We start from the raw sequence: 71,932 nt of genomic DNA, 5'->3' as shown, positions 1-71,932 counted from the left end.
AGTACAATATGTACATGGGATGGTGGTGGAGAGGCCCACTGGAGGCAGCCTCTTCCCCTCATCAGGCCTAGAGTTAGCCCCAACTGTCCTAGGGCCTGACAGAATGCTGCCTACTGCCCTGCCCCAAAGTGCCTCCAAAGAAAAGGCAGTCCCCCAAATGCCTGCCTAGCCTGCCTTGGCCCTGCCTGGCTGGTGTGCCTCTTAGTAAGGGGACAGGCGCCCCTGCATCGCCTGCCACAGCCGACCCTTTGAGGGCTGTTGACCGTGCCTCCCAGCTGGCCTGCCTGGGGACACAGGCACGGAGTGAAGAGCTGGACCAAGCTTGGCCTCCCATTAGCCTCAGCTTGCCTAGGCCAACCTGCATTTGGGACCGGGAGCCTCCCTTAATAAGGGACTGCCCTCGCCCAGAGGACCCTCATCCTATTGTGCCCTCCTCGCCCATATACCCTTACCCATGATGCCCCTGGCCTGGAAGTAACCCTTGCCCATGATGATGCCCCTGCCCCAGAAGTGACCCCTGCCCAGTGATGCCCTTTCCCGGGTGCCCCCGACCAGCAATGACCCTCACTCAGATGCCCTCCTCTCCTGATGCCCTCATGTCTCTGCCTGCTGATGCCCCCATGTGATGTTCCTGGCCAGATTATGCTGGCCAGGCTGACAGCCCCAAGAGGGGCGATGAAAACTGCCTGGCTGACTTGCCCAAGTGGATGAGCACCCCCTGGTCTCGGCTGTTCTGGGGGCCACACAAATGCTGCCTGTGTTGGTCACGGCCTCTGAGGATGGAGCTGGAAATGAGGAGGCCCCAGGAGCCCCTGGGGTCCTCCAGAGAGGCAGCCTAAAGAGGCCTTTCTCTCCCCATCAGGGGTTCTGGCTAAGGAGGGAAGGGAACTGGGAAGGAACGGCAGGGGATAGGGTGGTTAGCAGGGGTGGAGTGGCAAGGATGGGTTTGGGGCTCTCTGGGCTGACGGCATCTGGTGTTAGACGATAATGTCGTCATGCTCGTTAGCCCGGTAGAAGGGGATGCAGTGGTTGGTGCCCAGGCCTGGGTGCTCCCGGGGGTTCTGCATCTCCTGTGGCTGCTTCCTGAGCTGCTGCGCAGTAGGGTTCTGCTTGTGTAGCACCTTCTTCTCAGAGTGCAGCTGTGTGTAGGCGGCCACGTGCTGCTGCAGGTGGAACAGGCACTGGTCGCGCTGTTGGTGCAGACCCTGAGCCTCCTGACTCTTCAGCTCCATCTGCGGAAGACCAAGGGGGGTGGGGGGAGCATGAGGGCAGGTGGGGGTTGCTAACCAATTCCACTGGTTGCAGGGGAGTGGCACAGAGCCCCACGTCTCCTGCACCCAGCCTCACACCTCATCCCCTTCTTTCCCATCACTTTAACTTGAGGCCACACGTGAGCGGGAAGGCATCAGCTGTTAGGGGAACACTTGTGCCTAATACTTTACATGCACAATATCAGCTCATCCTCAACACCTGTGTAAGGAAAAAATGCTAAGTTCCTTCATCAGGAATCCGAGGCTTAGCAAAGGGTAGCCTTTGTGTAGTGACCAGAAGAGCTGGGTGACACGCCTCTTGTGGGACAATGATGTCCAGGCCTGGGAGGAGCCCGGGGCTACCAGCCCTAAGAGAGGCAGGACAGTCGACATGGAGGTCACCTGTCACTCCAGACTGGAGCGGCCTCCCTCCTGGGCCTAGCACTGCCCTCCCCAGAGACTTGTCCCCATGGCCCAGTCCTTCACAGTCGGGCTGAGCATTACCGTTTCCTTCAGCTCCCCCAGCTTCTCCTGCAGCTGGCCGAGTTCCCTGGCCAGCTCGTTCTTGATGTGCTGCTCTGCCTGCAGCGAGAGGGTGAGCCGCATGTTGTCATTGCTCTGCACAGAGAGAAGCAATCCGTTGCCACCCAAAGTGGCTGCATCCGGATCCCAGCACCAGGTGCCCACCTCCCACAGTGCTGGGAGGGCTGGAAGCTCAGCCCCTCTCCTCCGACAGACATTTGAGCAGGATCCTGGCTCACAGGGCACCTGCCTAGGTCAATCACCATCCCCTTTGGTTGGGGGGAAGTGAAGGCCCAGAGGGAAGTGTTTTGTACCAGAGGCCTTGCCCAGGGAGGCCAAACACACCAGTCTCACGAAGCCATCCTGCAGCTTGGCCAGCTGCTCCTTGAGCTCCCGGTTCTGCAGGAGCGTGGCTGATGGTCACGCGGTCGCTCTGTGTGCGTTCCTCGGCCTGGTTGCCCCACAGCTCCGCCTCCCGCTCCAGCTGCAGCAGCCGCTGTTCCTGCTGCTGGTTCAGGCGACTCAGGCCTGCGTTGTCCTGCACCTGGGCCTGCAGCTGTCCCTCCAGGCTCTCCAGCTCCTTCTGCAGCTGCTCAGCCTGCGCCTGCAGCTGCTGTTCCACCTCCGACAGCCCTGCGGGGGAAGCTGGGGACTCTGGGGTGGGAGGCTCAGCTGAGAAAGGAAGCAGCCATCAGGGGCCCTGGCCTCTGGGTTTTCAAAAAGCTCCTGCTTGGTCCTTAGCTCCTCAGGCCAACTGCTTGCCCCACCCCAGTGCTGGCTTCTTGGCTAATGACTTTCCATATTCAAATGGTCATTACCCTTCCAAGCCAGGACACAGAGTGCTTGACCGTGCATGGTGGACAGTGGGTACGCCACCCCTATTTACAGATGAGGTCACCGAGGCTCAGAGAGATGACAAGACTTGCCATCCACCAGCACAGACCTGCTTCCCTCTGCCACAACACCCCTCACCAGGGCACCCGACACCTATCCTGCTCCCAGGCTACCTCTGCCCCTGCTCACCCATCTGGCTCTTGAGCTCGGCCACGGTGGTCTCCAGCTCCCGCACCTGACTCAGGCTGCGCTCCTTTTCCTCCCTCAGTGTGCAGAGCTGCCCAGAGCACAGGGAAAAGAGCCATGAGCAGGGGCCACTGCCTCCCTCTAAACCGATGCTGCCCCCAAAACCCAAACACACAGCCACCTCTGGCTGCAGTCCACAGCAGGTGCACTTGCTGTACTGTGCAACTTAGGAAGCAGCAGGGGATGGCCTCCTGGGATCCCGACACCCACACAGGAGGTCTGGATTGAGTTTCAATCTCCTGGCTTCAGCCCTGGCTGTTGAAGGCATTTTGAAAATGAACTAGTGGATGGAAGATCTCCCTCCATCTCTGTCTGTCTGCCTCTGCCTTCCTAACGGAAACCGAGATGCTTAAATACACATTTTTGAAAAGCTGTATCACTGAGATTCTGATTGTGTAGGTCCAGGTAGGGGCTCTGTGCAGAATTCTAGCAATTTCTGGAGGATTCTAGGGCAGGACCAGAATAAGGATTCAGAATTTCCATCTCTTGGCTGGGGGCCTCCCTGACAGTCCCTGGGGATGGTGGCCCCCGCGGGCTAGGGCTGGTGCTCCATGGGCTGCAGCCTCTTGCTTGTTGCAGCAGCAGCTCAGACATTCCCACCTTCTTCTGCAGCTCCTCCGTGCCCAGCCGCAGGGTCTTCTTTTCGGACACGAGGACTCGAAGCCTCTCTCGGAGCTCAGAGTTCTGCTGCTTCAGGTCCTCATTGTTTTTGTTGTGGTGAGAGGAATGAGCAAACAGAGAGCACCGCTCTGGTGACCAACCCATCTTCTTGCTGCACCTGCCAAGAACCTTGGTGTTGGAGGGGTCCCCAACAATCAGGTCACTCCCATGGCAGGCCAGAGAGAGGACCTGAGCTGCCTGAGGCCATCGCATGAGCTGGTGGCACAGCTGGGACCAGAGCTTGGCTCTGCACACGTCCCAGCCTGTACAGCCACTTCCTCCTCATGCTCCCCGGCACCCCTCTCCTCATCACCTGTACTAAGGTCCCCCAGACTCCTCCCCACCGCCTTCCCCTTCTTACTTGTTCTTGTATAACAGCAGTTTCAGAGCATTTCGCTCTTTGGTCAGTTCCTTGGTGTGCTGCAAACACAGAAAAGCTACATCAGATCTCAGGGACCCTGGAGGGGGAGGGCGTGGGGTGTAGACCCAGCAGCCGTGCCATGAGCAGACACAGAAATCACATTACTTTTTCCACTTGCTCCATAGTTTCTTGGTTCTGTTGTTTCTGTGGGGAAGAGTCAAAGAAGGGAAGGTGACTAAGGATGTCCCCTCTACTCCACTCCCAGAGCAAGAGGGGGTGGGCAGGGGGCCAGAGCGGGATTGGCACGTTCTCAGACCCTATGGGCACAGGGCCTGTCCTGAGGCTCCCAAGGAAAGAGCATGTGGGTCTTTGCTGGTTTTTGCTCACAGCTATGGAACCGAGTCTGAATCGGGATTCTCCTTAGGGGACAGTAAGGTGAGCCTCCAGAAACGGAATGTGAGAAAAGACAGGCCTTCCACTAGGTTTGGATTTACAGGGGTGTGCGCATCGTTTGACAGCTCAGCACGTGCTACATAGGGGTTGGGGCTGCTCTTAACAGCGGGGATACAGGAATGAAAAGCACAGGTAAGATCCCTTCTCTCCCTGAGGTTGACATCCCAGGGAGCCTGGAAATCTTGGATTCTTAGAGCTAAAAGAGACCTTTGACAACTGCCATTTCAACCTCCTTGGGAACTCAAGCCCAGGGCGGAGAGGCGCTTTTCCAAACTCAAAACTCAGGTCAGGGCCTGAGTCAGGGTGGGGACATGAGGCTCATGGCCAGTGCTGAACGAGAGGCCACAATCCCAGGGCTGTGTGGCCAGGGTGCAAGCAGGGGTATCTGAAGAAGGGAGGAGGCAGAGAGCGCAGCAACAGGATGAGAGCCATGCTGCACGCTCCCTGCTCTGGGGTCCCTCCAGCTGAGACCTGGTCCACCCAGCACCCCACTCTCCCTCACACCAGGGGGCCCCCAGCCCCTTTTTCAGAGCCCGTGGGGAAACAGAAGCCCAAGGTGGGCAGCATGGAATCAGGGGACCCCACTGGGCTCTTACCAATTCCTCTATGGTGTTACTGAGCTGTTTGTTAGATAGCTGGAGTCCAGGGCTACTGCCAGCTCTTGGTACCTGCTCTGAGGCACATGCAGAGAGGAGGAGTTGCAGGAGGGTTTGAGGAGAGGCAAAGAGAGCAGTCATTAGGGCTGGGGTGGCACGGGCTGTCTCAGCTGGCAGCAGGGCACTCAGCCCCTGCTGTGGGAGAAGAGGGGGGCTGGCCCTGCAGAGCCACTCACCTCCAGATCCTTCATGTAGGAAGATGTGAGGCTCTCTCCATTGATGTAGGACGTTGACTAGAAGAGACAAGAGCTCCCATGGAGATGCTACATCCTCCACCGCCAAGTCCCTACCCTCAGACTACCTCTCCCCCCCGACCTCCACCTGGCAACTCTTCTCCCAGCCTGGCCTCTTCCTCTCATCTATGCCTACCCTCAGACTACCTCCTCCCCCACCTGGCAACTCCTCTGCCCAGCCTGGCCTCTTCCTCTCATCACCCTCTATGCCTACCCTCAGACTACCTCTCCTCCCACCTCCACCTCCACCTGGCAACTCTTCTCCCAGCCTGGCCTCTTCCTCTCATCACCCTCTATGCCTACCCTCAGACTACCTCTCCTCCCACCTCCACCTCCACCTGGCAACTCCTCTGCCCAGCCTGGCCTCTTCCTCTCATCACCGTCTATGCCTACCCTCAGACTACCTCTCTCCCCCCCCCACCTCCACCTGGCAACTCCTCTGCCCAGATTGGCCTCTTCCTCTCCTCACCCTCTATGCCAGCTTCTCCTGGGTCTCACTGTTATATCTTAATGTTAGCTGTCGCAAAGCACACCGGACACCGGAGTAAGGGAAAGGGTTTATTGGGGAACAACCTACAGACTGGAGTGAAGGAGCGGCGAAGGAAAAAAGGGAGGGAGACTGTAAGAGAGAGAGAGACAGAAAGGAGAAGAGCTAGCAAGGAGAGAAGTTAAAGCAGAGAAGAGGAGAGAGGAGAGCTGAGCCAAGAGCCCAGAGGAGGAGGCTGGAGAGAGGAACCGAGCAAGAGAGAGCAGGGGAGAGGGTGCAAGAGAGCACGTGTTCAGGAACAGGCCCTTTTAAAACTTTGCCTGAGGGCGGGCAGGGAAGCAGGAGCAGCCAATCCCATTAGGATGGGGGTGGAGCCTGGCTCAGGTAGCTGGGCCATGCAGCCAACTGCGCCAGTTTCCTAACACTCATCACCATCCCCCTCCCTTCCCAAGTGATGCTCTCCCTGTGCTTCCTGCACTGAGATACATGGTCACCGTTCTCATGGCCATGTCCTTCATCTGTATGGCTTCCAAGAAGAAGCCATCACCCAGCCTGCCCAACACGGCCCAGCAGGTCAGTCTATCCCAGGATCTGCCCATCTCTCAGGAATCCCAGCCTCCATTCTGTCCTTTCCTCTCTCTCCTCCCTTCCTGAGTCTCAGTGTCTGGGTACCTCGGAGACAAGACCATGGAGCTGCTGAGCAGGTTGACGCAGGCTCTCCATGGAGGACAATGTCCTAGGGACAGGCACACAGAGGTCAGGGGTGCAGGGGCTTGATGCAAAAGAGGTCCTTGGGCCGTGGCCTGCCCTCACTCCCATGGCTTAGGGACTGCTGCCCGCACAGGAAGACACTCACTTGGTCTCATCTATGAGGACAGGGCCATGGTCAGCATCATGGATCTGAGGGAGAAGAGAGAGTGATCACCCGATTTCCAGTAAGAACCACCCAGGGGTGGCAGGAGCCCAGCTCCTTCCAGCAACCTGCCACTGCCACAAGCTCAAGAGAAAGCCCCATCTTGGCCTCCCCCACCCCAGTGCTGGGAAGGGTGCCTGGCACTGGGAACCAAGCTGCGGGAAGAAAGGAGAAGAGAAGGCACAGCAGGCGCAGTCCTCTGGGATTGGTGCCTGGCACTGGGAACCAAGCTGCCGGAAGAAAGGAGAAGAGAAGGCACAGCAGGCGCAGTCATCTGGGAAGGGAGATGGTGCAAGCATACGGGAGTAGCAGACACAAGGACAGAGGCAGAAACCCGAGTTGGTGCCATGCTAGTTAGACTAGCGCCAGGGGGCGCTACACCACCAGGTAACATGGTGGCATCAGCAGAGGGTGGTGCAGGAGCAGCGCGGTCTTTGGGCGCCTGTCAGGGAGGAGCAGGAGGTTAGGGGGCCGTGCAGGAGAGGAGGTGCCTCGCTGCCATGGACACAAGGGCACAGAGCAGGTAGGAAGATGTCGTAGCAGTCAGAGTGACAGTCACACATGCTGGGAACCACAGGGGTTGTGGGAATGGCTTGCCCAGGCTTGGGGACACGTGGCATCTTTTCAGGTGGCCAAAGCTCAAAGGAAGGGGACTACGACCTCTGTGTACACGAGGCCCTGGTTCTCCCTGGACCTCAGCAAGGGCTCTGACCTCCGGCAGCCGCAGCAGGCAGAAGGAACGGGCACCAACATCAGGGAGCACGGCAGTGTTCTTCCAGGAAGCCAGTCTCTGCCGCACAGTGACCCTAACTCTAGGCCCCTGCTGGGCCGAGGCCGCTGGTGGTGACGGGGCTCCCTCCAGGTAGCTCTCTGCCGCTGCCCTCTCCTGCTCTCCACCCTTTCTCCCTGCTCTCCTCTCTGCCTCAACCATCAGCTGTAGTTCTCTGATTCAGGCCTTTCCAAGGAGAAATGTTGCCCAAGAAGCCCCTCCCTGCTTTCTGGAGATAAAATCAACCACAGCCGCCTCATGGGCATACCTCTCAGCCCAATCTCGCAGCTCCAGAAACACCTACTCTACCAAAAGAAGCCAGGAAATCACAGGTAAGATGTCTGCTCTTTGACTTGGCACATGGAGGTTATGGCGCCTCATTGCCAGAAAAACTGCTAGGGAACAATGCGGGGATCTAGTGCTTGGAGCCGTGGAGAAGCCTCTCCTCCTTCTCCCGCAGTGGGACCCCCTCCCTCGGCCAGCCCCATCCAACTTCTCCCCAGGCTCAGGCCTAACTCTCGGTCCACGCATCTGGCTCTAGAGACCACCTCATCTCAGCAGGCCAGACGGCCGCACACAGCCAAGATGACTGAACAAGTGACAGCAGCCAGAGGAGCAGAGTGAAGGCAGGGAGTTGCTGCCTGCTCTCTGGACACTTCAGCCCTGGCCTCTGAAAACCCCAATTGGCTGCCTCCTTAGATTCCAGGCTGCAAAGTCTACAGATGAGGATGAGGCGTGCTGAGTCTGCAGTTGTACCTTTGGAGAGTGGACCAGCAGATGGAAGACTTCTCTCTCCCTCTCTCTCTCTCTCTCTCTCTCATCTTGGCTTCTCTATAACTGTGCTTTTCAAATACAAACATAAGTAAAAGAAAATAGAATCTATGTACTGTGATTACTTTGTGAACAACCAAGTCACAATTCTACTTCTCAAGGTGGAGCTTCGCCTGTTGTCAGGACACCAGATGAGAAGCCTGCCCCTCCCATCACGTCTGAAGGTGGAGCTTTGCCTGGGCATCAGGACACCAGATGAGAAGCCTGCACCTGGCTTTCAGTCTGAAGGTGGAGTTCGGCTGGGTGTCAGGACACCAGGTGAGAAGCATGCACCTCGCGTTCAGTTTAAAGGTGGAGCTTCGCCTGAGTGTAGGACACCAGATGAGAAGCCTGCACCTCACATCGCGACTGAAGGTGGAGCTTCACCTGGGTGTCAGGACACCATATGAGAAGTCATCTGCCTTTCAGTCTGTAGGTGGAGCTTCTCTTGTGCATCAGGACACCAGATGAGAAGCCTGCACCTGGCTTTCAGTCTGAAGGTGGAGCTTCACTTGGGCTTCAGGACACCAGATTAGAAGCCTGAACCTCCTTCACGTCTGGAGGTGGAGCTTCGCCTGGGTATCAGGACACCAGATGAGAAGCCTGCTCCTGGCTTTCAGTCAAGGGTGAGCTTCACCTGGGTGTAAGGACACCAGATGAGAAGCCTGAATCTGGCTTTCAGTCTGAATGTGGAGCTTCACCTGGGCGTCAGGACACCAGATTAGAAGCCTGAAGCTCCTTCAAATCTGGAGGTGGAACTTCACCTTGGTGTCAGAACACCAGATGAGCCTTCACCTGGCTTTCAGTCTCAAGGTGGAACTTCGCCTGGGTGTCAGGACACCAGATGAGAAGCCTGCATCTCGCTTTCAGTCTGAAGGTGGAGCTTCGCCTGGGTGTCAGGACACCAGATGAGAAGCCTGCACCAGGCTTTGAGTCTGAAGATGGAGCTTCACCTGGGTGTCAGGACACCAAATGAGAAGCCTGCATCTCTCTTTCAGACTGAAGGGGGAGCTTCACCTGGGCGTCAAGACACCAGATTAGAAACCAGAACCTCCTTCACAACTGGAGGTGGAGCTGCGCCTGGGTGTCAGGACACCTGATGAGAAGCCTGCACCTGGATTTCCGTCTGAATGTGGAGATGGGCTGGGTGTCAGCACACCAGATGTGAAGCCTGCACCTGGCTTTCAGTCTGAAGGGGAAAATCGTCTGGGTGTCAGGACACCGGATGAGAAGTCTGAATCTGGCTTTCAGTCTGAATGTGGAGCTTCACCTAGACATCAGGACACCAGATGAGAAGCCTGCACCTCGCTTCACGTCTGCAGGTGGAGTTTCGCCTGGGTGTCAGGACACCGGATGAGAAGCCTGCACCTGGCTTTCAGTCTGAAGGTGGAGCTTTGTCTGGGTGTCAGGACACCAAATGAGAAGGCTACTCATGGCTTTCAGTCTGAAGGTGGAGCTTCGCTTGGGTGTCAGGACACCAGATGAGAAGACTGCACCTGACTTCAGAGTTCCTGAGCCCGATTCCTAGCTCCAGCTCTGACTCCAGCTTCCTGCTCATGCCAACCATGCAGACACTGTGATGGCTCAAGTACACTGAGCTACTCGAAGTCAAGTACTCAGCTGTCAGGACTTCGTGCCTGGTCCCTGCCCAGACTATGCCATTTGTTGTCTCCTCTGAGGCCGCAGAGTGATCATGGCCCCTACTCAGACCTACCTGTGTGGGAGCCGCCGTGATGGTTGACCAGCCACCTGTCCCTTTCCCCAGGCCCATCTCCAGATCAGCCCTGCTACTCTGGCTTGGCTGAAGGCCCTGGGGTAGTTAGGAAGTGCCAACATTATCTGCAGGTAATGGCCTACCTAGCCCTGCGTGCCTGTGCCCTGTCCCTCCCCCAACTCAGGCTCCTTGCAGCCCTGAAAGGTGTTCTATGACCTCACGATGCTGCCTATGACCTCATCACTCCTTCTGCCTCCACCACTCACCACGTGGATGAATATTACCCACCTTTAATCTTCACACTGGCCTCAAACGCCACCTCCTGCAGCTGCAAGTCCATTCGGAACCCACCTCCGTCACCTAGCCATGCAGCTGGCCTATTGCCGCCTTTCCTCTGCCCCCTCAGAGCACTCTGCCACCCCCATGGCACCTCCTGTCTTGTTCTTCTACTTCCACCACTGTGCATCCAATGCCTTTGCCATCCATGGGCCTAGTGAACACGGTTGGTTGAGTGTCCCATCTGATATGTCAAAGAGACGAGGGGCAGGCAGAGTGTCCTAGCACTGGTCTGTCTGGGTAGCCTCACATCCTTGCCGGTTAGTTCCTCTGAAAAGCTAACCTCCATCCTTGTGATTATAAAGCCAATTCATTTTCTCTTAATTCTACCTTCTCACTCTCAAACCAAAATGGAATTCATCAAGTTGAAAAATCACTCACTTCTATCTGGTCTACTTGCCCAGAGGGCAAAATGTAACAGCATTTGTATGTTTTCAAATCTCTCCTGGTCTGACCGCACTGGGCATTCAAAGCCCAAAACGCCACAGACCTGCTCTGGAAGTTATTCCCAAATTACCGAATCTTTGAGGTGTGCCTTACCCTCTCCAAGATGATAAAAGACACAAGGGAAGGGAAAAAATGCAATTAGCCAAGCAGGGGAGGAAGCAGACATAAGCAGGCCGAGGGTTAATGGCAGCAACTTAAAACAAGCCAGAGTATGCAGCAAATGAGACAAGCCTCAGGGACATGCACATCTGGGAGGCAGCAAGCCAGAGAGGGGGGGTCTCGGCACTGCCTCCCCTTCCACTTGTCCTATGGGGCAGTGCTACCCCATCAGAACGGTTAAGGTCAGACACCAGCACCTTCAGTATGTCCTGCATCTAGAGGCAGTGAAAAGGGGAAAACAAGGGCAGGGGAAGACACAGAGACGTGGCTTAGAGAGAGGCGAGGATGTCGGGGAAGGAAGAGGTGGAGTCAGGAAACGGAGGCTGAGGAAGAGCAGAGATCCACACCGTGGCCTCCAGGCCATCCTCTCAGACTGGCCATTGCTGCCTCGCCAGACAGAGGGAAAAGTCCCCAGGCGCCAGAGTCACAGGAAGCACAGTCACTGACCAGCACGGCTCTCAGACCCTCCCCCAGACACGACCCCCACTCTCCATGTTAAAACCAGACTTCTGCAGAAGGGTTCTCTTGAACAGGGAGGCTACAGCTCAACAATTAGAAGACACTGTTCCAATCCAATAATATCTGACGGCCTGAAACGGAAGCCCAGGGGAGGCTGTGACTTTTCTGAGGTCACCCAGAGCCAAGGCCGCATCCCAGTGCCTGGGGCTTCCTAAGGGGACAGCCCGATGGCCGGGCTGCTCTCACTGACCTGGCTTTTCTTGAGGCCGGGGATGAGGAAGTCGCAAATACCAGCGACTATGAATGTTACAAGACCCTGTATTCTGGATTAATACGAGAACAGCAAAAACTCTCAAACTTTGTAAGTAAAACATCAGCCCTATCTATTTCACAGATGTGGAAAGAGAGGCCCAGAAAGCTTGAACAGTTTGCCTTACATCATATCCCTAGCAGAGGGAAAGGGAGCATTCAGACCCAGAATCCTTGACCAGTATCTAACACTCCCTTCCACCATCTTCCACTGTCCTCTGGATCCCCAACCCCCACCCCCCATTGCCCCTTAGCCCCCAAGCCCTCAGCAGCCTGGCCAGCCAAGACTCACATCCTCAGTTGAGTGACAACCCCGAGAAGTGGTTGTCTCAGGGCTACTGCTGTTTTTGAGGTTTTTCTTCTTTTTTCCTCCTGCAGGACCACCACGCCTGTTCTTCCGCTGATACTCTCTTAACTGTGGAAAGGAAAAGCAGTTGATTCTCTGGAATGCCCTAAGCCCCTGCAGTCACATCCTACTTCACAGTGTTCACAAGAACTCTCATGCCCACCACTGACTTCATGCCACCGACAACCCTTCAAGGGGCTGGAACGATCAGTTAATGTCTGAAGAACTGACAGCATGCCTTCAATAAAAGGGAATGATGGAATTTAAAATCAGCTTCCAACTCTCACTTCTGGGGTTCTGCCAAGAATCAGCAGCTGCTGGGAACAAAACCAGAGGTAGAGGTAGAAGGTTAAACATTATGGGGTCAGGAATTGCATTTTGTGTGGTTTGGAAACAAGACATTGGGTCCTTCCTTCCATATTAGAACCTCACAGAACTTCGAGGGGCACCCCGAGGAACCCTGGACACCGAGGAGAAAGAGTAGAACCCAGGCATTATTCCAGCCAAGGGCCCATTATGACATCATGACAGGTTCTGACCCAAGCCCCAGGGCGGCCTCACCAAGCTGCTGCCTGCTCCTCTATGGCAGTGCCCTCACCCAGCTTCAAAAACTCCCCTGGGGAGGGTTCAGGCTACAAAGTTTAGTCTCCCAAAGTCTGTTCCACAGACGGTCACACAGCTGTCACTCCAGAGAGCCTGAGAACTCGCACAACCCCCAAAGTAAGTCTCTGGAGAGTCGAAACCTGGGGGAAAACCAAACCTGTTTTCCCGCGGTCACCCAGAAACACTGCCCACACTTCCAGCTCCCCGAGAATGGGACACATCTCACTGTCAGTGTCCGAGCTGAGGAAGGGGGTCCCCAAGTCCCCAGTCCCCTTGCAGGCAGAAGCAGAAAGGGGGTGAGGACTTAGGGGACTGGGCCAGGAGATCAAAGCCCCAGCTAAAGGTAATGACAGTCCCCAGGGGGATTTGGCCTCAGTGCATCCCACTCTGCCCTACCCACACTCTGTGCAGGGGGAGGTGGGGCGCAGGGTAGGGACCCGAGTCCTTGGAGACTCAGCCCACAGACCCCAGAAGGTCCGGCTTCGGGAGGCCGGAGGCTAGGTCTGAGGCTGGGCCGAGGAGCCCCAGGAGCCAATGGCCCAAAGTCACCCAGGGGCGACAAGCCAGGGCGGGGTCTGGGTGCTGAGGGGGCGGTGCTGGCTGAGAGGACTTGGGTGGGGGAAGCCAAGGGGCGTTCGGGCTCGACCAGAGTGTCTGAGGAGCCGCACAGAACCCACGGACCGGCCGTCAGAGCGGCAGTGGGCTGGGCCGGGGGGTGCGACCCCGACGTTTTACCTTTTTCTTGGCCGCAGCCAGCTTGCTCTGTCGGGTTTCCTCCGACATCGTGGGGCGTGGAGGGGGCGGGGCTGGGTGGGGCACATCACCATGATCCTGGCAACCAACGCGAGTTGCTCCTGGCAGCTACCGTGCAGATGTGTGACTGAGCCGGGAGACGCAGGTTCAGGGCAGAACTCGGCGGGGCTGGCTGGGCGTGGTCGCCACACTTCAAGCCCATTGGTCAGTGAGAAAGACGAAACAAAGAGGGGCGTGGTCCGAGGCGTCAAAATGGGAGCTGCACATGCAGCTCTGTCACCGCCCACTCTGGGGGCGGGGCGATTTCCCTTGGGTGCGGGCGCAGCTTTCTGGGAGCCTCTCATGGCGTCCGACACAGAATTCTAGTCAGTCTGCGGACCCCAGAGGCCGCTCTCCGGCCCGCGCCCTGGACCCCCTTTCTCCACAGGCGCCCCCGCACCGGGGCCCTCAGAGGGGCTCAGGAGGTGGTGCGGAGCGCAGAGCAGGGGACACTGCATCAGTTCACGACCCCTTTCTGACTCCTCCCAGATGTGCCCCAGACGTTCTCGTTTCAGAAATCCCCTCAGGGACCCTTTCACGTCCTCCAGACACTGCCCTCTCACACCCAGCCCTTCCTCGAGGGGCCCCACACTGACCCCGCCCAGCTGGATCCAGTCAGACGCGCCCAGGTCCCGGCGGCTCCTCCGCCCGCGCCCCCACGGGCCCCCTTTCCCCTCAGAGCAGCTCCGGGGCCTCAGCCTCTCCCACGCTTCCCTCCAGGGCTGAGCAGGACCCGGCCGCAGCTGCCTCGGGGCCTTCTGGTCACGGTGAGTAGTGCGTGTGCCCCCGACCCCCTGAGTGTGCCCGCACCCCCCGACCCGTGCGGATAGTTGCGGACCCCATCCCGTGAGGGTGTCTGTGCCCCCGGCCCGTGAGAATGTCTGCGCCCCCAACCCGTGAGGGTGTCTGCGCCCCCCAACCCATGAGTGTGCCTGCGCCCCCCGACCCTTGCGGATGGTTGCGGACCCCATCCCGTGAGGTTGTCTGTGCCCCCCGACCCGTGTGTGTGCCTGCACCGCCCAACTCCATGAGTGAGCCTGCGCACCCCCCTATCCGTGCACTCCCAAGCCGTGAGCATGGCTACGGACCCAGACCCCGTGAGGATGCCAGCACCTCCCGACCCCATCATGGTGGATGCACCCCCCCGACCCGTGAGGAAGTCTGTGCCCCCAGACCCCGTGCGTGTGCCTGCGTTCCCAGATCCACGTGGATGTCTGGGCCCCCAACCAGTGGGGGTGCCTATGCCCCCTGACTCCGTGCATGTGCCAGAGCCCCCAGACCCTGTGAGGATTTCTGTGCCTCCTGAACCGTGAGGGGGCCTGTGCCCCCCGACCTGTGAGGAAGTCTACGCCCCCCAACCCCATGAGTGTGCCTGAGCCCCCCGACCAGTGAGGATGTCCAGGCCACCGAGCCGTGAGCATGGCTGCGGACCCCAACCCCGTGCGGGGGGCTGCAGTAGACATCAACCCTGTGAGGGTGCCAGCACCTCCCAACCCCATGAGGGTGCCAGCGCCTCCCAACCCCATGGGGGGGCTGCACCCCCGACCTCTTGAGGTTGCCTGGGCCCCTCGACTCATGAGGGTGCCAGCATCCACCGACCAGAGAAGATGCCAGCATCCCAACCCTGTGAGTGTGCATGGGCCCCCAACACTGTGAGAATGCCCATGCCCCCTGACCCATGAGGGAGCCGGTGCCCCCCGACACGTGAAGTTGCCAGTGGCCTCCAATTCGTGAGTGTGCCAGCACCCCCAATTCTGTGTGGGTGCCAACGCCCTCCATCCCGTGAGGATTTCTGAGCCCACCCAATGTGGGGAGGATGTCTGCATGCCCCCCACACAGTGGCATCACGGCTACCCCCAGCCCTCTCCCACCCCAACCACAGCCCACAGGTGGGCCTTCCTCAGTCTTCCTGAGCAGACAAAACTCTGGGAGGCTCCCGAACTGTCTTTCAGAATCCCTCTCAGTGCCCCCTGAGGAGCGTCAGCCAAGGTAGGCACCTGCCACTCTGCCTGCCTCAGGACCGCATCTGCCCCACTGCACCAGCCCCACACTGGGGGCGCCCCTGGGACCTCAGAGCCAGGCCCCTCCTTCTCCCTACTGCAGCGCCAGACTCCCTCTTTCCTGTTTCTGTCCTTGGGCCAGCTGGCTCTCTCCTCTCCCTTCCCAGCCAGCCTCAGGACTCAGTGTCGCTGCCCAGGGCCTCCGTGGCTGAGCCTGGGGGTTCTTGGGACAGGATCCGCACCACTGGCAGATGTGGGTGCCCTCTGGAGCTTCCAGAGAGGCCAGGGAACTTGTGGTTGATGGTGTAGGGGCTGGGAACTTGGGGGGTGTTGTGGGACAGCCAGAGGCCTTTGAACTTCCTCCTGGGCGTGCCACACCTGCCCCAATCGGAGCTGTGCTGCTGGGGGCAGGGAACAGAGGGTATCAAGCCCCCCAGCCTGGGAGCCCCAACACAGGCCAGGGTGACAGGCCGAGGGTCACCTCGTCCCTTGGGTGTGCAGTTGAGCAGTGGCCAGGGTGAAGCCTTCGGTTGCTTGATGACCTCAAAGCCTGAGAATCCTCTGTACCCATCAGCCCAGGCGAGGCAGGGACACGCAGCCTCCTGCCTCCCACCTGGGCATTGTCACACCTGCTACTGGCTGAAGGCGGGATCCTCAGCCCCGGATGAAGCCCCGTAGCCAGGGCAGGTCAGCTACTCTGAGTTCCGCCTGGCTGGGACACAGAGTTGGCCCAGGGCCCCACCTGCCACTCTTCACTGGCCTCTGACTCTCCCTCTTCTGCTTTTCCCCAGCAGGGAGGGCCCAGACTCACCTCCATGACCTGCAGCCCCCCGACCAGCTGAGGCTCCCCTCTTAGATTTGTGAGTTTGTGGCCCCCTGCCCACCCTGCCTCTCCAGTGTCCCCTTTGAGGATGCTGGGCTTTTTGAGTACCCGAGGGGCCTCCGGCACCCCCTCCAGCCATCCATTTTAGCTGCGCGCTCCTGGTTCAAGCAGGGTTCTTCCTCTTGTCTTTCTCCATCAGGCCTGCTGGCTGCCACATGCGCTCCCAGGCTAGTGCTGGCCCTGGCCAGTGGGTCCAAAGGCAGGGCTGTCAGGGAGGAGGGAAGTCTGAGAGGGCCAGGCTTGTGTCAGGACTGTGGCTGTGCTGCCTGGGTGGTGAGTGAGAGGTGGCGTGAGTGGCAGGGGAGGCCCTCTCCAGCCTCCACACCGACTCCCCGGAAACTCTGGTCACCCACTCCAGCTCCTGCTCCCATCTTCCTTCTCCTTCCTGTCCATGGCCTTTTCCAGAAAGCTCACCCACATGCCCACCTCCTGCTGCTTCCCACCTCCGCCCTGCCCACCAGTGCCGTGGCCTGGCTGCTCTTGCCTTACCACCTGTCTCCCTCCTCTCTCTCCGCTGTTCTCTCTGCTCTCTCTCCCACTGCCAGCTGATTGGGTCAGGCAAGGCCATCCTGTCCTGAGAGCCCCAGGCCCCCCTTTGACATCTAACCAGATCCTTTCTCTTCCTCGGAGACCTCCCTTTGCCAGTCTGTCCAGAGAGCTGTTCTGTGACTTGACAGTGGCCCCTCAGCCTCAAAGCCTCCCCTTCATCTGTGACTTTCTGTTGTGTGGTGAGCTCACACCTCCAGGCATGACCTTGGTGAAAATTTGTGCCCCTCTGCAGTCCTGCTCCTGCCCTGTTCTATAAATATCTATTGTGGGGAGCAACTCGGACTAGACTATGTTACTGGAATTAAGACTTATTCTATGCATCTGCTCTCCCACAATATGGCGCTGGGAGAGGAGGAAATAGCTTCTACACAGCTGCCTCCAGTTCAACCAATAAACAGCAGGACCTGCTCCTGATTGGAGGAGAGCAGCGTACTAGGCGTTGTGGGTAGCAGAGTTGGGCTTGGTGGAAGAGGACTATAAAGGAGGAGAGAGACAACATGCACCAGGAACATCTATCTGAAGGAACACCTGTGCAGCCCCTGAGAGAGCTGGCCGGTGGTGTGCTGCTCCCCCGCGGAAGTGGGGAAAGTGGCAGGGGGAACCGCCCTTCCACGGAGGTGGAAGGGACGGTAACCAACCCGGGAAGAACCAGCAGCAAACTATGGGAGGGCCGAGCAGACAAAAGAACAGCGCAGGGTCCTGTGTCGTTCCTCCATGAAGACGTGGAGCAACATAATGGTGCCGTGACTCGGATAGGAAACCTAGGAGGGAAGAAACGGGAAGAAGTGGGAAAATACTGGAGAGAGAGACTAGCAAAGAGCCTAGGGAAAAGTCGGACTGAAAAGGTGCCGGAAGAAGCTATTGAAAGCCTAGGCATAGACTCGGATACGGACTGTGGGAAAGAAGTTAGGATTTAAAGTGAAAGCAAGAAGAAACTTAGACTCAGATACGGACTGCAGGTTGAAAGTGAAAGTGAAACCTAGAAGAAACTTAGACTCGGATACGGACTGTGGGGAGAAGCCAGGAGAAGTGAGAGGGGAATATTGTTGGAAGAAAAGTTAGGAAACATACCGGGTAGAGAAAAATATGTTAGGGAGGCTGAAGCCACCGCGGGGCGAGGCGCAGAGAAGCAGCCTCGGGGCGGGTGCCGGGAAGCCGCGGGGATAAGAGAAACAGAAGTTTTAGAAGTAAAATGAGAGAAATAGGAATGCTGGCAGATAGAAGTAAAATAGGAGAAATAGGAATGCCCGGAGGTAGAGAAATAGAGAAAAATAAGGCCTCCCCACAACACGGCAATGAGAGAGCTTGGATTCGGTCTGCCTGATTAGTAAGGTGATGAGCACCTGTGGGCGGCTGCAGGTCACCAAAGACAGGCACGTTATCAACATCAATAAGTCTCCCCACAATACAGCAATGAGAAGGCTCGGATTCGGTTTGCCTGATTGGTAGGGCTTGTAAGCACCTGCAGGCAGTTCTAGCAGAGCAGAGCATGCACTGCAGGGCACCGAACACAGGCATGCATCAGCGCCTAAAAACCTCCTCACAACATGGCAAAGAGAGGACCCGGATTCGGTTTGCCTGATTGGTAGGGCTTGTAAGTACCTATGGGCAACTCTAGCAAGCAGAGCAGAGTGTGTGCCGCGGGGCACCAAAGACAGGCGCGTATCAACGCCAAAAATAAAAAGAAAGGGGGATCTGTGGGGAGCAACTCGGACTAGACTATGTTACTGGAATTAAGACTTATTCTATGCATCTGCTCTCCCACAATATGGCGCTGGGAGAGGAGGAAATAGCTTCTACACAGCTGCCTCCAGTTCAACCAATAAACAGCAGGACCTGCTCCTGATTGGAGGAGAGCAGCGTACTAGGCGTTGTGGGTAGCAGAGTTGGGATTGGTGGAAGAGGACTATAAAGGAGGAGAGAGACAACATGCACCAGGAACATCTATCTGAAGGAACACCTGTGCAGCCCCCGAGAGAGCCGGCTGGTGGTGTGCCGCTCCCCCGCGGAAGTGGGGAAAGTGGCAGGGGGAACCGCCCTTCCACGGAGGTGGAAGGGACGGTAGCCAACCCAGGAAGAACCAGCAGCAAACCCGGGGAGGGGCGAGCAGACAAAAGAACAGCACAGGGTCCTCTGTCATTCCTCCATGAAGACGGGGAGCGACATAATGGTGCCATGACTCGGATAGGAAGCCTAGGCAGGGCTTAGTGTCATTCCTCCATGAAGAGGGGGAGCGACAATCTATAAATACTCATAAACACACACACACACACACACACACACACACGGCAGTGCCCCTGGAGTCACAGTGTAATAAGACCAGCCTGGAAGAGGCCTCTTCACCCCACTGAATGCTCAGTACAGCACAGCACAGCAGGCTGCCCACTGCTGGCAGGCCCTGCTGCCCTGTGCAGTGCCCACCCGCAGCACAGCAGACCCTGGGCCCTGGGACGATGCTGTCCCTGGTCCAGAGTGACCCTTGCCCAAGATGCCCTTGCCCAGGTGCCCCTGCCTAGCAATGACCCTCACACAGATGCTCTCCTCGCCCAGATGCCTTCTCCCATGATGCCCCCTGGCCCTAAGTGAACCTCACCCAGACTGCCCTTACCCATGATACCCCTGCCCCAGGATTGACCCTTGCCCTTGCCTTGGTGCCTCCACCCAGCAATGCCCCTCACCCAGATGCCCTCCTCACCCAGATGCCATCCCTGAAATTGACCTCACCTGAAGATGACCCTGGCCCAGAAGTGACCCTTGCCCGAAGATGCCCTTGCCTGGAAGCCCCTGCCAGCAATGACCCTCACCCAGATGCCCTTTCCTGAAAATGACTTCGCCTGAAGATGCCCCTGGCCCAGAAATGACCCTAACAGAGGCAGAGAGAAGTCTTCTATCTGCTGGTTCACTCCCCAGTTGGCCATAATGGCTGAAGCAGTGCTGATCCAAAGCAGGAGCCTCTTCCAGGTCTCCCACGTGGGTAAAGGGGCCCAAGGATTTGGGCCATCTTCCACTGCCTTCCCAGGCCACAGCAGAGAGCCGGGTCAGAAGTGGAGTGGCTAGGACTTGAACCTGCACCCTTACGGGATGCCTGCAATGCAGACTGGGGCTTTAACCTGCTGTGCCACAGCACCAGCCCCCACAACAGTATTTTTTCCTTCATACTACCTGAACTCTTAGTGTAGAGTTACCCTTAGGAGTATAAAGTAAACTAAAAATAGATTTTTGTAAAAATTAATGGAAATAGGAGAGGGAGGAGGAAGAAGGGTTGGAGCGTGGGTGGGAGGGAGGGAAGGATGGGGAATATCACTATGTTCCTAGATCTGTATATAGGAAATACATGAAACTTGTATACCTTAAATAAAATTTAGCCTCCGAAGTGGCCAGCTGCTTCAAAATGAAGCTGAATACCTCCTTCCCAGCCACTGGCTGCCAGAAACTCATCCAAGTGGACGATGAACGTAAACTTCGTACTTTCTATGAGAAGTGTATGGCCACAGAAGTTGCTGCCGACACCCTGGGTGAAGAATGGAAGGGTTATGTGGTCCAGATCAGTGGTGGGAATGACAAACAAGGTTTTCCCATGAAGCAAGGTGTCTTGACCCATGGGCGGGTCCACCTTCTGCTGAATAAGGGGCATTCCTGTTACTGACCAAGGAGAACTGGAGAAAGAAAGCTCAAATCAGTTCGGGGCTGCATTGTTGATGCCAGTTTGAGTGTTCTCAACTTGGTCATTGTAAAAAAAAAAGAGAGAGAGAGAGAGAGAGAGAGATATTCCTGGATTGACAGATACCACGGTGCCTCGTCGCCTGGGTCCTAAAAGAGCCAGCAGAATTCATAAGCGTTTCAGTTTCTCTAAAGAAGATGATGTATGCCAGTATGTTGTAAGAAAAGCCCTTAAACAGGGTAAGAAACCTAGGACCAAAGCACCCAAGATTCAGCGTCTAGTTACTCCACGTGTCCTGCGACACAGACGCCGGTGAATTGCTCTGAAGAAACAGTGTACTAAGGAGAACAAAGAGGAGGCTGCAGAATATGCTAAACTCTCAGCCAAGAGAATGGAGGAGGCCAAAGAAAAATGCCAGGAACGGATTGCCGGGAGATGTGGGCTGTCTTCTCTGAGAGCGTCTACTGCTAAATCTGAGTCCAGTCAAAACTAAGGTTTAATAACAACAAATGAATAAGATTGTGTTTCAGACCTCAAAAAATAAAAATAAATACAAATTTTGTTCACCTTTTCAAAAAACCTGATCCACTCATTGTTGGGGAATGGGACAGCCTGGCCAGCTGTGCCCCTCCCGACATGTACAAGCAAAAGAAGTTTAGTGCTGGGCTTTTTCCACCCTGCCCGTTGCTAACCACAAGATCCTGTTTTGACTTTAAGCATCCTGTTACTGCATGTTTCCCACATTTACTAAGTTTTGCTTCTTACTGATTTGGTAACATGTTTTCCGTGAATCATATATAAATAGATGGACGGTGGGAGGGGGATATATAAGAGGGTTGGAGGAGGCGAAGACAGTGGGCGTTCGCGACATGTAACCCGAGTCTGCTAAAAAATAAAGTGGAAGCTGAAAAGCCGATAAACGCGTCTGGTGTCTCCGAGGTCTCGCTGGTGTTAACCTATCCGGAAGGTGCATGCCTGCAACTGGTGCCGTGACTCAGATCGCTGCGACGCGGAAAGAAGGTAAGAAAAAAAAAGTCTATAGACGGGAGTCTAGGGGAAAAAGTCTAGGAATACCGCGGTACAATGGGGAACACACAGTCCACCACGAAAATGCACCTATTGATTAGCCGCCTTTTAAAGGCAACGGGTATGCCTGTAAAGAGTGTAGCTGTGTGCAATTTTACTAGGATACTATATAAAACTTGTCCTTGGTTTGTTGAAGAAGGAGATTTATCACAGGTTTGGTGGAGACGGGTGGGACATGAATTGCGAAATGCTGGAGTCGAGGAGGGAGTGATCCACTTGTGGTATCTGATAGATACTGCCTTACGGTCAGAGGGTGACCAGGTCAGGGAACTCTTAGATGAAGGCTCCAAACTACTGGAGGAGCTCAGCGAAGACTCCCTTGATAGTAGCAAAAAAGGAGACAATATAGAGTAACAAAGGATGGAAGCAAGCGGAGGAGCCCGACCAAAAGCGAAACATCTGCAGACGCTGGAATTGCCTCCACTTTACCCCGAGTTGCCCTTAATGCCCTCCGCTCCTCCTTACGAACTGCCCCCTCATCCTATGTGCTGTTGCTGTTTTGCCGGCAATGCTTCAAGCGAGATGAGGCCCATAGTTTTAGAGTCTGGGCCGGAGAAGCAGACTAGAAGGCAAATACTTGAAAACGAAAGTGCTCGTAATGACGATGAAGCTGCTTTTCTTATAAATACTGGGGAATCAACTCCCCACCCACCGCGGCGCCTGAAACCAAATTGGGAAGAGTTCTTTAACCCCCATCAGATCTTTCCAGTGACCGAAGACCGCCAAGGAAATCGCGGGTGGACTCCGGTCAACTTTACAGCATTAAAAGAGCTGCAAAGCAGTGACTCTCTACGGGCCACATGCTAACTTCACCAAAGCGATCCTAGGAACCTTAGGCACTCAGGGCCTAGTCCCTGAAGATTAGAGAAATGTCTGCAAGGCGGTCCTTTCAGGGGGAGATTATCTCTTATGGTCAGCTGCTTATAGGGAACTAGCTCGTACTCAGGCGGCACAAAACTCAGCTGATGGACAACCTGCCTGGAATGAGGACATGTTAAATGGAGAGGGAGCATTCCATGCAGAAGTGGTGCAAGCTCGGTGTCCCTGGGAGGTATTACAACAAATAAGAGATATAGCCTTGAGGGCCTGGAAGGTAGTGCCAAAAAAAGGGGAAGTTAAACACAGTCTTACTAAGATAATACAAGGACCGACTGAGCCTTATGCAGATTTTATTAACCACCTTTATGAAGCTGCGGGCAATCTGTTTGAGTCTCCTGAAGAGGCCGCACCCTTGCTGAGACGACTGGCATATGAAAATGCTAATAAGACATGTTGCTCCGCGCTAAGGCCTTGGCAACATAAGGACATCCCTACCTTTATGAAAATTTGCAGAGATGTCATGGATGATGTTGCCTCTGGGGCTCATGCTGCTATGGCAATGGCTAAGGCCAATAGAGCGAGTGACCACAAATGTTTCGCTTGCGGCCAGCCTGGACATGTAAAAAAGGAATGTAGACAACATAAGCCCAACAAATGACAGCCAGGATTATGCCCTAAATGTGGGAAAGGTAATCATTGGGCCAGTGATTGTTATTCTAAGACTGATAGAGCAGGAAACCCCATTCTCCAGGAGTCAAAAAATGGGAGAGGGGCCCCACCACACAGGGCCCGAAGCAAAATTGGGTGCACCAGCAATCAAAAAAAGGGGATCAGGAACAGTAAGCTGTTTCGAATTGCGGCCAACAGAGTCTCAAATATTAACTCCAGCTATGGGTCCTCAAATCATTGATGTAGTCCCTACTAAAAATTCTCTTCCCAATACTGGCTTCAGACTAGTGATTGGACGAGCCACCAATTTTCAGCACAGACTCCAAATTCAGCCAGCAATAGTAACTTTCCCCACATGCAAACCTAAAGTTATCGTTCAAGCCACCTTAGGTGCAGCTATCGTAGATAATGACAGACCCTTAGCACAACTACTATGCTGGCAAAATATTAGAGAGCTAAACAAGGAAGTAATTTTGCAGCACTCTCCTTATCATTGGGAAACAGACCACTTTGGCCTCTTGTCATTCAGGGAAAAACAATACAAGGCTTGTTAGATACTGGGGTGATGTAAGTATTATAGACGCAGATGACTGGCCTCCCTCCTGGCCAACACAAGAGTCAGAGAATACACTGGTAGGGTTGGGTACTACCCATGCTCCACCTAGGAGTGCCAGCATCCTCACTTGGACCGACAATGAAGGCCATTCTGGACAGTTCCAACCATATATCTGTAAGCTGCCAGTTACCCTTTGGGGACGAGATGTCCTACAGGAACTAAGACTTACCTTGACTAATGAAAAGAGAAAACAAAAGGATCGCAGGCTGCGTGGAACATCATGACATGAATGGGATATAAAGGTGGAGGCCTGGGAGCTAGGGAACAAGGTATTACAACGCCCATTAGTCCAAAAGGAGAAAAGGACAGGCATGGACTGGGTTCCCAGGAGGGGCCACCACACTGCAGCCAATCCCTATAACTTGGCTCTCCTCTAAGCCAGTGTGGATTTTGCAGTGGCCCCTTACAGAAGAAAAATTGGCTGCTGTAAAAACCTTAGTAGAGGAACAATTAGGGGCAGGACATCTTCAGCCATCTACTTCTCCTTGGAATACTCCTATCTTTGTGATTAAAAAGAAATCAGGTAAATATCACCTACTTCATGATTTAAGAGCTATAAATAAACAAATGCAACCTATGGGGGCCACTCAACCCGGCCTCCCCATTTTAACCATGCTACCTAGAGAATGGAAACTAATAGTAGTTGATATAAAGGATTGTTTTTTCTCTATCCCCCTAGCCAAGGAAGATAGACAACGTTTTGCCTTTACAATTCCCTCTATAAATCATATAGGACCCAATGCTCATTTTGAATGGACAGTATTGCCACAAGGAATGACTAATAGTCCCACATTATGTCAAATATATGTTGCTACCAATTGGGGCAAGTCAGCCCGAGCATGACTTGCCCCAATTGGTAGAGTTGGAAACATACCAGGGGATTCCAGTTCAATCCCATCAAGGTGGCATGTACCAATGCCATCTCACTATTCCAAGTGATCAATTTCAGTTCACAATTGATCATAATGAAAGGACTAAGAGTCAAAGGGAGCACATAAACAAGTCTAGTACCTGCTAACACTAACCGATAGAATAAATAAAGGGGAGAGTGGTCCAACATGGGAAGTGAGATACTCAGCAGACTCATAGAATGGCGGATGTCCTAAATAGCACTCTGGCCTCAGAATCAGCCCTAAAGGCACTCGGATCTGGCTGAAAAGCCCATGAGAGTATTTCAGGCATGGAAAGCCAAGACACTCTGGCAAAAAGATCTCTGTGAGTGAGATCCCAGTGGAAAGAACAGGTCTTCAAAGAGGGAGGTGCCTTTCTCTGAAGGGAGGAGAGAACCTCCACTTTGACTATGACCGTGTCTAAACAAGATAAGAGTCGGAGAACTCAAGGGGCTTCCATAGCCTTGGAAACTCATAACTGGTGCATAGGGAGATTACTGATGCCATAAACAGGAGTGTCAATTGGTAAAGTCAACAACAGGAGTCACTGTGCACTTACTCCTCATGTAGGATCTCTGTCCTTAACGTGCTGTACACTGAGGCTTAATGCTATAACGAGTACTCAAACAGTATATTTCACTTTGTGTTTCTATGGGGGTGCAAACGACTGAAATCTTTACTTAATGTACACTAAACTGATCTTCTGTAAAAAAAAAAAAAAAAAAAAAAAAAAAAAAAAAAGAAAGAAATTATCAATTCCCAACTTGACTCTCACTGGGATTAAACATGACAATAGGTCTGATCTGATTTCATCATCATTTAAAAAAAAAATCATCTATTATTTTTCACTTTATGTTTCTGTGTGGGAGCAAACTGTTGAAATACTTACTTAAGGTATACTAAGCTGATCTTCTGTATATTAAGATAATCGAAAATGAATCTTGATGTGAATGGAAGGGAAGAGGGAGTGGGAAAGGGGAGGGTTGTGGGTGGGAGGGACGGTATGGGGGGGGAAGCCATTGTAACACATGAGTCGTACTTTGGAAATTTATATTCATTAAATAAAAGATAAAAAAAAATATATGTTGCTAAGGCTATTGCACCTGTAAGAAAATTATTTCCACAAATGATAATAGTACACTACATGGGTGATATTCTATTGGCTGCTCTCAACCAGGAAGAATTAGATAAAGCCTTCTTTGCATTAGAGAAATCCCTAAACAATTATAATCTTTTTTTTTGACAGGCAGAGTGGACAGTGAGAGAGAGAGACAGAGAGAAAGGTCTTCCTTTGCCGTTGGTTCACCCTCCAATGGCCGCCGCGGCCAGCGCGCTGCGGCCAGCGCACGGTGCTGATCCGATGGCAGGAGCCAGGAGCCAGGTGCTTTTTTTCCTGGTCTCCCATGGGGTGCAGGGCCCAAGCACCTGGGCCATCCTCCACTGCACTCCCTGGCCACAGCAGAGGGCTGGCCTGGAAGAGGGGCAACCGGGACAGAATCCGGCGCCCCAACCGGGACTAGAACCCGGTGTGCCGGTGCCGCTAGGCAGAGGATTAGCCTAGTGAGCCGCGGCGCCGGCCTTAACAATTATAATCTTATCTTATCCCCTGAAAAGATTCAACGAGTTCTTGCAGTACAATATTTAGGACTACCTAGTATCTGCTAACACTAACCGATAGAATAAATAAAGGGGAGAGTGATCCAACATGGGAAGTGCGATACTCAGCAGACTCATAGAATGGCGGATGTCCTAAATAGCACTCTGGCCTCAGAATCAGCCCTAAAGGCACTCGGATCTGGCTGAAAAGCCCATGAGAGTATTTCAGGCATGGAAAGCCAAGACACTCTGGCAAAAAGATCTCTGTGAGTGAGATCCCAGTGGAAAGAACAGGTCTTCAAAGAGGGAGGTGCCTTTCTCTGAAGGGAGGAGAGAACCTCCACTTTGACTATGACCGTGTCTAAACAAGATAAGAGTCGGAGAACTCAAGGGGCTTCCATAGCCTTGGAAACTCATGACTGGTGCATAGGGAGATTACTGATGCCATAAACAGGAGTGTCAATTGGTAAAGTCAACAACAGGAGTCACTGTGCACTTACTCCTCATGTAGGATCTCTGTCCTTAATGTGCTGTACACTGAGGCTTAATGCTATAACGAGTACTCAAACAGTATATTTCACTTTGTGTTTCTATGGGGGTGCAAACGATTGAAATCTTTACTTAATGTACACTAAACTGATCGTCTGTAAAAAAAAAAAAAAGAAATTATCAATTCCCAACTTGACTCTCACTGGGATTAAACATGACAATAGGTCTGATCTGATTTCATCATCATTTAAAAAAAATCATCTATTATTTTTCACTTTACGTTTCTGTGTGGGAGCAAACTGTTGAAATCCTTACTTAAGGTATACTAAGCTGATCCTCTGTATATTAAGATAATTGAAAATGAATCTTGATGTGAATGGAAGGGGAGAGGGAGTGGGAAAGGGGAGGGTTGTTGGTGGGAGGGACGGTATGGGGGGGAAGCCATTGTAACCCATGAGTCGTACTTTGGAAATTTATATTCATTAAATAAAAGATAAAAAAAAAAGAAAAAAAATATTTAGGACTACGGATTACCCCTACCACAGTAAAGCCTCTTGATTTTAATATCTCCACTCATCATGTTAAAACCTTAAATGACTTACAGAAATTGTGTGGAAATTTAAACTGGATTCGGCCTTATTGTAAAATGACTACTGAAGAAATGCACCCTTTGTTCTGACTTCTGGAAGGTGATGCATGCCTAAATTCACCCAGACAACTTACAAAGGAGGCAAAACCAGTATTAAAAATTTTTGAACAGCACCTTAAGAGCACCGCTATGCAGTGGTGTGACCCCCACTATGCCCTTAAGTATTTTGTTGTTCATACAAAGTCATTATCCCTATGTTTTACTCTGGCAAGAAGGACCGTTGTTGTCTATATACCCACATAACCATATGCCCAGATCTATTACCTCCTATGTGGAGGCTATGGGAAATTTAGTTTTACAAGCCATCCACTGAGTCGTAGAAATTGCAGGGAGAAGACCACAGTCCTGCATTCTTCCATTAGAGTCTGTAGTCATTCAGGAGTGGGCTAAGGAAACTTGGCAATGGTCCCACATCACCATCACCCTTGACATAAGTGTAGATAACCATTATCCCAATCATCCCTTTATTAGATTTTGCAACACGGTACCCTTACACTATTTTAAAAGAGTTTATTCTAATCCCATTCCCAAAGCACCCATAGCTTTTACTGATGGAGCAAAAGGAGGTACTGGGGTGGCTATTTTACAAGGTCAGGTGCATCATGCAGTTACTGCGTCTCCCTCACCTCAACATGCAGAGCTAGCTGTAGTGGCTAAGTTATTAAATATGGTTGAGGGTCCTCTTAATATCGTTTCTGATAGCTTATATGTTGTTAATGCTGTTAAGAGGCTAGGCTCCCCTTCGTTAATATCCAAAAGTTCTACAGTGTTTCCTTATTTTGAGCTTGTTCAGCACGCTTTATTTAGGAGATCAGATCCCATTTTTATCACCCATATTAGAGCACATACCTCTCTGCCAGGTCCTCTCACCGCGGGAAACGCCCTTGCCGATCAACATTGCCGCTTCCTTTTAGCTTGCACTGCCATGGAACAGGCAATGGAATATCACAAACTTTGGCATGTTAATAGTAAGACCTTAAGTATGAGGTTTAATATCCCTATTCATAAAGCTAAATCTATTGTCCAAAATTGTGAAAAATGTGTTATTCATCAGCCTGTTACTATGCCCACTGGAGCTAATCCCCGGGGCCTTTATCCATGTCACATTTGGCAAATGGATGTAACGCATATCCCTGCCTTTGGCAAGCTATCCTGTGTCCATGTTATGGTGCATACTTACTCAGGAGTAGTTATGGCTACCGCCGCCGCCAAAGAGTCTGCCTCCCATGTAATGCAACATATGTTACAATGTTTTGCTTCTTGGGGAATTCCTAATATAATAAAAACTGATAATGGACCTGCTTATACTTCTAAGGCTTTTGCTGAGTTTTTAGCAACTTTTCATATCTCTCATTTAACCGGCATCCCATATAACCCTACTGGACAAGCCATTGTGGAACGCACTAATCTGTATCTGAAAAATTTTATATTAAAACAAAAAGGGGGAATAGGGGCACTATCCCATTCCCCTAAAGACATTCTCAACCTCGCCTTACTTACCATAAATTTTTTAAATAAAAAAGATGATGGTCTCCCCCCGGCAGAACGTTATGTAATCTCGGAACAGACCCCCAGTAGTTATAAACCCCATGAACTGACAGAAGCTCAGCCACCCGTTAGAAAAATGATTATGTGGAAAGACCCACAAGATAACAAATGGAAAGGCCCATACCCATTAATAAGAAGGGTACGAGGCGCTGTTTGTTTTCTCCCACAGGAAGAAAAAAATCCAACATGGACTCCAGAAAGACGGACAAGAACAATAGAGTGGCAAGATGATCGTGATCCCAATCCTACTAATAATGACGCCACTGTCACCGACGATGGCCAAGCTGGATGAGTATTGGGGTCTCTTGAGAGCCCTACCTCTCCTTCTACCTGTTTCTAATTCTTCTAACCTTCTGCCAGTTGTGTATTTGCATAACTCTACCATAGGTGAAAGATTCGGAGTGCCTTACAACAGTCTTGTCAATTCTTCCCATCAGGGCCAGGTTAACTTACCCATCCACCTTTCGGGAGCGCTATGCTTCCATAAGCCTAAGTTTGGTGCAGATCTTTGTGGTTATAATTATACCGGCTTTCCTACACCATGTATTAATTTGGCCACTTATTCCATGGGAGATGTTATCAACTGGAATGAGTCAGGTAGTTCTTATACAGCCAATATTACAGGGGAACTTATAGCCTTTCGATCTGAGTCGCTACCTCTCAGGTGCCAGGAGTGTCACAGACCATTTGCTCCTTACCCTCCTACCAATCCACTTCCTTCTTGCACTTCTCAGGCACCCCCAATTCTCCAGATGCCTGTCCACCTCTGATCGATTCCCTGTTGCTCCTTAATGTTAATTTCTTTGCACTTTCTTGATTTGCCTTTTTTTTTGACAGGCAGAGAGTGGACAGTGAGAGAGAGAGACAGAGAGAAAGGTCTTCCTTTTGCCGTTGGTTCACCCTCCAATGGCTGCCGCGGCCAGCACGCTGTGGCCGGCGCACCGCGCTGATCCAAAGGCAGGAGCCAGGTGCTTCTCCTGGTCTCCCATGGGGTGCAGGGCCCAAGCACGTGGGCCATCCTCCACTGCACTCCCTGGCCACAGCAGAGAGCTGGCCTGGAAGAGGGGCCACCGGGACAAAATCCGGCGCCCTGTCCGGGACTAGAACCCGGTGTGCCGGCGCTGCAAGGTGGAGGATTAGCCTAGTGAGCTGTGGCACTGGCTATGATTTGCCTTTTCATCACCCAATGAAACCCATGTATCATCCCCTGTTTGCCTTCAGCATCCCTTCTTTTGGTGTCGCTGTAATGCTACTAATAATACTTGCACTACAGGAGTTATTTCCTCATGTGTTAAAGTAAATTTAAATGAAGCGGAAATATTGGTGGTTGTGCGGATTCCCATTTGGATTCCTGTACCAGTTGCGGTGTCTGAGAAGGACTTCTCAATGGCTATTTGACACAGGAGAGACTTTGGGGTCACCGCAGTTGTCATTACCGTAATTGCGGCGTTATCAGCTGGTGTGGCCACTATTGGCATGGCCGTGAGCCAAACCTCCACACTGTCCACACTTGATAGCATCACAAGATCTACCGCCCAGGCACTTGATGATATACTGCTATTCAGCTGTTAACTCAATGAACGGATTTATTGCAAGATCAGGCCTGGCTGGCATACCCTGTGTTATTCGATCTACTGCAGTTTGTGTTACCGCCTACCCCTACAACCACTTTTCATTTGCCGCTAATCAGTCCCATCTTTTGGGTAGCATGTTAAATGGTAGTTGGAATCCAATTAAACAATGGGCCGCTATTATAGGGTTGGCTCTTGTTGTGCTTATAACAGGATCAATTATTGTTCGGATCTCGCAAGGGCTGTTCAGGCGTCAGCGTAATATGCAAATGGTGGTTAAATAAGCCATGCTAACATTCAATAACCAGTACCCCATGCAAAATAGACAGATTCAGGTGTGGCTGAATCTGCTGGACCAGTAGTCAAAGATGGGTAAGTTCTGAGAGGTCTTCAAGGCAACCTAAGACAGGGCATGAACGCTCCCTCCACACCTCATGTTCATGTGCCAATGACGGATAAGCCCGATAGATGCTGTTGGTCACCTAAGACAGGCACAGTACCACTCCATTTTGCAAAGAAATAAGGGGGAGATGTCGGGGAATGGGACAGCCTGGCCAGCTGTGCCCCTCCCGACATGTACAAGCACAAGAAGTTTAGTGCTGGGCTTTTTCCACCCTGCCCGTTGCTAACCGCAAGATCCTGTTTTGACTTTAAGCATCCTGTTATTGCATGTTTCCCACATTTACTAAGTTTTGTTTCTTGCTGATTTGGTAACATGTTTTCCGTGAATCATATATAAACAGGTGGACGGTGGGAGGGGGATATATAAGAGGGTTGGAGGAGGCAAAGACAGCGGGCGTTCGCGACATGTAACCCGAGTCTGCTAAAAAATAAAGTGGAAGCTGAAAAGCCGATAAACGCGTCTGGTGTCTCTGAGGTCTCGCCGGCGTTAACCTATCCGGAAGGTGCACGCCTGCAACTCATCTTTTTAAAAAAATTTTATTTCATGTTTCAGTTCTGATATTATTTCTGTCTTCTAACTCTGGGATTTTCTTGCTTTTTGCGGTCCTTGAGGTGCATTGTTGTGTTTGTTGCATTTCCATTTCTTAGGCCATCCTCTGCTGCTTTCCCAGGTGCATCAGCAGGGAGCTGGATCAAAAGTGCAGCAGCTGGGATTTGAACTGGCACCCATATGGGATGCCGGTGCTGCAGGCAGAGGCTTAACTTGCTACACCATGGTACTGGCCCCTCAAATCCATTTTTCAAAGTTCATTCTGATGTGTCCTGACCTCCACTGCTGCCTGGAGGTGCTCACAGCCTGAGCCCTGAGGGGCCGTGTGGCATCCTGGCCAGCCTCGAGCACCCTTGGTGCAGCTTTGGCTCACAGCTAGTTAAATGCCCTTGAACTTGTCCCCCATGTACACAAAAATTATCTAGGGGCTGGTGTTTGTGATGTAGCAGGTAATGCTGCTGCCTGTAATGCCAGCATCCCATATCGGCACCAGTTCAAGTCCTGGCTGCTCCACTTCCAGTCCAGCTCCTTGCTAATGCACCTGGGAAATTAGTGGAGGATGGCACAAGTGTTTGGGCCCCTGCAGCCATGTGAGATCTGGAAGAAGCTCCTGGCTCCTGGCTCTTGACTTTGGTCAGGGCCAGCTTCAGCCATGAGGCCATTTGGGTAGTGACCCAGTGGATAGAAGATCTGCCTCTCTCCCCCTCTCTCCCTGTAACTCTGCCTTTCAAATAAATAAAAATAAATCTCTAAAAGATTATCAAAAATATGTTGATACTGAGATCACATACAGCATCCTAAATATATAGCCCCTTAGTCTGAGTCGATGCCACCTACAATAGCATACACAAATTCTGCTCCTGTGTGCCTTGGTCCAATACTGCTTTTCTTGTTATTGATAACATAGTCATGCCTTGTGTGCACAAACTTGCCTGTGTATAATTAATTTTATGTAATTCCCTCTAAGTGTTGTAGGAGTAAAAGGTGGATTCCTGGGGCAGCAATAAGTCACCTCTTGGTGTCTACATCCCACATAGGATTTCCTGGGTTTACATCTGGTCCAGTCCTGATTTCAGCTTCCTCCTGATGTGCACTGTGGGAGACAACAAGTCTCACAAGGGCCCAAAACACAGCCCACAGTTCTTTGTGGGCTCCAGTGTTGGAGTGTGGGTGGGCGTGGATGATACGGGACTTTGCTTGTCATGGAATGGGAGCTGGAAACACATCTGCTTAGAAGCTGACAACCAAGGCACAGAGATGAGTCTGAATCCCATTGTTTCAAGCATGTGGGGGCAAAACCCCCAAGCTACTTCTTGGAATCTGTGCCACCACTAGGAGAAGTACTAGGCTAAGACTGCCGGGGGGTGTGTTTGGGAATTTGTAATTTGCCGGAGGATACAGACATGCAGGCAGTTTACAATAGACCCTTTCCGGGTCATATTCAGGAGTGGGAGATGATTTCCCTCAGATGAGAGTGTGAGTTTTCTACATGAGTGCAGATTTGTGTTAGCCAATATAGTATATCTTCTCCTAGACAAGCCCTTGTTCACCCCTCACACATACTGCTCTGCACAAAGGTGCCTTGCCCAAGAACTCCTCTTCACTATTCCTCCCTGTGAGAAGTAAACACTTGGTGCATTTTCAAAGTAAGAATGGTAGATTCCGTGCACCTGAGTTTTTAGGGACCCAGGAAGGTTGTGGCCAAACAGCTGAAGCAAATGCCAGGAAGATTGTCACGCTGTTGTTACTCAGCCAATGAGGAACTGGGGGAGGGATCTGCTTGCTAGGAAATAAATAGCTTTCTGGAACCTGCTCCCAGTGTGCTGGCACAAAGCGTTGCAAGATCGGAAGTTGGGTCTCGCTCTTCTTGCACTCACTGAGTCGAGTCCATCGCTTGAGTGAATGAGTGAGGCTGTTTCTCACACAGACCAAGCTTTAGGAATCATCTTTCAGCCAATGGAGGGCTGCCCGTGGTGTGTGTGTGTGTTCCCCGAGAGGCAAACATGCGTGGTCTTGCCTTCATTATGTGCCTGTGGTTTCCTGGGCTGTCCTGAGCTTCAAAGACCCCCAGGGATGAGAGAAGGCAGGGACCGCAGTTTCCTTGCCATGAAAGCATACATTTTGCCCACATGAGAGGGTTGTTTGGAGAAGGCTGCACATCTAGCAGCTAGCAGAGCTGCTTCCTGAGTTCAGGAAACTTCGCCCTGGTTGCAGTGCTGGTCACAATGGGGTGAGGGTGAGGGACTGAGCTAGAGCTCAGGGCTCCGCTTCAGGGGGCTGTGCTTAGTCTGAAGTTTTACTCTTTCTGCTGATGCCTTTTTTATGTATTTGAAAGAGTTACACAGAGAAGGAGAGGCAGAGAGAGGCAGAGAGAGAGAGGCAGAGAGAGAGGCAGAGACAGACAGAGAGGCAGAGACAGAGAGGGAGATGTCAGTCTTCCATCCGCTGGTTCACTCCCCAGTTGGCCATAATGGCCAGAACTGTGCTGATCTGAAGCCAGGAGTTGGGAGCTTCTTCTGAGTCTCCCATGCAGATACAGGGGCCCAAGGACTTGGGCCAGCTTCTACTGCTTTCCCAGGCCTTAGCAGAGAGATGGATCGGAAGTGGAGCAGCTGGGTCTTGAACTGGCACCCATATGGGATGCTGGCACTGCAGGTGGCAGCTTTACCTGCTATGCCACAGTGCTGTTCATCCTTATGACATTGTTGTGCTTTTTTTTGAAGATTTATTTATTTGAAAGTCAGAGTTTTACAAACACACACACACACACACACACACACACAGGTCTTCCATCCACAATTGGCCGCAACGGCTGGAGCTGTGTCGATCCTGAAGCCAGGAGCTTCCTCCAGGACTTGGGCCATCTTCCTCTGCTTTCCCAGGCCATAGCAGAGAGCTGGATCAGAAGTGGAGCAGCCGGGTCTTGAACCAGTGCCAATAGGGATGCTGGCCCTTCAGGCCAGGGCATTAAGCCGCTGCAGCACAGCACCAGCCCTGTCTTGTCTTCTGATTCCTGGTGTTTCCAAACTCTCCATCTTCCTGTCCTCCAGTGAGCCCCTCCCCTTGCCTGTCTTTTTCACCCCTTCTCCCCTCCAGCCCTTCCTCCTCCTGTCTGCCTATGCATATCAACTGTTATGGCTGTGAATGCAAAGGCCTGCCTTACTCCTGGTGTTTCATTTCATGTTTGATCCTAGTATGAAAGGTGATTTTATGTAATGACTGAACGGGGCCACCAAGTGCCCACACATTTGGCCAGGCATAAATTTGATGTTTCTGTGTGGGTACTTCTGGCTAGGTTTAACATCTGTAGACTTTGTCAGGGAAATCGCCCTTCCTGGTGAGGTTTGAGTGGAGCAAAAGGGCTACTCAGTCCGTGAGCAGGAGCGGACCCTCCTACCTTAGTGCCTTAGATAACTGACTAATACTCTGATAGTGTCCTAGAATTGAATGAATGGCTCTCCTGGGTCTCCAGATGGGGACATGGACATGTTGGTCCCTGGGATCCTCCCCAAATGACTCAGGAGTGTCAGTAGCTGTATAATGCATCTTTCTTTGCCAATACAGGCAAATGCCAGATACATAGAGGGATGAATGGATGGTTAAATAGATTCAACAGATGCAAACATGGAGATTTCTGCATTCTGTTGTTTCTACTTACATTGGCATTTCTGGTTAATTTCCACAGAAATCTTGAGGATCTGAATTATGCTAAGGTGTCAGGCAGTGTGGTTTTGTAAAGATGAAAGAAATGGCAGTGTACCCTGAATGCACAAGCTTGGTGGGTAGATAAAGCAAACTCGCCTAAGAAGACAAAGAACAAATCAAAGTAGAGCACAGGGAGATACTTTGTCTCGCAGAACAGGAGCACAGTTGAAATGTGTGCCTGTGTAATCCGCAATGAGGCCAATTGTGGTCAGAATAAAATTAACTCACCTGTTTCGGGGATCGGTAGGAGCAGTAAGACACCCTGGTTTTTCCTTAGATGAGCTGATTCCTCCATGTTGACTGTCCATCAGCCACACCTGGGTAGACCCCTGAGCTATGATGACCCGAAGATCTCAACACGTTTCCGCCTTGCCTGAGCCTGTGAGTCTGGCCAGGCATTAGATTCCCTCCTTGCAAAATGCCCTGCACAGTGCTGAAATAGTTTGTCCAAGCTCTCTGTCTGATGGCTGAACTGCTAGTGGTGATGTACTAGTGTGTTCTCATCCCAGATTAGATCCATGGTCACAGCTTCATTGAGATACTCTTGGAATGGAGGAGCTAAATTGTTCATGCTCCCCTGGGACCTGTCTAACCAAATCTAGTTGCAAATGATACAGTAGCTTCTCTGGGGAAGGAAGATTGTTTCTTTGGTTTCTAGGAATAATCTATTGTTACACCTAGAAGAAGAGTCTTTGGGTGGAATCCAAAACTCCCCAGGCAGCTGTCTGGTGAGTGGCACACAGGGAGGTGCACAATGTACCATAGTGATTCTTTTTTATGATTTATTTTATTTATTTGAAATAGGTAGAGACAGAGAGGTCTTCATCCACTGTCTTACCCCCAGATGGCCACAATGGCCAGAGCTGTGCTGATCTGAAGCCAGGAACCAGGAGCTTCCTTTGTGTCAGGATCTCCCCCTTCGGGAACTGGCCAGGTTACCATGAAGGAAGAGTCGAGGAGACTGAGGAAGGTCAAGCTATACATACTTTATTGATACTCTAGGCGACTAGGAGGAGAGATCGCTCAAGCCTACTCCTGTGGACATTAGGCAGTACGGACCAGGAGCTTCTCCCCGCGGGCACTAGGCACTACTGACCGGGGAGAGAGGCTGAGCAACCTCTGGTTTACAGCAGCTGAGGGTCCCTTTATATAGTTTCTAGAAGCTAGCCCCGCCCACATTCCCACCCCACAGGGTCCCATCATCAAGGCAATGACAGTTTGTGGTTAGGCCCTCTAGGCCATCCGTTTTCAAATCTTACCAGCTAGGGTGGCTACTATTCTACTTTTCCTTCAAGCTGGGCGCGACTGCGACTGCGGCTGCACAGTTACTTTCTTTCAAAGGGTGCTACAGTTACTTTGTTTCAAACGGTGCTACAATTACTTTCTCCATGAATGGTTCCCTAACAGTCCTCCCTTTTCTTTTCTTTAAATGCGCTCGTAGTCCTGCAAAGCCCATTGAGCAGCTGGGCCAAGGGGATGAACATTCTTGAGCATATTCCGGATTGATTTCCAGATTCGGGATCTTCCTTTTCCTCTTCTATTTCTGGCGGGCTGGGTTCCTTTCGGAGGGCTAGGTATCCCTTCATAAAATTCTGTCCAATTGAGAAGAGGTGCTGTAAGGTAGGCAAGCATACAAGAACCATACAGAATATTGCTTCTATTTTAAATCATTTCCAGGATGGGAGCCAAGAGGAAACTGTGTCAGTCAGAGTATTTATTGTCTGTTCCACTGTTCTGACTTGACCTATCTTAAATGCCGCTATATGTTGAAGCTGTATTATCTGTAGAGCGCTCTCAGTAATGTTAGCCTCAAGATGAGCTGTTGCGTTTACCCACTCTAGCCAGGTAGAATGGTTGTGTTTGAACATATCAGCTAGTTGCGTTGCATTAGGAATGGATAGATTGTTCCATGGAATGGTGGTAATGCAAACTCTTCCAATTGCTTCACACTTGAGTTCTCTTTCCAAAGCTAGTATAGTAATTATCTGTTCTATTTGTACCATGCGTGCTTCGAGCATCTGGAGCCCCATAGCATGCGTCTTAAGCAGTGCTGACTGGTCACCTAGCTGAGCCTGCTGCTCCTGAATTACCTTCAGGAGGGATTCCAAAGCATCTCCCTGTAGTTGTGTAGTGCTTAGAGCCAGTGCTCCAGTCACAGCGCCAGCTACTGTGGCTGCTGACACCGCTATAGCGGCAATAGCTGCTGTTACTCCAAAGTCTCTTTTTTTGTGCATAGGTTTTATTGGTATAGTCAAATCAGACATATTTACTGGTACATATGTGAAGGAAGTTGCTTTTACCACCATATATGGAGCCAAGAATGTTATCATTCTCTCTTCCCATTTCAGGCCTCTCATACAGCAACTGAGCTCCTTTTTAGAATCTAATGAGTGTGTGCATCTAGCATACAATACTTCCCCTTCTGTTCTACCTGTCCAATTTCCTGGGTCTTCCCTTACTGGAATTTTTACAAAATGTTTGTGAAACATTTCATATCCTGCCTGCCAAAAACAATGTGTTGACTGATTGCTACTTGGAGGTCTACCTATAATATATCTTTGCTCTGAGCCATTTTTACAAATAAAAGAGCAAATTATTAATATCAGGGTATGTATAGGCTGGTGGGTTTTCTACTAGGCCTAACACTTGTTCTGTTTTTATCCTTGGCAATATAATTAAGATGATTCCCACAATCTCATTAAATTACCTAATATTTTAAATCATTTAATCGTTTGCTTACCTTCAATTGACTTACCTTTATCTGGGTCCCATCTCCGTTTGCTGCTGCTGTTGCCATTTCTGGAGTTCTTTAGTCCTAGCTCTGGAATATGAAATCCCTAATTCTTTCTGTAAAAAGCATCTTACAAACATATGAGTTCTTTTGACAGAATAATTGCAATTGATATTCCATTAGTGCCTAATTGGAAATTCCCAAGTCTTGAGGTCCTGGGGCTGGAACCATCCTAACATGTCTTTGGGGCAAGCTAATAATCCCCTTTTCAGGTGTGTCGATCACTACTGCTCCTTCTCCTTTCCAAAGGATGGTAGTGGGCCCTTTCCAGTCTTTACTGTTTGGTAATCTATAAAAGGAAGAGTTTTTTATCTTTAAATTTCTGGAGTTGGAGCGTTTGCTCTAGTTCTTGCCATCTCTGATGAATATATCTTTCAGTAGGGGTATAGCCCCCTATTCCTCCCCTTTTCTTTTGATTAAGGGCGATAAGAGCCAATTGTAGCCGTGCTTCAACGGTTTGAACTACATCAGCAAATTTATCCATTTCTTGTTTTAAGGATTGATTGGCTCTCTCAACCATTCCTTGTGACTGTGGATTATAGGGTGTGCCTGTGGTATGATCAAAATTTAAATATCGGCACAATCCTGTGACCCTTTCTGCTGTGAAGTTAGGGCCATTATCTGTATGGAGTGCTTGGATATGAAATAGATTCTGTAGTTCTAATATTCCTCATACTGTTTCCTGAGCAGTCTCCTTAGGAATTAGCTTAGCCCATAGAAGGCCAGTAGATGTCTCAATGGCTACCAGAATTAGCTGGGCCTCACAGTGGGTCACATCCATTTGCCACAGTCCTAGCCCTGATCTACTAATTTGAGGAGTAGTTCCTCTTTTATGTACACACTTGGGGAAGTTCTTTATTATTTGTTCTGCTACAATTTTTGGTAAGCTGAATTGTTGTCTCAAGTATGACACATCACTATGCCACTTAGCATGATCATCCGTGGCTGTCTCAATATGTTCTAGAAAAAAGATGTTTGGTGCCTTACTATGTCATGGAGGACTGGCATTAAAAATAACTGAGCTACTGTTGTCCTGCTTTTACATATACTATTTTTTGGGATAGGTTAACCAATCTTATCTTTAAAGGATTTTGATCTCCTGGGCTGATGAAACCTCCAACTACCCTTACTTTGGCCTCAGTCATCTCTGATGTTTCTGTTATCCACCCCCACTGTCCTGGGATTATGGTAATTTGTGTTTGAAGGTTAAGGGTCTCTATTACCTTTGGCATAAGTACCAGATCTTTTGGGGGCACTTATGGAGTATCCAATCTGTTCTGGTTCTTTTTCCTTAATGTGGCCACCTTGTACTACCAGGTTTATTTGAGTTGTATTTATTTGTGAAACTAATTTGTCAATATTTTCTTTGCCTGGGATTCCCTTATGTCCAGGCACCCATTGGATATAAATTTCTTCTTTACTTTCTATAGCTTCTAGTATGGTTCTAAGCAAGGGTTCTTCAATATTTACAGGTAGGAGTCTGGCCTCAGTTAATGTATATACATATTGGGAATCCGTAACTATATTCATTATCAGGGGTCCTTCTTGAAGGGCTAGCAACATGGCTCTTTTTTCTAATTCTTGATTACTTCCCTCACTCTCCTTAACTAGTTTAACTCCATCTGATCTCCAAAAGCCATATTTTCCTTGCCCCTGTTTGCTTCCTCCATCAACACAGTAAGTAGGTCCTGGCATGGGATGACCTTGAAGACTGCTTAGCACCCTTCTAAGCATTAAAGGCACATGGATACATCCAATCTGTGGTACCCAATGCAAGTAGGGGTCTTCCTGAATCATAACATCTAAATCCTCTTTTTTAATAGGTAACCTATATGTAGGTTCTTGCCCTATTTGAATAATGCATTCTTGTCTGATTTTATGTAGACATTTTAGGGCTCTAGTTAGATTAGATGCTGTCAATACCTTTGGAAATTCCTGTCTACCTACCCAAAGGATATCAGATCCTTGGTGCACTTTATAATTTATGGTGTTACCTCTCATCATAACTGTACAGTAAACTTCCTTGCTGGGGTCCAGGAGCTTAAAGTTTTGTGTTCTTGTAATAGCCTCCTTATAGTCCCTAACTCCTGTTTTGCTTTGGGGGTCCATTCCCTGATACTATTTAACTCTTGGTTTCCCTTCATCACAAGAGTAAAAGGTTTTGTCTTAATTCCGGGAACTGCTTGGGTCATCCAATTAAAGAGTCCTACTAACTTTTGTAGTTCATTTAGGGTGGGCTTCTCTGAAGTTCTGGCAACTCTAGTTTTTGCAATATCCATTTATTTGGGTGCAACAAGTACCCCATCCATGAATAGGGATATTGTTCTTGTAATTTCTCATTTGGTGTCTCGAATCCCTTTTCTAAAAGCATTTTTCTGAGTTTTTCTATGGAATGATTGGACCTAATATATATATCATCCATATATTGATAAAGATCTACTTCTGGGTGTTGTTGTCTCCAGGGCTCTAGTATGTCCCTTAGTATACTTTGGTAAATCAAGGGACTTAATACAAAACCTTGTGGGAGGCAATTCCAAACATACCTATGGCCTGGACCTTGATTATTAACCTCTGGGATGGTAAAGGCAGTGCACTGCCTGAAGTCCTTATCCAGAGGGATGGTAAAATAAGCATCCCCTATATCCAAAACAGTAACCTGGTTTCTTCTTTGTAATCCTCCAGGGTGTGGAATACCTAATTGAACTTCTCTTCCCTTATCTACTAATTTATTAAGTTCTCTAAAATCTATTAACATTCATCATTTGCCTGATTTCTTCCTTATCACAAATATTGGGGTGTTCCAGGGATTATCTGGGTCTGCTGGAGATATCTTCCCTTCCTCTAGTAGTCTTTTTGTTATTTCCTTAATTCCTTCTAATTTTTCTTTGGTTAAAGGCCATTGGGGAATCAAGGGACCTTTATTAGGATCTTTCATTTTTATCTTTATTGGGGTGATTTGGGTAGAGAGTTGCGCCATAATTAGGGCTACCCCTAACTTCGTTAATATATCCCTTCCAAATATATTGATGGGAATATCTGGGGATATTAGAATGGATGTCTTTATCTTCCTTCCTTTTTTGTCTTTCAGTGTAATCTGTGATATTTTTTGTAATTTAGAGCACCCTCCCACCCCCTCTATATTTTTCCATCCTTCTGTTATCCCTTCTTTTATTCCTTTAGCCTCTTGTTCCCTTATTATAGTTAAATCAGCCCCTGTGTCTAACAGTCCTATTATATCTTCCCCCCCTAGGTTTACCTTTAAGGTAGGTCTTTGTTTTAATTCTATTTTGGTAGTTTTAGGTAGATCCCTGTCGCAGGGGTTTCCATCTGTGCTTCCCCCAGGGGTGTCGCAGATGGCGGGATAGATGACTGGATATTCTGGGCAGATGCCATCATGGTCTGGGGGGCATTGCCCCCCGCTTTCCCGTTTTTTGGCTGTCTGCATACTTTTGCCATATGTCCTGTTCTCCCACAATCATAGCATTTTAGCGGAGTTTTTTCTCCACTCCTACAATTTCTTGCCATATGCCCCTTTTTTCCACATCTGTAACAAGTTCCCTGAAAACTTCTTGACCCTTGCTGTCTATCTCCAGCCTTTAAGACCTCTGCCAGCATGGCCATCTTATAGGAGGGGGACCCAAATTCCCTACAGGCATACATTTTTTCTTCTAACAAATCTCCTGGTCTTAAATTTCTAAGCAACTTTTTACATTCTTCATTAGCATTTTGAATGCTCATGGTGTCCTTTAAATATGTTCTCAAATCCTCTCTAGATGTTTCCATATCAATCTGAGTAAATAATCAATTAATAAACTCAGGGTAGGGTTCTTTGGGCCCTTGTCTGATGCTAACTGCTTTAGGGGCTCCACTGATAGTTCTCTAGCATTCTTGAAGCGCCTCAAGAACCCATATTCTATAGAGGGTTCTGGCATCTGCAAATCTAGGGCCAGCTGCTTCTTCTGGTGATAATCCAATTCCCCAATCTGATCTGATGTTAGTGGCACTGGTCCAGCCGCGTCGGCTGGGGGAGGGGGATGCATCTCATCCCATAGCATCGCCTTCTCTTTTATCTTATCTATGATTAGCTGTTTCTCTGCTGCAAAGCCAGGAGTTACATTCAGTAGCATATTGATGTCTATCGATGTAAAGTTCACTGAAATTACCGCAAAATAAGTGATGGTAGCTGGGTGTGTGAGACTGTGTTCCTGAACTTGTTTAAGCCAAGCGGCTATGAGTCCAGGTCCCACAGGCTCATATTCTCGTCTACCACCTCTTAACATTATCGGGTAAGATGACTGTTCTTTTGCTTTTTCTTCCTTGCTTAACTCTCTGGGAACAACCTGAGGTTTTTGCCTACATTCTGCTATGGTGTCATAGAGCTTACAGGCATCTCCTGTATTTTTTGGATTTAATCCCTTGCCACAACAAATTAACACCTTAAGGGTGTCTACTGCACATTTATAGTCTTTCCCTGTTGTGGCGCCTTCTCCTTTTTGAAGAAATTCCTCCAGGAGGTTTTCTACCTCTTCCAAGGTCTGCAGATCTTGGAGGTCCCGTCCTGTACAAGCTGCTGCCAGCTTACAAGCCCATGTTATATTTCCTGGGGAGTAGCACTTCACTTTCTTGCCTCTTGATGCCTGGCCTGGAAGGACCTTCACCGTTTCTATACTCACTAGTGCCTGTCTATATTCTTTTGACTGGGACGTCCCACCCATCGTGGTCTCTTTCAACCACCACTACTCACCCTTTTGATGATTCCTCAAGGGCTCGTCTCCTCACCACCATCTGACTTCAGGTCCCTGTTCAGGCGCCAGCTGTCAGGATCTCCCCTCTTCAGGAACTGGCCAGGTTACCATGAAGGAAGAGTCGAGGAGACTGAGGAAGGTCAAGCTAAACACACTTTATGGATACTCTAGGCGACTAGGAGGAGAGATCGCTCAAGCCTACTCCTGAGTTCACTAGGCACTAGGGACCAGGAGCTTCTCCCCACGGGCACTAGGCACTACGGACCAGGGAGAGAGGCTGAGCAACCTCTGGTTTACAGCAGCTGAGGGTCCCCTTATATACAGTTTCTAGAGGCTATCCCCGCCCACATTCCCACCCCCCAGGGTCCCATCATCATGGAAACGACAGTTTGTGGTTAGGCCATCTAGTTAGGCCATCCGTTTTCAAATCTTACCAGCTAGGGTGGCTACTACTCTACTTTTCCTTCAAGCTGCACGCCACTGTGACTGCGCAGTTACTTTCTTTCAAAGGGTGCTACAGTTACTTTGTTTCAAACCATGCTACAATTACTTTCTCTGTGAATGGTTCCCTAACAATATAGGAGTTACTGAAAAAAGTGAAATTGTAAACTTTGAGATAAAATGAAATCATAACTTATCAACATCTATGGGATACAGCCAAAGCAGTTTTAAAGGGAAGTTGATAGCATTAACTTATAGTAAAATACAGAATGGTCTCAAAGATCCAGTGATGCATCTCAAAGACACAGAAACACAGGAGGAAACCAAATGGAAAACCAGAAAGAGGTGAGAAATCATGATGTCCAAAGCAGAAACAAATGAAATTGAAACTTAAAAAAGCAAAGGATCAATAAAACAAAAAGATATTTGAGCTGATTAATGTAATAGATTTTCCTTTAGCCAGACTTGCAAAGAAAAAAAGAGAAACATTCAAACAAAATTAGAGATGAAAAAGCAGTCATTTGAACTGAAACAGAGGATGCTAAGAAACTACTATGAACAAGCATGTGCACATAAACTGACAAACGTCGAGAAAGTGGATAAATGAAGATTCTTAGAGCCTATCAAGATTAAATCAAGATGATATAAATCTAACTACAAGAATAAAAAGAAACAAGATTGCAGCAGTAATTAAACATCTGCCTTCCAGTAAAAATCCAAAACATTTTGGATTTGCTACTGAATTCTATTAAACATTTGAAGAGGAACTTATTCCAGTAATAGTCAAACCATTTCAAAATATTAAATGGGATGGAACCCTGCTAAACTGACTTTACAAGGCTAGTGTCACTCTTATCAAAAACAAAAAAGACAAAACAATAAGAAAACAGACCTATATCCTTTTTGAACAAAGATGCAGAGATTCTCAAAAAACTTAATGAAAAAACCATATAAAAAATCAGACATCATGATCAACTTCAATTTATCCCAAGAATCAAGAGTGTTTCAACAATAGCAAGTCAATAAACAACATAAATCACAAGAAGAAATTAAAAAATAAAAAAGCATATGGCCACCTCAATAGAGGCAAAGACAATGTTGGATAAGATTCAACACCCCTTCATGTTTAAGAAAATACACAAATTAGATATAGAAGAAACATAGGGTCTGCGCAAGTCCTTGGGCCCCTGACCAGGTGGGAGACCTGGAAGAAGCTCTTGGCTCCTGACTTTGGATCGGCACAGCTCCAGCTGTTGCAGCCATCTGGGGAGTGAGCCAGCGGATGGAAGACCTCTCTCTCTGTCTCTACCTCTCTGTAACTCTGTTTTTCAAATAAATAAAATAAATCTTTTAAAAGTTGAAAACACTTCCCATCAGATCTGGACGAAGATAATAATGTCCACTTACACCACACTTCTTCAATAGGGTACAGGAAGTATTAGCAAGACCATTTAGGGAGGAAAAAGAAATTAGCTTTTTTATACACTAAGGATGAACTCCTTGAAAGAGAATTCAAGAAAAAAGATCATTCACAATATCTACAAAAATCAAATGGATAAGAATAAATTTAACCAAAGAAGTGGAAGATTTCTACAATGCAAACTGCAGATCACTCATGAAGGCAATCAACAAGGAAACAAAAACCTGGGAAGTTACCTCTGCTTATGGATCAGAAGTCAATATCATTAAAATACTTACACTACATAAAGCAGTCTACAGATTCAACACAGTAACTATCAAAATATCAAGAACATTATTTACAGAATTAAAAAGTGATCCTGAAATTCATGAGATAAAAAAAAGATCCAGATTAGCCAAAGGTGTATATGGGGATTTGGGGGGCAGGGTCAGTCAACCTGCAGGCATCACAAGACCTGCCTATAAAACATATTACAAAGCCATATATATTAAAATTACACAGTATTGGTAAAGAAAATATATATAGCTCAATGGAGTGGAATACAGATCCCAGAAATTAATTGATGAATATATAGCATCTGCTTTTAGACTAAGATGACCAGCATCCCAAGTCACTGACGATAAAGCTGCATGAAGAACCTAGAGGGAACCCTTCTTGGAGCTCCATGGGGAATAGTATACCTGCAAAACTAGAGGAGAGGAAGAAAAAGGGAGGGCACGTTTTTCTCTCCCCACCACACTGCAACTGTCCTGTACAAGATGATAGAGCAGACACCATTTCAGACATACCCAATAGCTGCACCAGCTTTTCAGTGCCAGAACCAGCCAAGTAGAGACTCCCGAGTCTGGTGGGGAGAGCTAACAGGGAGCTGGGTGTTCGTGACTGTGGGAGGCTTGTGTGCTGAGATGTGTGCATGAGAGGGCTCAGGGTGTGGCTGGGACTTTGGGATGTCACTGTGGGAGAACCCACAGGCTTAGGACTCCCTGGTTACCTGGTGAGGGACATGCTGCAGAATCTGAGCTTACTCTGAGGACTGCACAGATCCTTTGTGTGGTCACTGTGGCAGAGTGGATGAATATAATACTCCCAGGGGCTAGCGCTCAGACACCAGTCTCCTTTGAGGAGAGGAGTTCAGCTAAGTAGAATAAACCTCTCTCCTGATAAAGAGCAAATTTACCATGTCAAATCTAGGTGTGTCACCATAGATATGCCCTTCACCATGGAGAACTGACAGAGTTCCGTGGCCACACCTACAGCATGCCTCTAGCTATTCATTGAAAGCAGATACTCCACTAATCTACAGAGGCATAATACAAAGACAAAAGCCACCACAGTGAAAAAAAAAAAAAAGAAACCACTGGGCATCTCCACAAATGCCATTTAACAGGTGCACCAAAGGAAACAGTAAGGAAGAAAACAACACACCTAAATGAAACAACACTTGAATACTAGATTGTGAAGATGATAATACTGAAGAAATGCCAGAAATGGAATTCAAAAATTGATTACTCTGAAATAATAAGAAGCAAATGCATAAACTACTGAAATGCATACATGACATGAAAGAAAATTTCTCCCATGAAATTGATACCTTAAAGACAAATCAAAATGAAATTAAGAATTCAATAGAGCCAGCCCCATGGCTCACTAGGCTAATCCTCTGCCTGCGGTGCCGGCACTCTTGGTTCTAGTCTTGGTTGCTCCTCTTCCAGTCCAGCTCTCTGCTGTGGCCTGGGAAGGAAGTGGAGGATGGGCCAAGTGCTTGGTCACTGCACCTGCATGGGAGACCAGGAGGAAGCACCTGGCTCCTGGCTTTGGATCAGCACAGCGCATCAGCCGTAGTGGCCATTTAGGGGGTGAACCAACAGAAGGAAAACCTGTCTCTCTCTGTCTAGCTCTGCCTGTCAAAAAAAAGGAATTCAATAGAACAAATAAAAATGCAGTGGAGAGCTTTAACAGAATTGGAAAAGCAGAAGCAACAATAGCCAACTTAGAAGACAAATCACAAGAAATTATACAGTCAGGCAAAAAAAAAAAAAACAAGAGAAAGTTAGAAAACTAAAAGACACTGTTGGAAATCTACAGGATGCTATCACATGACCCAAAATATGAGTTCTAGGAGTTCCTGAAGGCATAGAAAGAAAGGATTGGAAGACCTGTTTAGTGAAATAGTAACAGAAAACGTCCCTAATTAGGAGAAAGAAAGGGACTTCCAAGTACAGGAAGCACACAGAACTAATGTACATGACCAGAAAAGATCCTTACCATGGCATTGTAATCAAACTTTCCACAGTAAAATAAAGAAAATGTACTAAAATGTGCAAGAGAAATGCCAATATTACTTTCAGAGGATCTCTAGTTAGACTCACAGTGGACTTCTCATCAGAAACCCCAAAGGATAAGAGACAATGACAAGATATATTCCAAGTAATAAGAAAACTGTCAACCCAGAACACTATACTCAGCAAAACTCTCTCATTTATGAATGAAGGTGCAATAAAGACCTTCCATAACAAGCAGAAACTGAAAGAATTTGTCACCAACCATCCAGCCCTGCAAAAGATGCTTAACAATGCACTGCACACAGTAACACAGAAACACGGTCATCTCTACAAGAGAAAATGTCCCAGTAAATGTACAAAAAAATCCAAAGTAAAAAACAGGAATATTTTTGGAAAAATGGCAGGACAAAGTTGTTACCTATCCATAATCACCTTGAATGTAAATGGCCTCAACTCTCCAGTTAAAAGACACACACTGGCTGAATGGATTAAAAAACAAAACTCATCTATTTGCTGCCTACAAGAAATACATCTCACCAACAAAGAGGCATGCAGACTGAAAGTGAAAGGATAGAAAAAGATATTCCATGTTAACAGAAACCAAAAAAGAGCTTGTGTAGGCATCCTAATATTAGACAAAATAGACCTTAACAAAAAAACTTAAGAGACAAAGAAGGGCACTGTGTAATGATTAAGGGATCAATTCAATAGGAAGATGTGACTATTATAAACGTATATGCACCCAATTTCAGGGTAGCTGGCTATTTAAATAAATGTTAAGGAATCTAAATGGAGACATAGACTCAAATGCAATATTAATGGGGCACTTCACACCACACTTAAGCAATGGATAGATGAACCAGACAGAAAATCAGCAAGGAAACAGCAGAGGTTATTGATACTATAGACCAATGGACCTAACAGATCTCTCTCTCCAGTGTATGGAACTTTCTCTAGTATCAGCCACATGCTAGGCAATAAAGCAAGTCTCACCAGTTCCAAAGAGTCATCATCATACCATGCATCTTCTCGGACCATCATGGAATGAAACTGGAATTCAGCAACTCAGTAATCTCTAGAACATATGCAATCACATGGAGACTGAACACCATGCTCCTGAATGAACAGTGGATCACAGAAGAAATCAAGAGATTTTGACTGAGCACCAAAAAGGAAACCTGTTGAAGTGAAATGGACACTATGGGAAACAGTGACTTGATCAGCCCTTGTCCTGACTGTCGGGGAACAACTTAATACTTTATCCCTTTTAGTTTTTTTTTTTTGGTTCTACTTAATACTTAATACTATTGGTTGAACTCTTTAATTAACACACAATTCTTCTTAAGTGTTGAAACTTAACTGAAAAGTCATCCCTGTAAAATATAAGAGTGGGAACAAGAGAGGGAGAAGATGTACAATTTGGGACATGCACAAGCTGGCTTGCCCCAAATGGTGGAGTTAGAAACATGCCAAGGGATTTCAACTCAATCCCATCAAGGTGGCATGTACCAATGCCATCTCACTAGTCAAAGTGATCAGTTTCAATTCACAATCAATCATAATGATAGGATTAAGAGTCAAAATGATCACATAAACAAGCCTAGTGTCTGCTAATACTAACTGATAACATTAAAAAGGAGAGAACGATCCAACATGGGAAGCAGGATACACAGCAGACTCATAGAATGGCAGATGTCCTAAATAGCACTCTGGCCTCAGAATCAGCCGTTAAGGCATTCAGATCTGGCTGAAGAGCCCATGAGAGTATTTTAGGCATGGAAAGCCAAGACACTCTGGCAAAAAAAAAAACACCTAAATGAAAGATCTCTGCAAGTGAGATCCCAGCGGAAAGAACGGGCCATCAAAGAAGGAGGTACCTTTCTCTGAAGGGAGGCGAGAACTTCCACTTGGACTACGACCTTGTCTAAGTGAGATCGAAGTCGACGAACTCAAAAGGCTTCCATAGCCTTGGCAACTCATGACAAGAGCCTAGAGTGATTACTGACACTATAAACAAGAGTGTCAATTTGTTAAGTCAACAACAGGAGTCACTGTGTACTTACTCCTCATGTAGGATCTCTTTCCTTAATGTGTTGTACAATGTGAATTAATGCTATAACGAGTACTCAAACAGTACTTTACACTTTGTGTTTCTGTGTGGGTACAAACTGTTGAAATCTTTACTTAGTATATACTAAATTGATCTTCTGTATATAAAGAGAATTGAAAATGAATCTTGATGTGAATGGAATGGGAGAGGGAGCAGGAGATGGGAGGGTTGCAGGTGGGAGGGAAGTTATGGGGGGAAAAAGCCACTGTAATCCAAAAGCTGTACTTTGAAAATTTATATCTGTTAAATAAAAGTTTAAAAAATAAGAAGTAAAAAATTCTGAAAGCAAATGATGATGACAATACAACATACCAAAACTTATGGGATTTAGCAAAAGAAGTGTTATGAGGAAAGTTTATAGCAATTGGTGTATACACCAAGTAAATGAGCTGTCAATGCATCTCAAGTACCTAGAAAAACAGCAGGAAACCAAACTCAAAACTAATAGGAAAAAAAAATTAAAGTGAGAGGAAATCAATAAAATTCAACCGAAAAATACGAAAGATAAGCAAAACAAAGAGCTGTTTTTTCATGCAATAAACAAAATTGGCAAAACATTTTTCCCACTAGCCATCAAGAGAGAGAGAAGACCCAAATCAATAAAATTAGAAGTGAAGAAGGAAGTGCAACAACAGACACCACAGGAAAAAAAAATCAGAAATTACTCCAGAGAGCTCGATGCAAACAAACTGGGAAACCTACAAGAAATGGACAGATTCCAGGCCACATACAACCTTCCTGAGTTGAGCCATGAAGACATAGGAAACCTAAACAAACCAATTACCCAGTCATAAATTGAATCAATAATAAAGAGCCTCACAAAAAAGAACAGCCTGAGACCAGATGGCCTCACTGCTGAATTCTACCAGACATTTAAAGAACTAACTGCAATTCTTCTCATGTTATTCAAAACAATTGAAAGGGAGGGAATCCTCCCAAATTCTATGAAGCCAGCCATCACCTTAATCTCTAAACCTGAAAAAGATGCAACTGAAACAACGAATTACAGATCAATTCCCCTGATGAACATAGATGCAACAATACTGAACAAAATTCTAGCCAATCAAATTCAACAACATATTAGAAAGATCATCCACCCAGATGGACCAAGTGGAGTTTATCCTTGGTAAGCAGGGATAGTTCAGCATTTGCAAATCAATCAATATGATACACCACATTAACAAACTGCAGAACAAAAACCATGTGATTGTCTCAATAGATGCAGAGAAAAATTTGATAAAATACAACACCCTTTCATGATGAAAACTCTAAGCAAACTGGGTATAGAAGGAACATTCCTCAACATAATCAAGGCAATTTATGACACAACCACGGCCAGCATCCTATTGAATGGGGAAGACTTTGAAGCATTCCCACTGAGATCCAGAACCAGACTAGGATGCCCACTTTCACCATTGATGTTTAATATATTCCTGGATGTTTTAGCCAGAGACATTAGGCAAGAAAAAGAAATCAAATGGATACAAACTGGGAAGAAGGAATTCAAACTATCCTTATTAGCAGAAAATATTTCTATATAGGGGATCCAAAAGTCTCTACCAAGAGACTATTAGAACTCATAGAAGAGTGTGGGAAAGTAGCAGGAAATAAAATTAATACAAAAAATAGCCTTTGTATACACAGAGAATGCCAATACTGAGAAACAACCTCAAAAATGAATCCCATTCACAATAACTACAAAAAATCAAATACCTTGGAATAAATGTAACCAAGGTAGTCAAAGATCTGCACAATGAAAATTAACAAATATTAAAGAAAGAAATAGAAGCAGATACCAAAAAAATTGGAAAAATCTTCCATGTTCATGGATTGGAATTATCAATATCATCAAATGTCCATTCTCCTGAAAGCAATTTTCAGATTCATTGTGATACCAATCAAAATACCAAGGACTTTTTTTCAGATATAGAAAATATGATGCTGAAATTCACATGGAATCACAGGGGACTTTGAATAGTTAAAGCAGTCTTTATAACACAAAGTCAGAGGCATCACAATAAAAGATTAAAAGACATACTACAAGGCAGTTATAATCAAAATAGCCTGGTACTGATACAAAAACAGATGGATAGACCAATACAACAGAATAAAAATCTAGAAATCAACCCAAGCATCTACATCCACCTTGTATTTGACAAAGGAGTTAAAACAAATCTTTGGAGCAAGGACAGTCTCTACAACAAATGGTGCTTGGAAAACTGGATTTCCACACGCAGAAGTATGAAGACCCATACGTTTCACATTACACAAAGATCTACTCAACATGAATTAAAAGATCTAAATCTATGACCCGGCACCAAATTATTAGAGAACATTTTGTAAAACACTGCAAGACATTGGCACAGGCAAAATGTTTTTGGAAAAGACCCCAGAGGCACAGGCAATCAAAGCCAAAATTAACAAATGAGGTTACATCAAATCAAGAAGTTTCTATACCACAAAAGAAACACTCAGGAAAGTGAAGAGGCAACTGACAGAGTGGGAGAAATTATTTGCAAACTATGCGACCAATTAAGGATTCATAACCAGAATATACAAATACATCAAGGGACTCAACAACAGGAAAACAAACACCCATATTAAGAAATGGGCAAAAGACTTAGACATTTTTCAAAAGAGGAAACCCAAATGGCCAATAGACACATGAAAAAATATTTAGGCTCACTAGCCACCATGGAAATGCAGATCAAAACCACAATGAAGTTTTACCTCACCCCAGTTAGAATGGCTTTCATACAGAAATCAACAAACCACAAATGCTGGTGAGGGTGTGGGGAAAAAGGTATCCTAATTCACTGTTGGTGGGAGTGTAAACTGGTAAAACCACTATGGAATACAGTATGGAAATACCTCAGAAATCTGAAGTGAGACCTGCCGTATGGCCCGGCCACCCCCACTCCTGGGAATGTAGCCAAGGTAAATGAAATCAGTAAATTAAAGAATTATCTGCACCCCCATGTTTATTGCAGCTCAATTCTCAATAGCTACAACATGGAGTCAACCTCAATGCCTGTCAACCAAAGACTGGATAAAGAAATCATGGGATATGTACACTATGGAATACTTTTTTTTTCTTTTTTTAGATTTTATTTTATTTAATGAATATAAATTTCCAAAGTACAGCTTATGGATTACAATAGCTTCCCCCCATAACTTCCCTCCCACACACAACACTCCCCCCACTCCCTCTCCCCTTCCATTCACATCAAGATTAATTTTCAATTATCTTTATATACAGAAGATCAATTTAGCATATATTAAGTAAAGATTTCAACAGTTTGCACCCACACAGAAACACAAAGTGTAAAATACTATTTGAGCACTAGTTATAGCATTAATTAAACACCTAAGAGTAATTGTGTATTAATTACAGAGTTCCACCAATAGTTTTAAGTAGAACATAAAAAATACTAAAAGGGTAAAGTATTCAGTTTTTTGTTATATAGTTTTTTTTTTATTTAATAAATGTGAATTTACAAAGTGCAACTTTTGTATTGCTGTGGCTTCCCCCACCCCATGTCCCTCCCTCCCTCCCGTGGCCCTCCCCTCTCCCACTCCCTCTCCCATCCCACCCTTCATCACGTTTCATTTTCAATTACCTTCATATACTGAAGATCAACTTAGTATATACTAAGCAAAGATTTCAACAGGCTGTACTCACACAACCGCACAAGGTATAGGGTATTGTTTGACTAGTAGTGTTGTTTTTAAGTTTCATAGTAAAACACATTAAGGACAGAGATCCTACGTGGGGAGCATGTACCCAGTGACTCCCGTTGTTGATTTAACAATTGGCACTCTTATTTATGACGTCAGCAGTCACCCGAGACTCTTGCTATGAGCTGTCTAGGCTATGGAAGCCCCTTGAGTTCACTGACTCTGAACTTGTTTAGTCCAGGCCATAGCACAGTGGAGGTTCCTTCCTCCCTTCAGAGAAAGGCGCCTCTCTCCTTGATGGCCTGTTCCTTCTGCTGGGGTCTTGTTCACCAGGATCTTTCATTTAGATTGTTTTTTTGCCACGGTGTCATGGCTTTCCATGCCTGTGAGACTCTCATGGACCTTTTAGCCAGATCCGAATGTCCCAAGGGTTGATTCTGAGGCAGGAGTGCTGCCATTCTATGAATCTGCTTACACTATGGAATACTACACACCAGTAAAAAATGAAATCCGTCATTTTCAACACAATGGATGAATCTAGAAAACATCACACTTAGTGAAACAAGCCAGTACCAAATGGGCCAATACCATATGTTCTCCCTGATCTGTGAGAATAGAGCACCTAAAACCAAATCTGTAGAAGTGATATTGACACTTCAAGAAGTCACGAATTGAGCTGCCTTTGTCTTGACTGTTGAGGAATAGTTTCATTTGTTTTTTTATTTGGTTTTCTTCATAGTTATTGTTGAAACTTTTTATTTAACATAGCACTAGTCATGTGTATATAAAGTCACTTGAGGGTGGGTCTCAGTAAAAAGCAAGAGTGGGAATAAAGAGAGGGAGGAGGAAATTTGTAGTTTTTTTTTTTTGACAAGGCAGAGTGGACAGTGAGAGAGAAAGGTCTTCCTTTGCCATTGGTTCACCCTCCAATGGCCACCACGGCCAGTGCACCGCGCTGATCCGATGGCAGGAGCCAGGTGCTTCTCCTGGTCTCACATGGGGTGTAGGGCCCAAGCACTTGGGCCATCCTCCACTGCAATCCCTGGCCACAGCAGAGAGCTGGCCTGGAAGAGGGGCAACTGGGACAGAATCCGGCACCCTGACCAGGACTAGAACCCGGTGTACTGGTGCTGCAAGGCGGAGGATTAGCCTAGTGAGCTGCAGCGCTGGCCGGAAGTTTGTAGTTTTCAAGCTGTAGTTATGCATACATTCCTATAGATTTACTTACAAGGGTACAGTTTAAAAACTTGCCATGGGACCCCAAATCCCATTAGACTGGGTGGTAAAAATGCCACCTTAAGTGTTAAAATGAACATATAGATAGGATTAAGTGTTAAAGTGATCCTAAAAATAGGGTTGTCTCTCTGGTAACAGTAATAGTTATCTCCGTGGATGTCTTCATGAAATTTTCCCAGTAAATCACATTCAAATGCCCTACATCTTATTTTCTCAGGGCTCAAATAATCTGACAGCTACTAAAATGATATTTGACCTAAGAGCTGATTTTTGAGTGGTACCTGCAGCAATTTAACCATAAGCCTTAAATATTATCTCTTTGCAGCCAAGTCTTCTGGCAACTAAGTAGGGATTTTCAAATAAGTTCTGAGCAGACAATGTTATCCAGTAGAAGGAGAAGTTAACAAAGGTAATGCTGCAGTCTACAACTAAGATTGGCCCTGATAAGGCCATTGATATATTCTATTTTATGAATATCAAAAATCTTAACAAAATGAAAAATACTTTAAAATTTAATTCTAAATGCTTTTTAAAATACATTGATACATTGAGTGTCTACCAGATGCCAGCGAATACAAGAACTACAGATAAGGTATACCCAAAGGAGGGGCATAATCTGTCCCTAAATTCTGCTACCATAGTCTGCAATCTGGACATGATCCAGAAGCAACAGAAATTTTTTTTCTTTTTTTATTTAATAAATATAAATTTACAAAGTACAACTTTTGCATTGTTGTGGCTTTTTCCCCCATAACCTCCCTCCCACTTGCAACCATCCCATTTCCCACTCCCTCTCCCATCCCATTCTTCAAGATTCATTTTCAATTATCTTTATATGCAGATGATCAACTTAGTATATACTAAGTAAAGATTTCAACAGACTGCACCCACACAGCCACACAAAATAGAGTACTGTTCGACTGGTAGTTTTACTGTTAATTCTCATAGTACAACATATTAAGGACAGAGATCCTACATGGGGAGCAGGTGCACAGTGACTCCCGTTATTGATTTAACAATTGACACTCTTATTTATGATGTCAGTAATCATGAGCTGTCAAGGCTATGGAAGCCTCTTGAGTTCACCAACTGTGATCTATGGGGATGGTGCACCTGCGAATCTAGAGGAATAACCAGGACATATAAAGAGATCTAGAAACTCCACAACAAAACAACCCAGTTAAGAAATTGGCAAAGGACTGAAATATTTTTTCAAAAGACAAAATCCAAATGGCCGACAGACTCATGGAAAAATGCTCAGGATCGCCGGCGCCACGGCTCACTAGGCTAATCCTCCACCTTGTGGCACCGGTACACCGGGTTCTAGTCCTGGTCGGGGCGCTGGATTCTGTCCCGGTTGCCCCTCTTCCAGGCCAGATCTCTGCTGTGGCCAGGGAGTGCAGTGGAGGATGGCCCAAGTGCTTGGGCCCTGCACCCCATGGGAGACCAGGAGAAGCACCTGGCTCCTGCCATCGGATCAGCGTGGTGTGCTGGCCAGGGTGGCCATTCGAGGGTGAACCAACAGCAAAAGGAAGACCTTACTCTCTGTCTCTCTCTCTCTCTCTCTGTCCACTCTGCCTGTCAAAAAAATAATGCTCAGGATCACTATCCATGAGGGAAATGAAAATCAAAACCACAATGGAGTTTCACCTCACCCCAGCTAGAATCTTGATTTCTGAATGAAATCCACGTGGGAAGCCTGAATGATGCCCCTGTCTCTGGGCTTCAGTCCCTCAGTCCGAGCCAGCCTGGGCTATTGGAGCCACCTGGGGAGTGAACTGGCTACCAGAAAATCTGTGTGATTCTGCCTTTCAATCAAAATCAAAGTTCAAGAACCAAAATAATCACAGTGAGATGAGGTGCACATTGTGAATGTTTTAGACCAAACGGGAAACATGTTTTGATAGAGGAAATGCCCTTATGAATTTTCTAGGGAACTCAATGCAGAATTCCACCTATAACGAAGTAAAAGAAGAGCTTATTCCTCACAGTTCTGAAGGAATGGTTACAAAGAGCACACTAAGGGCAGGTATCATTTCTTCTGGCCTCTCTCCTTGTTTGCAGATGGCTGCCTCCTCACACTGTCCTCACCTGGCTTGCCGTCAGTGCACAAAGCTCCCTACTGCTTCTCTGAGTGTGTCCTGATATTCCTTTCTTCAATGAACACTCCAGCTGGATTATGGCTGAACGATCTCATTTTAATTCAACAGCTCTGCTAATGCCTAATAAATATCTTTACATTTGAAATCCTGGGAAGTTGAGCTTCAACATGAATTTGTGTCTGGAGAGAACTGCAATTCTGTTTAACATGCTTTGGAAATTCCGAGATGACTTTGGGAATAGAGTGATAGAATTTTTGGAATGTAAGGCCTGAATTCATCTGACAGGTTGATCTGCTCAAAATAGTTTGTTTCCTAAACAAAAATGTTTTGCCCAATAGCCACAGAGCCTCTGGGTCACCTGGCCAGGCATCCTCATTGTGGAATGCCCATCTTTTACTAATGATGCATTTCTAGGGGTTAAGGAGTCTTTGGGTGAAAACAGACATCAGATTGCACTCATCTGAATGACCTCAGCCACACGCGTTAGACCCATTTTCGTAATCAAAAGTACATTCATGGTAACATCACTAAAAATTCCCAAGCAGGGAGATCTAGTGCTCCATTGTGCCCCCGCAGCAACAAAACCTAGAAAATCCACAGGAATCAAGTTTCTAGAACCTGGGATGGATTTACCACCTTAGAGCAGTCAGGGGAGGGGTTAATACAGAAAGCTGCAGCTTTAAGGAAGCGCTGCTGCAGTTTAAATCCCTGCCCCATGTTCCATTCTCAGGTGAGCAGCAGTGCTAATGGCAGCAATACAAACTCCTGACACACAAACCACACATGACCAAAATGAGAATGTCTTCAAAGAAACAAATTTTAAACAGGAAGCAAACAAATTCTAGAGCTGCAAAGCAGAACTGAAATGAAAACAAAAATCACAACAAATCTTAAAAGTGGATTTGAGTGTGACGAATAGTGAGCCTAAGTACCAGATAATTGAGATGTCCCAGTGCAAGGAACAGAGGAAAAATAATCAAAGAACAGAGTTTAAAAGCAGTGAAACTGTATCAAATGTACCATGTCTTGTATGAGATAAGCTGCGTAAGAAAAGGAGACTTTAAGAAGCAGAAACAATAATGACATAAACACTATCTGAAAAGTTACAGGTGGAGGAAAAGCTTGAGCCTACACTGTGGGGAGCAGCTCGGACTAGACTGTTACTGGAATTAAGACTTATTCTATGCATCTGCTCTCCCACAATATGGCGCTGGGAGAGAAGTAAACAGCTTCCGCACAGCTGCCTCCAGTTCAACTAATAAACTGTAGGACTTGCTCCTGATTGGAGAGCAGCGTACTCGGCGTGTGGGCAGCCGAGTTAGGATTGGCGGAGGAGGACTATAAAGGAGGAGAGAGACGGCATGCACCAGGAACATCTATGGGGAACATCTAAGGGAACCCGTGCAGCCCCCGACAGAGCCGGCCGGCGGTGTGCCGCTCCCCTGTGGAAGTGGGGAATGTGGCCAGGGGGAACTGCCCTTCCATGGAGGTGGAAGGGATAGTAGCCAACCCGGGAAGAACCAGCAGCAAACCCGGGGAGGGCCGAGCAGCAGAAAGAACAGTGCAGGGTCCTGTGTCGTTCCTCCACGAAGAGGGGGAGCGACATAATGGTGCCGTGACTCGGATAGGAAACCTAGCTCGGATAAGAAACCTAGGACGGATATGAAACTTAGGAGGGAAGAAACGGGAAGAACTAGGGAAAATATCGGAGAGAGAGACTAGCAAACAGCCTAGGGAAAAGCCGGACGAAAAGGGTGCCGGAGGAAGCTGTTGAAAGCCTAGGCATAGACTCGGATACGGACTACGGGGGGAAGCTGGGAGAAATCTCTAAGGTCGAAAGCGAAAGTGAAAGCTAGAACAAACAGACTCGGACGTGGACTGTGGGGAGAGGCCAGGAGAAATGAGGGAGGAGTATTGTTGGAGGAAAGCTTGGGGAAACATACCGGGTAGAGAAAAATGTTAGGGAAATTGAAGCCGCGGGGGGCAGGCCGAGGCGGAAACGGAAGCCACTTTGGGGTTCTCAAGTTAGCCCGGGAATAGGGGGCGAAAAGTTGAAACCAGAAGCTGAGACGCAAGCCAGATTGGGATCCGTCTGATTAGCCCAGGGAGCAAAGGACGGGAAGCCAAATCGTGGGGCGGAGACGTACGCTGGGTTGAATTCGCCAGGCTAGCCCGGGGAACTTAGATTGAATGCTAGTGGCGGACACGTGAGCTACGCTGTGTTACTCGCGGAAGCCGCCGCGTGCAGAGAGCACGGGGCGTGAGTAGATAGGGAACGGGGCTGGCGTAGGCCGTGGTTCAGACGCGAAAGGGTTAAGCGTGGAGACCGCGGAGCGCGCGAAGCCGAGCCGTGCAAAGCCGGGAAGCTGCGCAGATGAGAGAGGCGCGCGGGCTGAAGCGGCGCAGAGCCGGGAACCCGCCGGCGGGGCGAGGTGCCGGGAAGCTGCGGGGATAAGAGAAACAGAAGTTTGGAAGTGGAGTGAGAGAAATGGGAATGTTGGCAGATAGAAGTGAAATGGGAGAGGTAGGAATGCCCGGAGATAGAGAAATAGAGAAAAATAAGGCCTCCCCTCAACATGCCAATTAGAAGGCTTGGATTCGGTCTGCCCGATTAGTGAGGCGATGAGCACCTGGGCGGCTAGCCGCAGGTCACCGAAGACAGGCACGAATTAACATCAGTAAAGCTTCCCCACAATGCAACAATTAGGAGGCTTGGATTCGGTCTGCCTGATTTAAGGTGGTAAGCGCCAGCAAAGCTCGACCAGAGTATGAGCTGCAGGTCACCGAAGATAGGCACGAACCAACACTAATAAGTCTCCCCCACAATAAGGCAATGAGAAGGCTTGGATTCGGTTTGCCTGATAGGTTTTGTAAACACCTGCAGGCAGTTCTAGCAGAGCAGAGTATGCGCTGCAGGGCACCGAACACAGGCACGCATCAGCGCCTAAAAACCTCCTCACAACATGGCGAAGAGAGGACCCGGATTCGGTTTGCCTGATGGATAGGACTTGTAAGAGCCTGTGGCAACTCTAGCAAGTAGAGCAGAGTGTGTGCTGCGGGACACCGAAGACAGGCGCGTATCAACGCCAAAAAAATAAAAAGAAAGGGGGATCTGTGGGGAGCAGCTCGGACTAGACTGTTACTGGAATTAAGACTTATTCTATGCATCTGCTCTCCCACAATATGGCGCTGGGAGAGAAGTAAACAGCTTCCGCACAACTGCCTCCAGTTCAACTAATAAACTGTAGGACTTGCTCCTGATTGGAGAGCAGCGTACTCGGCGTGTGGGCAGCCGAGTTAGGATTGGCGGAGGAGGACTATAAAGGAGGAGAGAGACGGCATGCACCAGGAACATCTAAGGGGAACATCTAAGGGAACCCGTGCAGCCCCCGACAGAGCCGGCCGGCGGTGTGCCGCTCCCCTGCGGAAGTGGGGAATGTGGCCAGGGGGAACTGCCCTTCCACGGAGGTGGAAGGGATAGTAGCCAACCCGGGAAGAACCAGCAGCAAACCCGGGGAGGGCCGAGCAGCAGAAAGAACAGCGCAGGGTCCTGTGTCGTTCCTCCACGAAGAGGGGGAGCGACATACACCTCAAAGACGCACAACAAATCCATGGCAGAATAAACCTCAAAGACATCCAAATTGAGATATTTTATACTCAAATTGTAAAAACAAAAAAATTGGGGAACCATATCTGCCCATCTCCATAAGATGCCAATGAGCACACCCCCATCCCACATCAGAGTATGTCTTCAGCTCTAACACTTAGTCTTTGACCTTGATGCTTCTAGGTAGATTCCTGGAATTCACAAATGTGAACTCTCCCAATTGAAAACGTCAACATGAAATAGGGGAGAGATAGTAATTCCCTTACCTGCTTTGTTTTATCCAGGACTAAACAACCAGAGTCAAACACTAGGAAGTACTCCAGATGACACCCTGAGGCAATCTGCCTTCTAGTGGGGACCTTAGATCAGCACTCAGAAGGATGCCCTACTGCTGTCCCTGAAGGGTGCCCCATTTAGCATGAAGCCATCAGTATGGCAGCAGTCCCCATATCCCTAACTGCAGTTAGGATCCATTCTTCTGGATGGGGAGGGGGTGGTAATGTGAGGAGGTATTCGAAAGAACAGTTAGGTCAGTTCCCCACTGAAATGGGGAAAGAGGATGTCCCTTTAAGCATGGACAAGACCGTTAGCAAAACTGATGAAATCTTTACTTAACATATACTAAATTGATCTTCTGTATATAATTAAAAATGAATCTTGATGTGAATGGAATGGAAGAGGGAGTGGGAGATGGGACGGTTGCGGGAGGCAGGGAAGTTATAGTGGGGAAAAAGCCACTGTAATCCATAAACTGTAATTTGGAAATTTATATTTACTAAATAAAAGTTAAAAAAAGAAAAAGACCATTAGCAAGAAATAAGTGCCAATTCCATGATTCTGGGTCTCTAGTTGTTTTTTGTTTTTTTTTTTTTTTGTTTTGTTTTTTGTTTTTTTTTTTTTTTGACAGAGAGACAGAGAGAATGGTCTTCCTTCTATTGGTTCACCCCTCAAATGGCCGCCACAGCTGGAGCTACACCAATCAGAAGCCAGGAGCCAGGTGCTTCTGGTCTCCCATGTGGGTGCAGGGGCCCAAGCACTTGGGCCATCCTCCACTGCCTTCCCGGGCCACAGCAGAGAGCTGGACTGGAAGAGGAACAACTAGGACTAGAACCTGGCTCCCATATGGATGCCAGCGCTGCAGGCGGAGAATTAACCAAGTGAGCCATGGCACCAGCCCCTGGGTCTGTAGTTTTATCATGAGAATATAAGTTTACTATTGCATACTTCTGACGGCTTTTGTATTTTATCATGAGCAGTCTATAGGGGACTGCATTTCCAGGCTTGAGTTGGGCCCTTACCATCTGTTACCTGAAATCCTGTACCTCAACTCAATTGTACTAAAGGACCCATCTGTCATTTCCAGAATTTTCTCCTCTCTTGGAGGCCCCTCCTGATCTCTGTGGAAAGAGCATCCTGACTTAAATACATCTTGCTTGCCACAGGTATGGAAGTGCACACACACACATACACACAGTAGGTTAACAAAGATGTCAAAAAGAGATTGCAAAACACTTAGAATTTTAATTGCAATGAAAACAAAATACAATCACCTAATGGATGAAGTGAAATCAGGGCCTAGAAGAAAATTTATACCTACAAGCAACTACAATAAAAAACAAATATCTGAAATCAATCAATTCTTTGAACATATTTAAGAACAAGCAAAAAAGAACCTAAATCCATCAAAAACTAGCAGAAGAAACAAAAGTAGAGACACAAAGTGCCACACAGTAAAACAACTTTAAGAAATCATTGCCAAGACAGAAACTGAATCAGTAATAAAGACCCTTCCAGCAAAGAGTAGCCCACGACTGGATGGCTTTACTGAATTCTAACAGGAATTTGAAGAAGGTCCAATCCTTCTCAAGCTATTCAGAAACTATTGAAAGGGGGGGGATCCTCCCGAATTCATTCTATGAAGCCAGCATCACCTTAATTCATAAACCTGAAAAAGATGCAACAGAAAAAGAGAACTACAGACCAATTTCCCTGATGAACATAGACACAAAAATCCTCAAAAAAATGTTAGCCAATTGAATCCAACAACACATCAGAAAGACCATTCAGCTTGACCAAGTGGGATTTATTCCTGGTATGCAGGAATAGGTCAACATTCACAAAGCAAACAATGTCAAACATCACATTACCAACCTGAAGAACAAAAACCATGTGATCCAATGGCTGCAGAGAAGCCATTGGATAAAATACAACACCCTTTCATGATGAATACTCTAAGAAAATTGGGTAAAGAATCAACATTCCTCAATACATTCAAGGCATTTTATGACAAACCCACAGCCAGCATCCTATTGAATGAGGAAAAGTTGGAACCATTCCCACTGAGATATGGAACCAGACAAGGATGCCCACTCTCAACATTTCTATTTAAAACATTCCTGGAAGTTTTAGCCAGAGCCATTAGGCAAGAAAAATAATGTAAAGGGATACAAAATGGGAAGGAGGAAGTCAAATTATTCCTATTTGCACATGACATGATTCTATATAGAGAATCCAAAAGACTCCACTAAAAGACTATTGGACCTCATAGAAAAGTTAGGTAAAGTAGCAGGATATAAGGTCAATTCAGAAAAATCAACAGCCTTTGAATACACAAAGCCACGGCTGAGAAAGAACTTTTAAGATCAATTCCATTCATAATAGCTGCAAAAAAAATCATACCTTGGAATAAATTTAACCAAGGATGTCAAGGATCTCTATGATGAGAATTATAAATCATTAAAGAAATAGAAGATACCAAAAAAATATGGAAAAATCTGCCATGTTCATGGATTAGAAGCATCAACATCAAAATGTCCATTCTTCCAAAGGTAATTTACAAATTCAATGCAATTTCAATCAAATACCAAGGATAAAAAGTGATGCTGAAATTCATATGGAAACACTGGAGACCTCAAATAGCTAAAACAATCTTATACAACAAAAACCAAGCTGAAGGCATCACAATACCAGATTTCAAGACATACTACAAGGCAGTTGTAAGCAAAATAGCCTGGTTCTGGTACAAAAACAGATGGATAGACCAATGGAACAGAGTAGAATTGCCAGAATTCATTCCAAGCATCTACAACCAACTTATATTTGACCTAGGATCTAAAACCAATCCCTGGAGCAAGGACAGTCTCTTCAACAAATGGTGTTAGGAAAATTGGATTTCCACATTCAGAAGTAGGAAGCAGGATCCCTACCTTACATCTTAACCATCCACTCAACATAGATTAAGGACTTAAATCTGTGACCCGATACGATCAAATTATTAGAGAACATTGGGGAAACCCTGTAAGACTTTGGAACATGCAAACCATTCTTGGAAAAGACCCCAGAGGCACAAGCAATCAAAGCCAAATTAACAAATGGGGTTATATCCAATTGGGAAGTTATGCAGTGCAAAAGAAACATTCAACTATTTGAAGAGGCAAATGACTGCGTGGGAGAAATTATTTGCAAACTATAAAACTTATAAAGGTTTAATAACCAGAATATATTAAAAGATCAAGAAACTCCACAACAACAAAGCAAGCAACCCAGTGAAGAAATGGGCAAAGGACTTAGACATTTTTCAAAAGAGGAAATCCAAATGGCCAACAGACACAGAAAAAAAGGCTCGGGATCACTAGCCACCAGAGAAATGCAAATCAAAACCACAATGAGATTTCACCTCACCCCAGTAAGAATGGCTTCCATACAGAAATCAACAAATGCTGGGGAGGATGTGAGGATAAAGGTACCCTAACCCACTGTCGGTGAGAATGTAAACTGATAAAACCACTGTGGAGGACAGTATGGAGATAGCTCAGAAATCTGAATATAGATGTACCATATGTCCCAGCCATCCCATTCCTGGGGATTTTCCCAAGGGAAATGAAATCAGCATATGAAAGAGTTATCTGCACCCCCCCATGTTTATTGCAGCTCAGTTTACACTAGCTAAGTCATGGAAGCAACTCAAATGCCCATAAACTGAAGACTGGATAAAGAAATTATGGGATATGCACACCATGGAATACTATACAGTGGTTATAAAAATGAAATCTGATCATTTACAACAAAATGAATGAATGTGGAAAACATTATACTTACTGAAATAAGCCAGTTCCAAAGGGATAACTCCATTTGTTCTCCCTGATCTGTGATAACTAATAGAACACCTAAAAGGAAATCTGAAGAGAGGCAATGACTCTAACAGCCCTTGTCTTTATTGTTGAGGAACGTTTTTTTTTTATATACTATTTGTCAAACTCTTAACAGAGTTCAACATATGTGTATATAGTCAATTGAAAATAGCTCTCAGTAAGAAGTAAGAGTAGGAATAAGAGGAGGAAGAGGGGTGGGAGTATGGGCATGAGGGTGGGCACAGTGGGAAGAATGACCATGTTTCTAAAGTTGTAATTATGAAGCATGTGAAGTTTCTAACTCTAAAGCTGTATAGTTCTGCATACTTTCCTACGGACTTACAGTTTAAATACTTGCCATGAGACCTCAAATACCATTAATTGGTGGTAAATATATCATCTTAAGTGTTAAATTGATTACATGGATAGGATTAAAGGTCTGATAATAGAATTTAAAAAAGAATGGATGTATCAACATGTTTAGCAGTCCACACAGCAGACTCAGAATCTGAGTAGATTCTTATAGACAATCCCTTTAAGTAGCACTCTGACCTCAGAATCGGCCCTTTAAGTCTTCCTGGTCTGAAAAGTCCACAAGAGCATTTCAGGCATCAAAAGCCAGACACTGTGCAAAAATTGTTTAACAAGGACCTTCGTGGGCGAGAGCTCAGTGGAAAGAAGTGGTCAAAGAAGGAGGTACTTTTCTCTGAATGCAAGAGAGGACTTCCACTTTACTTATGGCTTTGTCTAAATGCTGATGGAGTTTATGGATTCAAAAGGCTTCCATAGCCTAGGGAGCTCACGTCAAGAGCCTCGGGTGGTCATTGACATTACACATAAGAGTTTCAACTGTTAAATGAACACAGGAGTCACTGTGCACTAACTTCTCATGCAGTACCTCTAGGAGTTATTATGTCTAGGTGCTCACAAAAAAATGTATCATTCTTCAGAGCATCTTTAAGGTTAATTTTCTAAAAAAATGAAGTGAAATTAACTTCAAGATGAAAAGACTTTGAACAGTCCTTGTCTCAACTGTTGAAGAACAGTTTTGGTGCAAACTATGGAACTCTTTGCTTAGTAAATAGCTGGTCTTCTGTGTATAAAGTTAATTGAAAATGGACCTTAGTAGAAAATGGGACTGGCAATGGGTCAGGGAGCAGGAGGTGGGATGAGAGAGTGGGTGGGAGGGTGGGTATGGTGGGAACAATCACTATATTCCTAAAGCTGTACTTATGAAACGCATGAAGTTTGTATTCCTTAAATGAAAGTCTTCTTTGGGAAAAAAAGAAATTATGGATGGGACTGGTGCTGTAGCATAGAGGTAATGTTGCCATTTGGACAGTTCAAGTTCCAGCTGCTCCACTTCCAATCCAGCTCCACAATGCACCTGGGCAAGTCAGAGAATCTCAAGTATTTAGGTCCTTGCACCCTTGTGGGAGACACACAAGAATCTCCTGTCATCAGATTGGCCTAGCTCCAATCACTTCAGTCACTCAGGGAGGGCACCAACAGGTGGAAGATCTTCTTTGTCTCTGAATCAATCTCTTTCAAATAAAACTTTACAAAAAAATCAGAGTGGGTGTTGTGGCACAGCAAGTTAGGCTTCTGCTGCTCAGCTGACATCAGAATGGCAGACCAAGTCCCAGATGCTCTGTTTCCAAGCATCTCCATGTTAACATCCCTAGGAGGCAGCAGACCATGGTTCAAGGACTTGAGTCCCTGGCTCCCACCTGGGAGATCCCCATGGAGTTCCTGAATTCTGTCCAGCTCTGGTTGAACCTGTGGGTTGAAGACTTCCCTCATTCCCTCCTTTATTCCCTCTGCCTCTACCTCTTTAGCTCTCTCTCTCCCTCCCTCCCTCCCTAACCCTTTACACCACCCCCCCTTGTGTGTGTGTGTGTATGTGTGTTCCTTTGTCTGTCATGGTCCATGGTCCCTTTTAAATTAATAAATCTTTAAAAAATAATCAGTGGAAGCAGACAATGTGGGATGTTGTTCTTGGTATCATGATGTGATACCATAGATCCATTTGTGTCAAAATATTTCAATTCATTTTCTTCACCCCCTCTCCTTTTGCAGTGCATAGCTAGTTCATGAAGAGGGTCATCTGCTAAGAGCAAAGTGAGTTGTTTTTTTCCTGTCCATCCCAGAGCCATGAGGAGGCTGAAGCAAGAGAGAGATGAGGTGCCTGGGGGCCCAGAATCTTGGAGGATGCCTCTCCACAATTCAGAACAGCTTAAACATGTCATGCAATATTCTACACCTTCTACTTCTCTCCCCAACCTCTACTTCCCTCTGCTCAAGACAACCAGAGACAGCATGAGGCCCCTACTCAAAGGTCTCCATCCGCAGATCTCCTTGGTACTATCCCAAACCAAGCAAACAGAAGCTTCTCAGGCCCACCCCCCATGAGTAGACTCTCTGGGAGACAGATCTGCATTGCTGCCTTGGCATGCCCTCCACAGCTCATCCTGAGATTTTAAAATGAGGTGACTTCAAGCTGGACAGACCTCGAGAGTATAAGAAAGACAAGTTTGCCAATTTCCCTGCACATGAGAAGGGGGTGCAATATTGAGTCAGTGATAATGGCTTGCTGGGCACAACTGCTCTCATGATCCCCACCGTTGGCGTCTTCCTCAGGTGAGGAGAGACTGGAGGGCAATCTGAGAATGTGGGCTACCTGCTACACCATTTAAATGAACACATATACATGAATCAACATGCAAAAGTAACAAGTGTAGTTTATATACATTTTGTGAGGATGTCTTTAGCAGATGCCTTGTTTTTCTTTTCGGTTTGAGAAAGTTTCACATTGCTCACTTGATTAGACCATGCTCAAGTTCAAATCTGCCTCCTAGTCAGGAAGCACTTCTGTCATCTGCATTGAGCTTCTCAGGAGACTGGAGAGGGAAGATAGTAAACAAAATATAGGCCTCAGAGTACGAAGGTGTGAAGAACAAGCTATAATTTTATTTATTTATTTGACAGGTAGAGTGGACAGTGAGAGAGAGAGACAGAGAGAGAGAGACAGAGAGAGAGAGAGAGACAGAGAGAGAGAGAAAGAAAGGTCTTCCTTTGCCGTTGGTTCACCCTCCAATGACTGCTGCGACGGCTGCACTGCGCTGATCTGAAGGCAGGAGCCAGGTGCTTCTCCTGGTCTCCCATGGGGTGCAGGGCCCAAGCACTTGGGCCATCCTCCACTGCACTCCCGGGCTACAGCAGAGAGCTTGCCTGGAAGAGGGGTAACCGGGACAGAATCCAGCATCCCAACCAGGACTAGAACCCGGTGTGCCGGCGCTGCAGGCAGAGGATTAGCCTATTGAGCCATGGTGCCAGCCAACTAGCTATAATTTTATTTCCTCATGCGTACTCCAGTTCATATCACCCCTTCCAGAAAGAGGCCCAGAAATAGTAGGCACAATATAGACTCTGTACACTCAATACACGGACTTGAGAATCTGACGGGATTATCAGATGGCGCGTACTAAGGACAGCCTGACAAGGCAGACCACAAATGCGGGCTGGGAGGCTGAATGCATCCCATCAGGTATGTGTATGACACAGTCCTTATCGCTCACCACATTTTCTGCAATCTGGGACAGACAATGGCCCAGGTTTACAAACAACGTGTCTCAGGACCAGTGCTGTGGCATGGTGAGTAAAGGCAACCCCTGCAGTGCCAGTATCCCATAGGGGCACTAGTTTGAGCCCCAGCTGCTCCTCTTCCAGTCCAGCTCTCTGCTGTGGCCCCAGAAGGCAATGGAGGATGGCCCAAGTCCTTGGGCCCTGCACCCACATGGGAGACCTGGAAGAAGCTCCTGGCTTCAGATTGGCATGGCTCCAGCCACTGCAGCCAACTAGAGAGTGAACCAGCAGATGGAAGACCTCTCTCTCTCTCTGCCTCTCCCTCTCTCTGTGTAACTCTTTCAAGTAAATAAATAAATCTTTAGAAGAAGAATGTCTCTCATTTGTACCCATTTTTGAAAGGACAGAGATGTCCCTGGCACTACAGATGCTGTGGTTAATAAAACAGGGCTCCTCTTTTGTATGAGCTTAGGCTAGTGGTGAGTAACTTTAGAGATGTACATTTTTGTTAGCATTTGAAAAGCAAAGTAACAGGGAAAGAAGACAGGGAGAGAGCTTGAGAGACAGACAGACATCTTCTATCCTCTGGTTCATTGTCCAAATGGCCACCACAGCAGTGGTTGGGCCGGGCCACAGCCAGGACATGGAGCTCCATCTGGGTCTCCTACATGGGAGGCATGCACCCAAGGAATGGGACAATTTTCTGCTTTCCTGCCAGGCATTATCCAAGGGAGCCTAGATAGGAAGTGGGGTTACAGGTACTAACATTCATGACCTTATGGGTGCTGACTTTGCAAGCAGCTGCCCAGCCTGCTGCTCCACAACACAGCACCCTAGTTATGATTGTGTTAAATGCTTGATAGAGCAAGTGAATTCTAATCCATTAAGTCTGAAGTCCAGAGACATGTCTACATAGTCAGAGGTGGAATGAGGTAAAGGGGACCAGGGCATTGTTTTAGGAGAACAAAAATGAGAACTCAAGGGCAGGAAGGTAATTGATCAAAGCCAGAACAAGGCAAGCAGGGAGAAGGAAATACTCATGTTTGGGAACACTGGATGACAGGATGTTTGTCTAATGACAAGTGTGCTCACAGGAGGTTAGGCGCATGCATCTCACTGAGGCACACTTCAGGGTCCTGCATCTACTTGCATAAGAAGCTAGACCACAGCTTCTCTCTCCTGTAAATGCAGGAATAGAGTTTGCAACTGGCAGACAAGAAAGCAAAAGTGGGCAGGGTCAGACAGCTAAGCTCCAGTCAGATCACAGACTAGAAAGGATGGCTTCAGGTGCCTGGGACCAGCCCTGCCCTGTCTTCCTTAGACCCACCTGCTTTGGTCCAGGGACCAATGGGAGAGTATGAATGGAAGCAGCTCTGCTTTGCTGAGCTTGATGCCCAGAGATGACCCACCAGGCTTATGCCGGATGTCTGATCTGTATCTTGGGAAGCCTTGGAGTGGCATACAAGAGCCCCTGCAGCTGTGGGAAGATCTCCATTGCCATTGGCCCCAGGAATTGTGCCCATGGCACATCAGAGTACAGGACCTTGGGAATATTTCTTGGTAATACGTGCACAAATCCTGTCACTGTGCCTTGGGCCAACTCTTACTAAGGCCATGCACAGCCCTTTAACCCTGTGGGGGATTCCAAGGATCCCTCAGCACCTCAGGGCTTCCAGCATGGAGGCAGCACTGAGGAGAGCAGGGAGTGAAATGTGCACTGAGTTTGCAGCAGGTCCTTGTTGGCACCATCAAGAGGAGGACGGAGCAGCTGCCACCAAGCCAAGGATGGTGGCAGGGATGCAGCAGAGGAGTTTAGCACAGCTTCCTGCCACTCAGCTGCCAAAGGCTGCTGGCCAGAAAGCAGCGGCAGCTGTGCTGGAAGTGGTGTGGTGGAATCACTGTTCTCCACCCTGCACTGGGGATCAGCCATGGCGATGTCCTCTGCTGCCTTGAGCAGCATGGAGGAGGAAAAGGAGAGGCTGGAGCACTAGCACTTCTGGGAGATCACGAATGCTCTCAGCCACTGTGGCCCCAGAATGTAAGAGTTAGCACACTGAATAGAAAGAGAATTTTGATCACTTCCAGTTAATCAGCAGAAACTGCTTCCTCAATATCCTAACTTGGACAAGATCTCAAACTGCATTGATCCTAATCAAGACATGCTACTGACCATTGTGAACTGACTTTATAAATATGTTTGGAAATAAAGGATATGGAGAATACAGAAAGAATGGAAAGGTTTCGCCAGCATCTACACTTCACATGAAAGTTAAAATCCATACTGAGAGACTTTGTGAGACTACAGTGAAACTGGCGAAGCAGGATGGGATTCCTGATACCAGCCAATCATTATAAAAATATTTTTTAAATTTTCCAAGATATGGGATCCTTCAAAAACAAATATTCTGGTACATGGTGCTAGACTAGAAAGATTGGTCTGGAAATATCTCTGCTAGGTTGTGAGTGTCAAGGAAAGGAATGGACACTTTTGTGCTTTTCTTTGAGGTTTCTACGAGAAAGATGCTCTGAAATTAACAAACTTCATCCCTTGCCCTTAGTTCCCTCAAATGTTCTATGAAGAGAGTATGTAATCTGCATGCATCTAGACTGTTAATTTTTCCAGATGAAAGTTTCAGAAAAAGTCTGCAATGTCACAGCTGGTGTGCATGTGGGAGGGACAGAGGCTGACATTGAAAACCCCTGAAACTGGCACCTGAGCCACCTCCCAAAGGCATTTAAACAAGTGTGGTATGTGGAAGACACCCAGGACTAGAGCATATTCAAATAGAGGTGGAGGCAGAGGTCCTATGAAGGAAAGATCAAACATTGCTGCAGAAACCTTCATGTGTGCCCATTTCCCAATCTGGATACCCAGGAGAGTCATTCATCAAATTCTAGAACACTATCCAGAATATTCTGATGTCAATTATCTAAGACAGTAAAGGAAGGAGTGTGACCTCTTGATTACAGACTGCTCTGTCCTTTTGTTCTATTCAAGCCTCACCAGGAAGGGCCATTTTCTTTGCACATTCTAGCTCTTCAGATGTTAAACCAAGCCAGAAATACCCACATATACACATCAAGAATGAGGCTAGGCCAAATGTATGGATACTCGGTGGCCCAATCCAGTCATTGTGTAAAATTAACTATCATACTATGACCACACAGAAAATAAAAAATAAAAACAAGATTAAGGCAGAGTTTTTGCATTCATAGCCATAATCCTTGATATGCATAGTCAGGCAGGAAGAAGGGGGCTGGAAAGGGAGAAGAGGTAAAAAAGGAGCCAAGAGAAGGGGATACTAGAGGGCAGGAAAATGATGAGACTGAAAAGGCAAATGACCAAAGAGAAAACAGTTCCTGAAGGGTGAGCGGAAGGAGTAAAACTCTGGAGTGAGAGCTGTATCTGAAGCCTGAGCCCCCAAGTTTACCTCAATCCCTCCTCCCTCACCCCAAGATGACCAAAAATATCACTGGGCCAACCAGGGCCAAATACAGGAAGAAGGTATCAGAGTAGACATGGGCAGCCATCTCCAAACAACTCTCACTCTCACAAAAGGTTCATCCAAAGGCAGCTCCTCAGGACCCACAGCAGTGAAATGGGGGCTCCTGCCTGTCCTCATTTCTGGGCGTCTTTGGAATTCAGTTTAGTACAGGAAACCACAGCCAAGTAATGAAGGCCAACACATGTGTGTGTGTGTGTCTCTCTAGGGACACATACTCACCGTGGATGGCCCTGCATTTGTTGACTGATGCTTCATAGACTCATCTGTGTGATGAACAACCTCACTCATCCAGTCAAGTGATGGGTTCAGGAAGTGCATGCACCAACATCGAAACTTGGTTAACAATCTTGCAAGATTTCCAGGTTGGTAGGTCAGCATACCTGGGGTGGTTAGAGCTGACTATTGATTTCCTAGCATGGAGATCCCTCCCCTGCTTCCTCACAGGCTGAAACACTGGGGTTACAAGCTGTCCTGCATTCTCTTCACTGGTTCTTGCCACTATACTCCTGTTTATCTTGTTTGCCTAAAAGCTTTCAGGTGCTTGTAACCTAGCAGTCTTACTTTAAAACATAAATCAAGGTTTATTTCAGAATCAGGCTAAAGCCAGGAGCTCAAAACTCCTTCTGTGTCCTACAAATTGTAGCAAATACCAAGTATTTGCACCATCATCTGCTGCATCCTGGTTGCACAGCACTGAGCTGAATTGAGAGCAGAGCAAATGGAGTGTTCACATCTGAAATATTCAAGAGAGTCAGGTCCCGGCCAGGCCATAGTTTGGAACCAGGTGGACATCTCCCACCTTTGTGGCAGGGACCCAGGTTCTTCAGCCTTCACATACTGCTGTCTGTCAGCTACATCATTGTGAAAAGCCATCTGTAGCCATAGCTGTGACTAGAACCCAATGCCCTCAGCTGCAGGGAGGTGCTTGGTGTCATGACATTGGCTTTGAGCCCCTCCCAGAAGAACAGACCCAGGTGGGAATTTCTGCTAAGGGAAAAGACCTATCACTTCAACCCAATTCACCTGGCTTCTGCTCAGAAGAAATACAGTGAGAAGGGATTGCGAGCCCTTCTTGCATGTCCGCCTGACCTTCCAAGCAAAGCAATGCAGAGCCTTCTTGCCAAAACTGTTAGCATAAGCTACACAGTGGAGACGAAGCCAAACATGGACAGGAGTGCACCTTAAATGAATCATGAGTATCTGACTATGCAGTCAATAACCCCAAACCTAAACCAATATTGCTCCCTCATGAATCTC

At 47.5% G+C, this 71,932-nt stretch overlaps 1 protein-coding gene, 1 long non-coding RNA gene and 1 pseudogene across 2 annotated transcripts; 1 reads left to right on the top strand and 2 right to left on the bottom strand.

Annotated features, from left to right (window-relative positions):
- Nucleotides 1-977: 977 nt before the first annotated feature.
- On the bottom strand, nt 978-13,664 carry LOC127489307 (golgin subfamily A member 2-like). The gene is given in 19 exon segments (XM_089321938.1): nt 978-1,232; nt 1,755-1,868; nt 2,118-2,184; nt 2,186-2,444; nt 2,796-2,979; nt 3,453-3,630; nt 3,874-3,932; nt 4,039-4,077; nt 4,923-4,957; nt 4,960-4,999; nt 5,159-5,215; nt 6,375-6,438; nt 6,559-6,602; nt 6,950-7,057; nt 9,944-9,960; nt 11,002-11,065; nt 11,911-12,033; nt 13,303-13,398; nt 13,512-13,664. Coding segments are annotated over 19 exon segments (1,956 nt in total).
- A 6,515-nt stretch (nt 13,665-20,179) lies between these two features.
- On the top strand, nt 20,180-20,945 carry LOC138847049 (small ribosomal subunit protein eS6 pseudogene; annotated as a pseudogene).
- A 15,324-nt stretch (nt 20,946-36,269) lies between these two features.
- On the bottom strand, nt 36,270-71,050 carry LOC149120297 (uncharacterized). Its single transcript, XR_016225698.1, has 4 exons — nt 70,895-71,050; nt 42,578-42,673; nt 37,798-37,863; nt 36,270-36,634 (listed from the first exon to the last, which is right to left on the bottom strand). It is a non-coding gene; the product is annotated as an uncharacterized LOC149120297 (long non-coding RNA).
- Nucleotides 71,051-71,932: the final 882 nt, after the last annotated feature.

This window comes from Oryctolagus cuniculus, chromosome 19 (assembly GCF_051225735.1).
Source record: "Oryctolagus cuniculus isolate XC-2025 breed Fujian yellow rabbit chromosome 19, ASM5122573v1, whole genome shotgun sequence".
Taxonomy (NCBI): Eukaryota; Metazoa; Chordata; class Mammalia; order Lagomorpha; family Leporidae; genus Oryctolagus; species Oryctolagus cuniculus.
This window is presented reverse-complemented; position numbering and strand designations above follow the sequence as displayed.